The sequence below is a fragment of the Crocodylus porosus genome, unplaced genomic scaffold (genome assembly GCF_001723895.1).
Source record: "Crocodylus porosus isolate Cpor-Errol unplaced genomic scaffold, CroPor_comp1, whole genome shotgun sequence".
Lineage (NCBI taxonomy): Eukaryota > Metazoa > Chordata > Crocodylia > Crocodylidae > Crocodylus > Crocodylus porosus.
Genome location: NW_017728919.1, coordinates 1 through 61,378, shown reverse-complemented (window position 1 = coordinate 61,378; position 61,378 = coordinate 1). Strand labels below are relative to the sequence as shown.

General features: G+C 56.6%; 6 protein-coding genes across 6 annotated transcripts in view; 1 reads left to right on the top strand and 5 right to left on the bottom strand.

The window, feature by feature from the left end:
- HCN2 (hyperpolarization activated cyclic nucleotide gated potassium channel 2) overlaps nt 1-1,651 on the bottom strand; it is a 25,745-nt gene extending 24,094 nt beyond the window's left edge. Inside the window, exon 1 of the mRNA XM_019538412.1 lies at nt 1,592-1,651. Coding sequence (XP_019393957.1) covers nt 1,592-1,651 — 60 coding nt within the window. The remainder of the gene's footprint in view (nt 1-1,591) is intronic.
- Nucleotides 1,652-8,015: 6,364 nt separating this feature from the next.
- Nucleotides 8,016-23,556, bottom strand: BSG (basigin (Ok blood group)). Its single transcript, XM_019538231.1, has 8 exons — nt 23,437-23,556; nt 13,966-14,125; nt 12,137-12,225; nt 11,558-11,694; nt 11,126-11,402; nt 9,548-9,572; nt 9,071-9,143; nt 8,016-8,340 (listed from the first exon to the last, which is right to left on the bottom strand). Exons 1-7 carry the CDS (start codon nt 23,522-23,524, stop codon nt 9,086-9,088), a joined length of 834 nt encoding a protein of 277 aa, XP_019393776.1. The 5' UTR covers nt 23,525-23,556; the 3' UTR covers nt 8,016-8,340; nt 9,071-9,085.
- A 9,421-nt stretch (nt 23,557-32,977) lies between these two features.
- On the bottom strand, nt 32,978-40,029 carry CDC34 (cell division cycle 34). The gene is made up of 5 exons (XM_019538228.1): nt 39,733-40,029; nt 35,782-35,868; nt 34,894-34,991; nt 34,486-34,620; nt 32,978-33,820 (listed from the first exon to the last, which is right to left on the bottom strand). Exons 1-5 carry the CDS (start codon nt 39,907-39,909, stop codon nt 33,604-33,606), a joined length of 714 nt encoding a protein of 237 aa, XP_019393773.1. The 5' UTR covers nt 39,910-40,029; the 3' UTR covers nt 32,978-33,603.
- A 2,753-nt stretch (nt 40,030-42,782) lies between these two features.
- Nucleotides 42,783-44,974, bottom strand: TPGS1 (tubulin polyglutamylase complex subunit 1). Its single transcript, XM_019538227.1, has 2 exons — nt 44,550-44,974; nt 42,783-43,937 (listed from the first exon to the last, which is right to left on the bottom strand). Exons 1-2 carry the CDS (start codon nt 44,879-44,881, stop codon nt 43,406-43,408), a joined length of 864 nt encoding a protein of 287 aa, XP_019393772.1. The 5' UTR covers nt 44,882-44,974; the 3' UTR covers nt 42,783-43,405.
- Nucleotides 44,975-45,244: 270 nt separating this feature from the next.
- Nucleotides 45,245-46,807, top strand: LOC109312282 (zinc finger protein 551-like). The gene is made up of 2 exons (XM_019538230.1): nt 45,245-45,343; nt 45,878-46,807. The coding sequence occupies exon 2, from the start codon at nt 45,895-45,897 to the stop codon at nt 46,600-46,602; it is 708 nt and encodes a 235-aa protein (XP_019393775.1). The 5' UTR covers nt 45,245-45,343; nt 45,878-45,894; the 3' UTR covers nt 46,603-46,807.
- Nucleotides 46,808-49,456: 2,649 nt separating this feature from the next.
- On the bottom strand, nt 49,457-56,693 carry MADCAM1 (mucosal vascular addressin cell adhesion molecule 1). Its single transcript, XM_019538226.1, has 5 exons — nt 56,367-56,693; nt 53,614-53,889; nt 52,712-53,032; nt 51,435-52,193; nt 49,457-50,450 (listed from the first exon to the last, which is right to left on the bottom strand). Exons 1-5 carry the CDS (start codon nt 56,422-56,424, stop codon nt 50,326-50,328), a joined length of 1,539 nt encoding a protein of 512 aa, XP_019393771.1. The 5' UTR covers nt 56,425-56,693; the 3' UTR covers nt 49,457-50,325.
- Nucleotides 56,694-61,378: the final 4,685 nt, after the last annotated feature.

Sequence of the window (61,378 nt, the reverse complement as noted above, 5' to 3'; positions counted from 1 at the left end):
TCTTCTGTGAATGTTAGGAAATTTTGTGAAAGTGAGTTTGTATTAACTTTGTGAAACCTCAGGTGGGTTTCGTTTCTTTGTTGTTTTTCTTAATGTGTTTGATAGTGTCAGTTTTTGTAATAAAAGGTTTTTAAGAATAAAAAAAAAAAGTTTTACCCGCTGGAGGACCGTCCTCGTCGTGGTCTTCCAGTTTGGTTGTCTTGAGGTCCTCTTCGCTGTCCGGTGCCCTGCGGGGGCAGGGGGTCTTGAAAGATCCTGGGCCAAGTGTTGCTCCGCCAGGCGGATTTAGCTGCGACCTCACCGCCGTCTGGGCCTCTGGGGCTTTTTGCTTTGGACCCCACGGCGCAGGCGAGAGGGGCCCGTGGGCTGTGGGACAGGCCGGGCTCAGGGCGAGGGACTTGCCTCTCGCCAGGCTTCCCCTGATCCCTCACAAGGCCACAGGCAAAATGGGGGGTTGAGCCTGGCCTTTCTCCACTGAGAACCCCCCGCAACCCTGCCCGGGCCGTGTCTTTTCACAGGCTTGGGACCTGCAAGAGCATCCAGGACAGGCCTAACAAGGGCTCGGTGGGTCTGGCCCCCTGTGTCACCTTCCGCCTGCCTGCAGTGGCAGCCAAAGTAGGGGCAGAAGGTGCGGGGCATCACAGAGGGCACTGCGGAGCCCCCCTCTGCACCCACTCTGCGGGTGACTCCCAGGGCAGCCTCGGGGGCAGGGAGCGGCAGTGCCCAACCCCCGGCTGCTGCTTCCCGCAGCAGATCTCAAAGCTCAGGGTCTTCGGCCCGGTTTTGAGAGCTGGGGACACTGAGGCAGAGAGCGAGTCAAGGGGGCTGGCCGGTGGCCACCCAGGGAGCGCATCGCAGGGCGCAGCACTCTCCATTTGGCGGTGCTGCCTCTCAGCAACCGCAGCCGTGGCTGCAGGGAGGCCTGGGGCAGATGTCATCCACCTCCCGCAGCCGCTCGCGATTCATCCTGCCCAGCAGGCAGCTCCAGTCCCAAAGAAGAGGGGTCCCACGTAGCCCCAGAGCCCACCTGTGGGCACCAGGCACCCCGGGAGGAGAATTTCTGCCCTCCCAGACCTGAAACCATCCTCCCACCTCCAGCTGCCGGTTCCTGGCCCGTCCTGGCTTGGAAGGGCGACGAAGAGCTCCAGTTGTTTGGCTCTGCCCTACTCATTCCTTAATGGGCTTGAAGGATTAATGAGACGATTGTTTTGCCTCCTTCCTGGCCGGGATGCCGAGCCCAACTCCAGAGCGCGGCGCACATTCCTCGAGGGCTTCTGACGCTCTCCGCGCCCCTCGCTCACGAGCGACAGTGATAGCTTCATCTCGCAGAGCAGCCGGGCTCCGGACCCAGTCTGGCCTCCGGCTGCGGGAAGGACCAGCCCTGTCCAAATTCTCCCAGATGAGCGCCTGTCTGCCCTCATCCTGAAACAATCCTGCCCCCCAATGGCGCCAGGGACCTGCCGGCCTCCGTGGTTTTGCTGTGCAGATGTGCCTGACATGGATCACGTGTCTTTGTGGCTCCTGCTGGCCCAGGGCCGCCTGCTGCAGCCTCCTCCCTCCGGCAGAGGGGTTGGGATGAAAAGGGACTCACCCAAGGCCCCTGTGGGAAGTCGGTGGCAGAGTCAGAATGAGCTCCAGACTCTTCCACCATTGCCCGTTACAAGCCCCTCCAGTACCGCCTTCTTGGGGGTTGGGGAATGGGGCCTGATCCCCCCATGGGCGCAAGGCACAGCAGGCTAACAGAAGACAAGCAAATGTCAGGCACCTGGTGACGGCGGGCCGGAGGAATCGGGTTCGCGGTTGCACTCCCCCGCCCGAGATCAGAGCCGCTTAGCACCAGTCACCTGCCAAGGGCACCAGGTGCCATGCAGTTGGCTGGAGGAGGGACAGGGGCCCCGGCCACATGAGGTGGGGTTGGGGGGTGCAGGGAGGGAGGCTTTCACTGCTCTCCAACCCCAATGCTGCATCCCAAATTGCTCCCTGCTCTTCAGGCCCAGGGGGTGCTGGGCTGGGCACGGCGGGTGGGAGAAGTGACTCACCGTCCCGGATCCCCCCACGTTGCAGGCACTCCTGGCACCGCGCAAGACACGTCTCGGGGGACGTCGTGCCTGTGTCAGCCCTCCCACGGGCTGATCCCTGGAGGGAGATCAAAGCCTACTCCTGCAGGGGTGATGGAGCTAGGCTGGCCTGCCCTGCAGCAAGGCTGGGGGAAGCGGAGGGCAGGGGCATCAGCCTGGCACTGCCACTGAGCTGCTAGAGACGGGACGGCGCAAGGGTGCAGCCTTCCTGCTAGAGGAGCCGCGGCGGCTTAGAGCTGGCCAGGAGGCCAGCTACTTACCCCTTCCTGGGGTACTGGGTATCTTCCCCTCCCAGGAAATCAGGCAGGACTTGCCCCCTCCATTACAAGGGGCAACAAGTTGCGGATGGAGGGGGTCAGATGGCAAGAGGAAGAGGGGTTGCAAGGCAGTCAAGTGAGCTGGGGCAACAGTGGCCTGGGTCCCTGAGCAAATGCCAGGGACCAGGGCACAGCTACCACCATCCCCCTTCCTCTTGGTGGGGGGAGGCAGCCTAAGGGACTTGCCCAAGGAGCCCCAGGAAATCGGTGGCAGAGCAGGCACCAAGGCAGCCGCTAGCGTATCAGGAGTTTCCCTGCCAGGGACCAGAGCCAGCCAGGGCCATCTCCCTCCGCCCTCCCATCCGCTTGTGGCTGGACGGAGCTTGCAAGGGCTGGACCGAGCCCTTCCTGCCATTGCTGCAGACGGTCACAGGCTCCCAGCTCTGCTCCCGGGGCTCCTCCTCCACCTCCCAGCGCCGCAGGACCAACCTGAAACCAGGGATATAGATATCCTGCTGCGAGATCTCGTTGCTCCTGGTGCAAAGCGGGACGGAGAGGGCAGGAGGTAGCGGGGGTGGAGAGAGGAGGAGACAGAGGCACAGAAGGAGAAGGGGCCTCATCCTGCTCTGGTCTCCAGCAGGCCCAGTGGTTTGATCCAACTGTGATGAGGGCGAGGGCAGGACAAGAGCCCTTGATCCAGCTACCACGGCCCAGGCCCCAGCTGGGGAGTGTCTGTGCAGGGCTCTGGGGACATGCCGGGGGTTTGACGCATCGGCGGGGCACTGGAAACCAGCGTTAGGGCCCGGCCTGGCAGAGCCCCTACAGGCATTGGCATGGCTGGAGGAGCTGAGGGGGCTGGAGATGCCAAGCAGAAGGGTGTCCGGAGCAAGCCGAGCACAGGCCTGGGCGCCAGGAACGCCACGCTTCCGGCCCCAGCTGCCTGCTCCCCGCGGGACCGTTTCACGCACGGGCTCGCCGATGCCTGCTTGGGATGCACCGCGTCCCCCGGCAGCTCCAAGGGCACAGGGCGGCCCATGGGCGTCCTGCTCCTGGCCCCTGCTCGGGGCTGCTGCTGAGGAGTCGAGCAGGAGGCAGAAGGCCTGGGCCTGGCTGTGGGGGGAGATCCGGGGCACTCGGCCTGGATCAGCGGGTCTCGGCCTGTTTGGGCTGGCGCCCCAACTCAGGAAGCGCCAGCTGGGAGCTTTCACGGCGGGAAGGCCCAGGGTCCCCTGCTGAGCCTGGCAGGGCTGGATGGCGCTACGTCTACGGCAGCTGGGTGCCCTCTGCCGCCCTGTCTGTGTAACCACAGCTAGAGGAGGTCTCCGGGGTGGGAACAGACCCGCCGGCTCCGTCTGACCAAGCCGGACAGCGTGGCCCTGTCCTGGGGCTCAGGGCTGCAGCAGGCCCGGGCTTCCCAGACCAGCCTCCCCGGCATCCAGGCCCCTTTCAAATCCCTGTCCAGCTTGGGGACCTTCCCAATCGGGCACCAGTCCCTGCCCAGCATGGTGAGAATCCCTCTTCCCACAACAGGCTCTAGGAAGAAACCGCCTTTCCCAACACCCCTCGCTGCAAGGTGTCAGCAGGGACCAGCTTCCACGCTGCACCGGTACCAGCCTCTAGCTGGACAGCCCTTCTTTTGCCAGGACCATGAAACTCACTGCGCGCCATCCACAGGTGCAGCTGCCAGTGGTTTGTGGCCAGGCTACCACATGCAGAGGGGAAAAAAAAACGCAGGTCCTTGGCTTTGTGCATGGCACAGAAGGGGGTCGCTCACCTGCTCCTCAGGTCAAAGATGCTCCAAGGGGATCTCTTGCAGCTCACCCTCCCCCAGACAGGGCTGAGAGTCACTGGCCCCTGGGTTCCTCCTCTGCATCCGACGCTGCTCCTGCCTCGGCCACGCCCTGCTCACTCTCCTTACACCTTATTGCGGCTGGTCTCACCCTCCAACCCGTGCCGGGATGCTCTCACCTGCCCCTTTAAAGGCAGAAGCAGGTGATTTGATCAGCGAGGGCTGGAGCCAGGTGAGGATTTCTGGGAGTCCTGGGTCAAGGAGCAGTGGCACCCAGTGCTCCTCAATGCCTCAGCTCACATGCCCCTCCCCTGACATGGCTGGGGGGCAAAACTCTCCCCCAGATACATCCCTGCTGATGGCAGATGCCATGTTGGCACGGTGCGGGGCTGCACGCTGCAGCCGTGTCAGTTCTGGAGCATGCAACTGTCCCCGGCAGAGATGCTCCAGGAGTGGCTCACCCTATGCCCCATCCGCTAGCAACCAGTGTAAGCCACTCCTGGGGCCTTGTCCGTCAAGGCACCTAAAGAGCAGGACAGTAGCACCACTTGTCGTGGCAACCTTAATTGGCAGGTAAACGGGTAGCAGATGTTTGAGGAAGGGCTATTTTTTTAGTTGGGAGTTTGGATGCAGGCTGAGATGCCGCAAGCCCCCCCCCAGCCCCGGGAAGGAGGCCTCCAGCCACAAGCAGGGAGATGTCATGGCCGGCTCCCTGCCCGGGGTCTGCTGCGCTGGGGATTGAGGGGGCTGGAGCAGGAGCGGCGCGTGGGTAGGGAGACAGGCAACCCCCAGGGGGGAAGGAGCAAGACCCACACATTGCTGTATCTCCCAACCAGGGAGTTTGCTCAGCCAGGACCAGGCATCTCCCCACCCCGCTCCAGACTTGGAGACATCCGCTGCCTCCCAAAGTGCCCACAGCTCCTCCCCGTGGGTCCCCCAGGGCTGCCCCTCCACATGGCCACTTGCAGCCAGGAGCCTCTGCTTGTGCCAACCGCTGGCTGCAGCCCTTGGCTCTCACTGCAGCACTGGGACTGCACTGCCCCAGGCCCTTTGCCTCCCCCGGCTGTGGAGGGAACCCCTTTGCAGTGCCCTTGCCACGGCCGTGCATGGCCAGCAGGGAGCAGCACGCAACCAGTTGATGCCCCCCGGCTGGTGCTTTTTGCTTCCTCCAGTACCAAGGTGGTGGGACACAGCCCAAGCCTGGGCCAGAGGACCCTTCGGACAGAGCTTCACGGGCACAGCCCCTTGCACAACCAGCTCAGGGACCAGCAAACACCGAGGCTTGTTGCCACCCTCGCTGCAGGGGGCAAGTGCTGTCTACTGCCCTCAGAAGGGGCAGGCTGCTCTTGCAATGCCCCCGGACACATTGCAGCAATGGTCCAGCTTGCAGGCCAGGACTTAGGGCCCAATGTGGGATCAGCAGCCAGTTGCAGCGTGGGAAGCTACGAGCGGTGAAGCAACAGCAAAGTGGGGAGGAATTCGGACTCGTCTTGGTCCCACTGGCTGCTCTGTGGTCGGTCTCGGTCTCCTTTCAGCAGTGAAGACGCTTTTACTTCTTCCACGTCCCAGCTCTGCACGTGTCACTCTGACCCAGGGCAGCAACAGCCGTTCCCCCTCCAGGGAGCACTCCCTGTGTCTGCAGGCTGGGTCCCAGCTCTGCCACTGCCTTGGGGGACTATTTGATGTCCTCTGACACAGTGATGCCTGCTCGTCTATGTGGGCCACTTAAATATGGCAGCCGGCAGTATGCATGGACCCCACACAGAGTTAGGTAGGGCACATTCCCTCTGCCCCAGCTGATAACACCTCTGGCCTCGCTCGGACCTGGAAGAGCTGGGTATTAGCTGAGGCTGCTGCTGGATCTTTCAAGCTGGGTTCCAACTCACCTCAGGCTCCTGCAAAGCCATCTTTTCTCAGGCCTCTTCCCACCAGTGTTGGCTCTTTTATCAGGACTTTGCAAGAGCAAACTTTTACCCTGCGAGCAGCTTTATCTGCAGCAGCAGCTGCCCCTGCCCAGCTGGTTCAGCAGATCAGGAAGAGCAAGCTGGGTGGGTTTTCCTACAGGACCTGGTTCCCCCAGGGCCTCTTCTTGGCCAAGCCCCAGCAGGTTTCAGACATCCCCTCTCCAGCTTTCCAGGCTAGCCTGAGAAGCAGGCTGGCAAGGTGAGGTATAACAGGTGCATGCACACCTCCTCCCCCCAAGCTCCCTCTAGAAAAAGGCCAAATGCCCACACCCTTTCCAAAGCCCCTTGGAGTAGCCCACACAGCAGGCCGAGGAGTGCTGGGAATTGCCAGAGTGCAATCAGAGTTCAGCATCCCACGTCTCCCCTCATCTAAGCATGGAGCAATGGGTAACAAAAGTCAGAGGGAAGGCTCGACCCAGCCACCTGCCCAGCCTGCTGCTCTGCCTGGGCATGTGCATTGGGACACTGCAGGCAGGTGCTGGCTGTTGCTTCCATGGTGGGGAGAATGGATGCCACTAGTAAGAAAAATGGCACTCAGGTTCTGACACCACTATGCTCTTAAGTCAGGCCCCAGGTCCATTTGTGCAGCACCCAGGCCCTGAGGGTAGGCAGCTGCAGGCTGTGATGATCACAGCTGGCAACCACAGAGCTCAGCACCTCCCTTAGCAAGAAAAGCTTGAGTTGCACATGAAGGACTGAACAGTGCCCACAGGCTCCATCACCAGTCTGCACCCAGCTCGAGGTAGCGGCATGTTTTTCCTGCTACCTCCATGCCTGCAATGCACTGAGGGATGACAACCTCCCACCGAGCCAAGGAGGTACAGGCATATTAAAACACAATGGAGGGGGTGTGGAGAGTGGGAGCAATACCACTGCACCCAGGACTAGGGGCAGAGGACAGGGGTTGATGGTCAAGGCTCAGCAGACCCGGAGTCTAGTCCTGGTTCTGGCACTAGCCTGCAGTGTCCTTCACCAAGACATAATCGGTCCAGGTTTCCCCAACCCACCTCCCCACGCTCAATGCTCCCACCTGTCACTGCTGGTTGGGTAAGCAGGGAGGGAGTTATTGTCTTACTTAAATCACAGTTACATCCACCTGGCTGGGTAAAGTAGAAACCCAAACCCATACCACCCATCAGTGGCAAGAGAGTATCTCCGCTGCCAGCAGTTAAAGCTGCGCATCTGAGCACAGTGGTACTACCCACACAGCCGAGGCAGGCCCCAGACTTCACCCAAGAGAAGGAAGGGGAAGAAGGAAACTAAAAAAAAAAAAAAAAGAGGAATCATCTTTATTGGTGGTGTCATAACAGAGGGCTGATCCTGACACTAGCCCGAGGATGAAGGTGGGGAACACAAAAAAAAGGTAGGGAGCTGCTGGCCACCTGTGGGCTCTGGCCTTGCACAGATGTGGCAAGACGGCTCACAGCACAAGAAAACACATGGTTGATCTGCTCCCTGCGAAGCCACAGACAAACACCAGCTCTGGAGCCCAATGAGCACAGAGGGCTGGCCCATCCCTTCGCTGTAGCAAGGGGGAGAGACCAAAGGAGAGCACGTGGCCAAGCCGATCGCTGCAGCACACTTGTTTCCTGGTTTGCCTCCTGCAAGTTGTCTGTTAGAGGTGGCAGGAGAGCCAGCAGAGCAGCCCTGCTAGTGGGGGGGGAAGCCCGTCTGAAGGAGTTATGGCACTATTGTTTTTTTTGGGGGGCAGGGGGAGGAGAGGGAAGACGAGAAGAGGAGGGTGCTCAAACTAGGCATCAGGGGGAAATAATCTTTCAGCCCTGTGCAAGGGGCCATTCCAAAAGTACAAGACCCCTATCTTGGGGGAATGTCAAGGGAAAAAAGGTGCAGCATTGACAAGTCTCAACTCTTCCCCATTAGCTCTGCAGAATGCAGAAAGCCAACAGGACAGCAGCTGGCACCCTTGCTCCCCTCTCTCCAACAAAACACTGAGATCTAGAACAAGTGATCAAGACTACCAGCAGAAGGGGTCGAGTTAGGGATAGAAAAAAAAGAGACAAAAGCAAACAAAAACAAAACAAAACAAAAAAAAAGATACCCTCCCACAACTCTTCTCTTTACAATATTACAAAAGTGTGTTTGAGAATCTACAACTGCAGTGTGTTTCTTCCCCGTGTGCGGTGGTGGAGTCCCAAGGACGCGCTAGAGCAGTCTGGGGCTACTTCGCAAAAAAAAAGAAAAATCCAAGACAAGAAGGGATGTCTGGGCAAGCTCGTCAGCTGCATCACCTGGTGTGGGGAGAGATCCAGAGAGAAGGTGAGGGAGAATGTGGCTGAAGTAGCAATGGCAGGGCATTACAGCCACCTGAGAGACATGGAGAAAAGGGAAGGCTGCCTTGAGATGGAGGGGACTGCCTTGGCACTCTACTTCCAGCCCTGCCAGCAATTCGGACTGTACCGCTGAACTAGGGGCTTTGGCCCTGGCTCAGGTTTCACACTCCCAACCCCGGCCGAAATGGTGAGGAATCTTTCTACCTGCCCACCCCAATGGCCAAAGATGGGAACAGTCTGCCCCAAAAAGGTATCTAGCCTGTGCACCCCCATGTCCAGCCCAGGTGCTATGAACACACCTCTTCTACCACTTTTCATCAGCCTTGTCAGTCTGAAGTCATGGTTTCCAATATCTTGCTTTCTGCTTTGTTAGGTCCCAAGATAAGGGGGGCTGGTGGGGGGGGAGCTATTTTTTCAAGCCTCTTAGCTTCCCAGATACACACCATAAGACCACAGCCATTTCCTTGGAAGAGGCTTTGTGCTAAAGGAAGGATTCTTCACCCCGCACCCTTCCCCAGGCTCATGTGCACCTTGAAGCCTGCAAGTTAAGAACCTATGGCAACCCCCGGCACTGGGGTCACATGTACTTTGGAGAGTGGCTTAAAACAGCCAGTAAAGCCACAGGCTGGGCACTGGGTGGGAGGAAGAAGCCCTTGCTACTTGCAATGTTCCCAGTAGCCTCCACAACTCACCTGCCTGCCCACTCTTAGTTAGAGTTCCTCTGGCGGACATTCTTGTCCTTGTGATTTGTGGCATTGCTTTTCCTGGGGGAAGAGAAGGCCGTGAGAACAAAGACACATTTCTCTGCAAGTCACCTCCCACCCTGCTTCACTGACAGGGTGGGATAAGGTGACAAGTCTCCCTGCCCAGGGAGAGCCTGGAAGAAAGGAACAGCTGAGATTGTAGAAAATTAGGGTTGGAAGGATCAAGAGGTCATTTAAATCCAACCTCAAACTACATCATTCCAGCCAAGGGTTTGTTGAGCCAGGTCTTAAGGATGGCGATTCTACCACCTCTGTGGCTATTCCCTTGCACTGTTCCCAGAGCCAGCACAAGTAGGACTTTAAGGCTATGGGTTATAGAAGCCACCACACTCCCCTGGCACAGGCTAGTGTTTATGCCAAGCAGCCACCCGTGTCAGCAGATGGCGGGAAAACAAGGTACTCACAGCGGTGCAGATCCTCCATCGTCATCTTTGGGTAGGCAGCAGCATGCAAAGAAGGAGAAGAAACCATCAGGAAGTGTCTCTGGGAAGTCCTGCATCACCCCTCCTCGACACAGAATCACAATCCCAAAGAACTCTTGCAGTCCCCCACACGATCCCCTGCGTACAGTGGGACGTTGAGACAGAAGCAGCACAAGCACGTGGCTATTCCCGGCTTGCCCATCCTAGCACCGTGAGCTTAGCTGCCGGGGAGAACAGCAGCCCACCAGCACATTCTCCTCGTGCCTAGTGCAGATCTTGCCTCTCTTAAAAGGGCTGCCATGGGGTCCCTGCCAAGTCCTCCACTCAGGCCCAGGTGCAAGATGCCTCTGCTTTCCCAGCATGCCAGGCACACTCCAGCTTGTTCCCCTCCCACCATATTCTCTCAAAGCAGAACCAAGCCATGGAGCCTGCCCCGGCCACGCAGCAAGTCAGCAGGCAAGCTGCAATTCGTTGCTTCCCATTAAGGGCTGCAACCTGATAAAATTGAGACCAACAACCATTAATCCAGGCAGGAGACCTTCAAGAAAGCAAGGGATGCGGGAGAGACAGGGAGCCTGAAGTTCCTGAGGCATATTGTGCCCATTATGTTCTGCCAAAGCCAAAGACTCACAGCACACCATGCACTGGCTCTACAGACGGCACCAGAGCGAGGGGTAGACCCCTCTGCTGTCAGTCAGTCGGGGTGCTCACACCTCTCGCCAGCACACTGTGATCTAACAGGAACAGGACTCTAGGCCACTGTTTCCACAGGGCCATGTGTCAACTGGGTGACCCAGATTATGTGCAATGTGGCCACCACGGGTGCCTGACAGATTTGACTGCTGGTGAGAGGACAGATGGAGGATGACAGCTGGAGCCAGCTCTTCCACTTACCGTGCGAGGTACCACCCAGCAGCAGAGGAGGGAAGAGAGCGGAGAGATAATGCCAGCAAGGACACTGAACCTACACATTGGTGCACCTTTCTCCTTCCCAGAGGGCAGGGAGGGAACACTGCCCCCCCTCCCACGAGCCCGCTCTACTCCCCACCCAACATAAACATGGAAAGAATATTCAGACTAGCTCGCACATCGGGTCCTGCAACACTGAGGCACCTTTTCCAAGACAGGCCCAGACTGCCACCAGATGCAGGGCTTGGCTTCCAGCACTTCAGTGGGCCTGTAATCCCCTTGAGAGGAGCTTGTCAGGGTTTCTCAATCGTTGCCAAGCTGCTGTCCCCCATACAGAGCCAATTCCCATAGGCCACACTTGCATTAGCAAGGCAACGTCCTCACTCCCACCCTTTTGGCTTAGCTCAAGAGCTGTATTCTTCTACCAGCCAGTGAAGCCTTTAAGGGGAAGCGCATCTACCACTGGTTGGGACAGGAGGCACTTGGAAGAGATGGGAATTATTAGACACAAAGAACGGGGTGCATGAAGGGGCACCCCAACTCCTACCCAGGGAACTCAGCTGGCAAAGCTGTTCAACCCACATATTTCAGGGTCTCCAAGCTGGACTCTGCTCCTAGCCCCAGGCCAAGTTGGCCCCCGGTGCCTCTTACCATCCAGGACTTCATCCGGCTTTCTCCTCTTCTCGTAGATAAAAATGATGGTGACGAGAACCAGCACCTCAGCCACGATGCCCAGGAAGGGCCAGAGCGCGGCCAGGCGGCTGCGAACCCGTAGGCTCACCGTAGCACCGTCCTGGCCCACCTCGTTGGTGCCGTTGCAGAAGTATTCGCCTGGATCCTTCTCAATATCCAGGTTGACGATATGTAGCTCCGTCTTGTTGCCAGAGGACTTGATGAAGAACCGATTGTCAGTGCCGTTGACAATGCGCTAGAGGGGGAAGACAGGAGCAGTTAGGGGCAGCTCCTTCCAGGCTCAGCCTTGCCTCGCCATAGGCCTTCCCACTCCAGGGACTATTGCTGCAGAGGAGGAATAAATTGCCCGCCTGTCTCTTTTGGCAAGCAAGCTCCTGGTAACAGACTCACCAGGTACTGTTCATTCTCCTTCTTGTACCAGGTCCACTCAGTGACTGAAGGATACGAGCTGCATTTGCATATCAGCACACCTGTGTCGCCTTCGTTCCCATGCTCAGACTTCTTGTACACCAGCACGTGTGGCTTAACTGTATGGAGACAAGTGGGACATGGAATTTGGATGGCTGAAGGTAGAATGCCAGCCAGCCTCCCAGGCAAGGCTCCCCCCCACCACACACAAAAACCTGGTCCCAAAGTCTGAGAAGCCTATTGCTTCTTTTCACTCTTTCATGAAGTCCAGCACCTTTGAGCAAGCAGCTTCCAGAGCAGAAGGGTGGCTTGGGGGGCTTTGAACTGAGCCAGTCCATAGCCTCCCCCCTGCAGTTTCCTCTTTGCTGTTATGGCACTCCGAAGGCTTGGAGGTGCCTACCTCAAGTCCCAAGAGCCCATCAGAGGAGGCCAGTACGAAGAGACCCTTTCCCTTCATCTCCCACTTGCTGCTGGAAGTGGCTCTTAGCATGATGGACAAAACTGTTGGATAGAGTCCAGTCTCTCCCTCCTCCCTAGCTCCAAGGAGGCACTAGACATTACCTGTCACAAACACAATCCCTTCTGCAGGCGGGTTGGTCAGGAACTTGCACACGTACTCCCCAGAGGTGTCTGTATTCACCTCATTTAGACTGCAACGAGACAGAGGGGAGCAGAAATGTGAACGTGCAACAGACTCGCACCCAAGCGGCAGCAGGAGACTCCACAGTCCCAAGCTCTGGCCCATGAGCAGGAGGGAGATCAACCCAGCTTCCTATCGAAAGGGGCCAACTTTCCCGCTTCAGCAGGATGGGGCACCAGAGATGTCTGATGGTTGTTGGTGTTAGGGAACTGGATACCAGGCTGACTTTGGAAATTGGTGTTGTGTGGTAAAGGCAGCCCAACCATCACTAGGCTTGGTCAGTGTGTGCTTGATGTCAATGCACCATCTGCTTTGTACCCCTTTGCTCCCCAAAAGTGGGAACAAAAGCTTGGTCTCTCCCAGGGCCTACACATCCAAGAATTCCAGCTGCTATGAGCCAAAGAGCCAGTAGACCTGCCTGTCCCTTTTCCCTGCCAGAGGGCACAAATGACCAGACCTGGTTCTGAAAGCATGGTTGTCAAGACCCCACAAATGCATGGGCAGAACCAGCCAACCCCAAACAGACAGAATCCCTCTACATGCCCCCTCCATACAGCAGCAGGGCCTCCAAACAACACTGACCACTGGGCAGAACAAAACGTCACTTGTGATGGGAGGTAGATGTTGGCAGTACCCTTGGTAACAAGAGAAGCCATTAACCCAGGCTTCAAGCCTCTGGGTGGTTATTGGAAAATGGGGAAAAAGGACCAAAAAAAAGAGTCAAGTAGGTGAGAGGTAGAACAACTCCCATTTGGGAAGGCTCACACTGGGTAGGAGGCACATGGCGCTACGTAGTGGCTTTAAGGATCAGCATGAAGTAACAGCCCGATCCCAGAGCACGGAAGTTTGCTGTGGCCGGTTTTAGCAGAACCTGGTACGTGCTGGGAGGCTGCAGGGCAGTGGTCCCCACAGCAGGGCAGACTGGGCACCCCGCCTGCCAGGGCACAATGGGGTGCTTGTCCATTCCGCTGCACATGGAGCTTCCCCCTTCTGAGCACAGGAATTGAGGTCACACGAAGGAGGCTGGGTTATAAATACTTTAATCCTCGTTCAGCTCCCTGTTGCTATGGGGAGAGGTGCACGTCGGCTGTGCTATATAAAAGGACACGATGCTTCTCCAGCTGACTGGGCCAGTGCCAACGGGGCCTGACTAATGGGAATGGAAAGCTCGCTGCACCCTTACAATGGAGCTGGTATTCTGGTTCCTGCTTAGCCACAGCCTGGGAATAAAGGCTTAGGCACTGACCCTTAACTAGCAGAGCAGCCACCCAGCACTTCAGGGCATCATGCTAGAAGCACGGAAGGGATCTGGGGCCAGCTAATCTCTCCTAGGATCTCTCATCCAAGGGGCTCCTGCCTACCTTGGGAAGCACCATGTTCTCCCCAGCAAGTGAGGCCCAGTCTTTTCAATGGAGGGAAAGTTGCCTAGGTGGGACTGATGCACAGGCTCCTCAGGTCCCAAGCTAATCAGCCCCTCACTGCAGTACCATGCCCCCACCTTGACTCTTAGCTCAAATCGAGGATGCCAGAGTCCAACCAAAGCTCAGTCCAGGCGTCTCAAGTTGCTGTGAGCTTTAGAGCTCACTATAATCCAACATGCCTGCCTAGTCTACAGCAGCGGAAAGTGTTCCCGAAACCCACAACATGGCAGAGCGCCTGAAGCCATGTTATGCTCTGTACAGAAGTCAACCCAGTTTAAGACAGAAGGCCCTTCCCACTGATAGTCCCAGGCCAGACTCCAGATACCCACTCGTAGACAGTTTGGTGAGATGAGGTATCGTCTGATTGGAGGACAGCTTCTTTCTTGATCCATTTATGCCCCGTGATGGCAGACGCAGCCCCACTGATGTTGCAGTACAGCTGGACATTTGAGCCAGACGTCACATTTGGAGTGGTGACTATAATGGGATCTGCATTTGGGAACAAGCACAGAGTTATTCACAGGACCGGTCAGCAGCTGCACCTGCCTCAGGCCCTTACACAAAGAGATCCGCATCACTGTTTCAGCAGCTCTGCACCCAGCGACCAGTTTTTCCGAGGACAGATGGCACCAGCAAAAGGACATCAGAAGCAGGTCTCAAGAACCGTCTGCCCAGCGTGACGACTCTTTGGTAGATACCCCCCTAGTCCTCTACCCCAATGGGAGGAATCACACTCCACCCATTCCCTCGCCAGTCCTAGACTGCCTGGAGCCTCAGAAGTGGTTGCAGCAAAAAAAACACAAGCCACCTCTGCCAAAAGCTCAAACACACAATGGGAGAGAGGTCACACTGACTGGCAATCCCCAGGGACAGCTCCCCACTTCTTGATTAACACCTATATCCCGTGATGATTTAACCAACTGAAGAGCCATCGCTTATGAGAGAGGATGACAGTCTAACTTCTTTGAGGGTGGGGGAGAGGAAAAAACCCCCCAAAAACAAAAAACCAAAACATACTAACACCAGTCCAAGCAGAAGACACGCAAAAACTTAACCAAATTGGGTTTATCCCACTTAGAGTCAGGAGAAAAAACGCCCCTCCAAAACTCCGCAAGACTTCAGTGAGGGTTTGTATAGCTTGGAGAGCCAAGACCATACTACTTGAGCAAACAGCTGAAGAAAACAGTTCTGTTCAGAGAAAAGCCTCTGGGAATGTAGTTGCCATTAGTAAAATTATTCTATAAAATGACAAAACAAAGCAGTCTCCTACCCACTGCAGAGAAACCATGTCACACAGGGCTGAAAGGCATTCGTTTTCCCCTCGCACCAAGAACAAACTCCAACCGAAGGTCTCTTCTGCTGGAGTTTGTGTTACCTATAAGTCATCCAGAGGGACTGCTACAGCCACTCGGTTCCAGAGATGCCAGGAATCAGGATACCGTCTTAGGTAGTAAGGTATCACTTGATTTCCTTGCATTAGTCCAGGTTTCTGCTACTGAAAAAAAGAACTTTTGGCTCAGAAATTGGACTTTCAGCTCTGTAAGTCAAAGGGAATTTGGTCACTTCCACAGCACAAATACCTGGTCACATCATCAACATCAGACACATGGCCGCTTCAAAAATGGTTGTATTGGCAGAAGGCTAAAGAACAGGCAATTTAACATGCCCCCCCCCAATAGCTTGTTATCACTAGCAAGGCAGAGAGCTTAAAGCAAGACTGGTCATGGAAGTAGCAAGGAAGGGCTGGTAGGTCAGCGGTGGTCCGAATCAATACCCTTAATTCTGCAAGCCAGCTTTGGAACGAGGAGTCTCGGGACAAGCAGCGCGTTCTAAGAGTTGTCTGGGTTCCAAAAAGGGACAGGACTGCGGGATGGCGTTTTTGGCTGGGAGGCCACAACCCTTTTTGAGCAGGGCCGCTGCGGAGCGGAGTGGAGTCACGGGTGGTGAGGGAGATCACAGGAGGGTAAGAGTCTCTCAGTTCTACCGTGAGGATGGGAGGGTGAGAGGAGTTGCCAGGAAGTCACAGGACAGGTGCAGGGTGGCAAAAATATAACACTCAAGACACCTCTGTCTGAGCAAATGCCAAGGCCTCAGCATGGCCACTCACGTTCGAAGACAAAAACGTTCGCCTGGGAACGGATCCACTTGATTTTGGGGCTCTTTGACAAGTGGTTGCGGTCAGGGTCGTTGCTGGCCCGGCACTCGTAGATGCCTGAGTCGTTGAGAGTGAGGTTGGCGATGTGGATGCTGCTGGTGGAGTGCAGGTTGTAGGTGGCGTTGATTTGGACCCGGTCCTCCCGTGCCCCGTCCCAGAGCTGAGCATAGGTCTCGTTGGGCTCGTCCCCCTCGAACCACCACTGGATCTCGGGGATGGGGTTCCCGATGGCCTCGCAGTGCAATTCCACGCTGTCCTCAGTCAGTTTCTTTTGAGACAGCGGTGACTTTATAAAGCCGGCTATGAGTTGGAGAGGTATTAGTGCAAAGGGTTAGTGCAAAGCCAGACTCTACCCTCCAGAAAAAAGTGCAATGGGTTAATTCAGCAGGCAAGCATGGTCCCCCCAGCAGCCCCTCCCCGTTGCACACTATACAGTCTGCTATGCCCTTAGGCCCGGTGTGTGGGACTGCTGTGTTGGTAACCTGCTACAAGCAGAGCGCAGGCAGCCAGCATGTTATTCAGTGCTGCACATGCAACACAGCAGCCAGCATTTATATAACCCAGTGCTACCAGACAGCACTTTTCATCTGCCTTCTGTAGCAATGCAGAAGGCCCGAGAAGGAAGCAAGACCAGTTCCCTGTGCAAAAAGGCCAGAGGCACACAAAGCAGACAACAGAAGCTTATCTGGAAGGACCAGCTGCCCCCACCTGAGAACCTAAGCCAGACAAAGCATCTGTGCTTTGCAAGGAGTCATTTCTAGTCCCAAGAGCAGCCAAGGAATCCCCCTCACCCCAGTGAGTAGGTTTTAAATCAAGGCCGTGGTCTCTGTTGACATATACAGAGAAGGTAGCAGAGGCAGCAGCAGTCTCAGGATGAGTGGCACCTCTAGAGGCTACAGTCCACACTGAGTCAGCTCCTAATCACATGCTTCCCTCTCAGTGCCAGAGGAAGTGCTGGATGTTTGGAGGATTAACTGGGTGCTCAATGCTGAGAGTTACAGGGGCACTGGAGACTGCCTGTTTGTAGTCAGGCACAAGGGGCTTAAAGAAAAAGCTTTCCCTCCCCCATGGCCAGAGCACCAGCTATATTCTAGGTGCCACAAACCAAAGCTCCCAGTCACTTTTCATTACCCCATTTTCTTTTTGCTCTCCTGAGCACAGCACTGTACTCTAACCACTCAACCAAGACAATTCTCTTATCTGCATTTAATTCAAAACCACCCCACCGTTTACTGAAGCTGCCACTGCAGCCTTGTTCTGCCACCAGCGTGCAGGGTGCTTACTGCTTTACTGCAAGGAGTTGGGAGCATCTTTGCCATGGAGAACCCATCAGGCAGTTGCTCCATTACTGGAACAGGGATGCTTTGGTTTTACAGTCGGAGGCTCTGCCACCAAGCTGCCAGCCATGACAAGGGACTTCCATGCTACAGCCACGGAGTATGATGTATATGCAGTTCAGCAAAGGGTCCCCCTTGCCTGGAGACAGCAAATGCTTTTGACAGGCAACTGAACTCTGTCTTTACGTCCTTTTGTCTGTGGGATGGGCAGGAGGATTCTGTAGCTGTGCTAATAAAATTACTCTTTTGCAAGGCAGCTTGATCTGAACAATTCTGTTCCTTTTTCCCCACCTGTGGGGATATGCAAGAGAAGCATTACAGTCTGGGATCTCCCATGTGATGCCGGAAGAGTCACAACCCCATGGAAGATCACATTCCCCCACAGAAGCTAGGGATGTCTGCTCCCTGATCAGATGTGCTCAGGATCAGTAGCCCAGGGAGAGAACAAGCCCTTCTTTAAATTAGATGTGCTAAATTCAAATACAGATCACAGGCAAGAGGTCTATAAAAGTGCACATATGTGGCTGAACTGAATCCCTTTGCAACCCAACAACTCCTCTTTCAAAGGAAAGGAAAAAGTATCCCCACCAGGCAAGGACAGGAACAGGAACAGGCGAGCAAAGTTTATCACTTCCTCGGCATGTGGGTATTTACCTAACTCCCATATATTAATGATCTAAGCACAATGAGCAAATAGACACCAAATACAGAAGTTATAAGCACTGTAATTCTTCAGCACTCTTACAAGCAGAGTCCTACCTACATCATCCTCAGCCCACAACTGGCAAAGCCGAGTAGAAAGCCACTTGCCCAAGGTTGTGTGTTAGTCGAGGAGATTCAGTTAGTCTTATTTCAGGCTGTTATTTTCAATGATTGCGTTGGAAGTACCGATAGCACTTCCTATGAAGAAGAAAGTCTTTGAAGCAAGAAGACGAGCCAAAAGGATTTCCACTGCTCACAACTTCTGTGGATGACAAGATCCAGAGAGTAAGCTTTGATTCATTTGTAAACGGGGCTGGGACAGTTCTGAAAGGGTTTTTATCTGGTTAGTACCACACCACAGGCTAGAAGCCAGCCATACAGTTAGCAGATATTGTTCCCACATAGGGGGTGAAGAAACCATGAAGGCCCAGTGGCCCACATATCCCACGCCAAACCAAAGACAAAAGGACACAGGCAGGCAAGGAGTCTGCACATAAGCTTGACATGCATCCCTGCATCCCCGCTGCAAGGGCAGACATGCTGATTTCCTCTCCACCCTCCTGCATATCAAGTCAGCTGACAATAATTTAGACCTGTTCAGACTCTGGCACCCACCCCAGCCATGGGGACTGACCAGGCAGCACTGTGCAGCAGTCCAATTATGGCACTGTCCACATTGCCTGGCAATCTGCTCTGCTCCACAGCCTCTCTGGACCCGCTCTTAGGTCACCCTGCTTTGACCAGTTTCAGATGAGTTCAGCTAGGGATGAATGCCCATGATGAGAAAGTCAATGGCTGCTTTGCTAGGCAGTCATAAAAGTTTCCTAGCCTGGGTACAAAATCTATACATGGCACTTGTCACCACTTGCAGCCAAGGAAGCCAGGCTGTCCTCACCCCAGGCAAACCAGCCTTTGCAGGGCTGAATATAGCACTATACAGACTCCGAGACCACACACAGCCGTGGTAAGATGGTAGATAGTAAGTGCAGTAGGTGTCAGTATGTTTAAGGCAGAGGAGCCCAAAGGATTTGCTGAATTTAACCCTTCTTTGAGGTGAAGGGGTAGCTCAGAGGTGGACCTATAAATCAATAAGCTGCAAGCCACTGCTCCCAAACATGAGCCTTAAAATAGCTTACTATCAGCAAACTGAGCAGTAACCACCAGCTCCAAACAGTTCAAAAGGCAAGTATTGCTCAAGTCATTTGAAGGCAGGCATCAACAGGGGAGGGCCTGCACTTCAAGAGAAGAGCTTTACGAAACATAGGAAAACCCAGCCCCAGCTTACGGGTGCATTTACTCAGCATGAATCAGGAATTTACAGGAAGAGTTGAGAAAGCTAGTTACATATGCGACGCATGCATCCTGCCCAGTGCTGTTGCCAGGCCACCTAGAAAGCCCTGCCTCCTTACGTAAAGGGGGAGCTGGTTGCCTATAAATGCACAGTGGTTATGCAGAATTACACCCAGCCAGCCAGGCTCGGTACAGGTATGGGGACCTTCCTTCAGGGAAAAATGGTTGCTTCTGTACCTGTGACCCTCAAACTTTGATGGCCTATAATCCACAAGGCCAAGCAAACAGCGTGTTGACAGAGCACGCTGCCGTCCACACTCTGGATTGTAGTAACTGCAGCTTCAGCTTTAACTTTCCGGTTTTCTGTAGCCTCAGAGGGTTTGGGGGACACCACATTATCCACAAACTAAAACTAGAACAAGTTAAAGGCACTCCTGTGATATCCATTTAACATGGATTTAGAACCTCTTTAAGACAATTCTGCATCACGTCTGTAATCAGCTTTGCTACAGCAAAGAACTCATTTCAGATGTTTCATTTCTCTTTAAAAACCAGAGGGGGATTTGCAAGATGCAGGTGTTACAGGAGCAAGGATCTCTACTTGACACCTCAACGCAAAGACTCACATGCTCTCAACACCAAGGAATAAGAGCGAGTCTTTGAGTCTCCTTCAAATACAGAAGGGCTGGACAGCTATTTGAACAGCTTTCTGGGTTTTTCACCTGCTTCTCTGGAGCAAGGAAGTGTGCCTCCGGGCTGTCATTTTCCAAGCTTGCTTGCTTGTTAAGCTCAAGCCTGTGAGTAAGCACTCAGCCACCTAATTTTGAGAAATCAAGGACCGAGTCCTGTGAGAAAGCCTGTCCCACTTCAGCTGCAGCCTAGTTTGAGGAGGTGCTATCAGAGGCAAAGGTTTCTTCCAGAGATCCAAGCTGACTACAGAGGGCTGACAAAAATCACTTGGAACAAGGTTACTGGCTCAGGGAATTAAAGGGCACCTCTTATCCCCAGCGCAGACAGGCTGAAAGCTCAGCAGGTCTGCAATCCTCACAAGGCACCCACTGCCACGACTGCTTCGCTTGGCTCGCAGCCCACGAGAAAGCTGGCAGGTAGCATGCAGAGCATTCACTGCAGTGAAGCAAGCACAGCGCAGCACCCACCCACTGCGACTGGGCAGCACCCCCTCCTTGGTTTCCATTGGCTCTGGTTTAGGGAAGGCAACAGGCGCCATCAGGGAAGGGCCCTTCATTCTGATAACAGAGGCCTCAAGCCTCTTGCTATTTTCCAGGTGTTGAAACTGCTCTGACCCCCATCACGACCTGCCCAAGAAAGTCACCTTCAGCTAAGGACAGTCCCAGCCCCAGCTGAAGGAGGACCTGCCCCTGCAGTAAACTGTCTGGCAGATCAGGCCCATCTTCATTCAGCTCAACTTGGCAGCCTCCATTTGCAGGATGCAGGAAACCCAGCTCATTCCCCAGCCTAAGAAGGGGGCACGTATAGTTTTACAAGCACGGGTAGAGGTTTATGCGCGAGCCTCACGTCCCAGAGCCAAGAAAAGGCAAGTTTTATATAATAACAACTGAGTGCATCAACTTGTCATCCAATTACTGGGGCGAGCCCCTGAACAAATACAGGAAGTCAGGATTGTTTGCCCTTTCCCAGGAATCTGGCAGTGAACAGGCATTCATGGGATGTATTCAAGAGCTGGGCCATGCTGATCTACTCTAAAGAGGCAACCAATTGTTCTTTCCAGGAAAGCTCGCCAAGTAACACATTGTGAGGTTATGAGAGAGAGACTTCAACGTACAAAAATCTCATGTGATTTTTTTTAAAACCTATTGTTCTATGCAATTAAGAGACTGGAAGGAACAAGGGTTTCTCCCCAGCTCCATTCTGTTTTATTTAGGCAAAATTAACAAGAAAGTACAGCTCTAAAGCTGCAAAGGGAATTTGGGAGCAGGTGCATCACACTGTGCCTTCTTCTCTTTAAAAAGAAGTTGTTACAGGAACACTGTTGCCTTGAGAGCACATCAGTTACTTAAAAGCAGAGCTCTGTTTAGAAGCTGGGGGGAGGAGGGGAGAATTATTTGTACAGGACCCTCAAGAAGTCTAGCAAAGTGAAGGGGAAATTAAACACCTGCCTGCTGGGTGTTTTAAATAACCGCCTAGGTCTCTAGGGTCTATAGCAGAGCCGTCTAAGCCCCAACTGTTGACATTGATCTCCATTATTGCATTCAGCAAGGGAAATCAAGACCATTTTCCTTGCAAACACCGCACCACAGAGCACAGTCAACATGCAATGTGAAGAGTCTGGCTTGAGACAATTCTCCCCATTGCATGCTTTCACCCTGTCGAAGATTTTAAGCTCCATCTCATTAACGGACCCAAGCCACAAGAGAAAGGTTACGATGTTCTAGTTAAAGGCTCTGGTTTACAGCCAGAGAGCTCTTTCAGTCTGCATGTTGCAGCTGTAACCTTTAGAGTCAAGGCCTAATAAAAGAAGCCAGGACATAGTTATACTAGTATCTCACAATTCCCAGAGCAGCTAAGCTAGTGATCTTCCTAAATAGTGCCCCGATGAAACCCTAATCATCTGGTTCATTGTCAGATGTCAATTCTTCAGTTATTTTACATGCTATGAGGACCCCGCCTATTGTTCCACCCTACACAAGAAATACAATCACTCCCTGAAGCAATGGAGACACCGTGCTTAGGACAGTCTAAATCCCACAGGCAAAGAAGCATGGGTGATTATAGCAAAGGTGGAGTTGGGCTTTTCTCTGTGGTCAGAGGGGATGGAACAAAGAGCAATGATCTCGAGCTGCAGCAGAAGAGGTTTAGGTACATTAGGAGGAGCTGTCTGACTACAAGGGTGGTCAAGCATTGGAACCAGCTGCCTAGACACTGCTGAATCTCCATCTTGGGAGCCATCTAAGAGCAGGCTGGCTGGACGCTTGGCCGGAATGGTTTATTTGGGGACAACCCTGACTTGAGCAGGGGGTCAGAGTAGGTGACCTTGTAAGGTCTCACCCAGCCTGACCTGCTTACATTGCTGTAGACCACATTACAGATTTTACCAGCTTACGAATTAAAGAATTTTTTTTTTGTTGCAAAAGTCATGTTGGTCTAATACAAGATATCATCTCTACCATGAGTCCTGACCAGCTTATGAAGGGACTAGAGCCCCAGCTGCTCTAACTAGGATGGTAGCATGTGGCTTTGATGGGGAAACTGTTTCAAGTAAACTGACCCCAAATACTCAGTCCCTGCCCAGCGCAACATCTAAAAGGTCAGGTTCGTAAATTAAGATTGGCACCAAAAAAACTGGAACAGGGAAAGGAACCGGAACCAAAGGTGACACCCACAGGAGGGAATAAACTGACCAGAGACGCTAGTCGTGACAGCACTGCTGCTGCCACATTGCCTAGACGTGCCGCCCAACTGGGGGAGTCCAGCGCTCTGAAGAGAATTAAGTTCCCAATACAGGTGAGAATATATTATATACATACACACTGGGGGTGGAGGGGGGGTGCACACGCACACATATATATTATATATTGTTCTTTGTCTCTGATCAGTTCAGTCACTAAATAAACCAAAGCTTTCTGCTTTCCCAGGACAAGAAAGGGTCCAATCCAGCTGCCAAAGCCTCTCTCAGCAGCAAGATCTTGACACCAGACAAGCCCTGGTCAGTCACACTCTGTATTAGGGTCATGGGATGACCTCGATTCAAAGAGTCCGGGCTAGGTAATTCGACTTAATGGCTTTCCTTTATGCATGGGGTAGAAGGGAGGGGGAGAAAGAGTTCATTAGGGACTCAAAAGACTGGGGGAAGGCAGGACCTCATTACTCCAGTGGGGTGGGGGTCTCTGCTATTCTTTACCCCCTCCCCCAAAGGCAGCTGTAGGATGTGGAGAATTGCCTGCCCACTGGCTGCAATGGTGCTGCAAAGCACTGGAAACAAACGGGGGGACTGGGAAGGGGGGCCAGGAAACTGCACACGGGCGGCTCCGAGACCAGACTGCGGAGCCCCTCGAGACCCCCGGGAACTTGTTCTGGAATCGAGGGATCGCCCATCGCGACCCCCCCCACCGCTTGGGCGGACACTGGATCGAAGCAGCTCCCCCCCTCCACCCTGCTGTGCAAATGGGGAGGGGCAAAACGGCCGTGGGGCCACAGGGCCGCATCCCAGGCCCCCCGGCGGTGCTGCAGGATCGCGGGAGGAGACAAGGCCGGGGGGGAGCACGACTCGCTCCCCCCCATGAGGCACCGTTGGTGAGAGAGGGCCCAACCCCCCCGCGCCCCAGGCCCAGCCGTACCTGCGCCGAGGCCGCCGCGGGCCCCGCAGAGCAGCACGAGCGCGAGCGCCAGCCCCAGCATGGCCGCCGCGCTGCCTCCCGCCCTCATGGCCGCCGCCTCCAGGACTAGCTTGTCCCTGCCGGTTCTACTGGACCCAGCTCGCCCCAGGGCTCCGCCCCCGCCGGCCAGCCAATCAGCAGGCGAGTTCTGGGGCGCACGGACGGGAAGCGGGAGGGGACAAGAGCCGCCGGAGCACGTAACCTGAGTGACCTGGGCGGCGCCCGTGTCACGTGGGGCGGGGGAGCAGCGGTGTAGTGCAGTCTACACGGAACTGCTCCAGACTACTCTAGTGGAGTGCAGTCGTCTGGTCTAGTGCAGTGCAGACAACACTGCCCTGCACTGCACTACTCTGGTGCAGTGCAGGCCCTTGTGTGACGCCTGCCCCCAGCCCTGAAGCATTAGCATCTGCAGGGAGCACTGCCCTGCCCTGCCCCCAGCCCACGAGCAACGGGGAAGGGTGGCTTTGCCATCGGCTTGGCTTGCAGCAGAGCTGCCCCATGGAAGCACTGGTGCAGCAGCCCCCGTTTGCCCTGACATCCAGCTGCCCGCAGGCCCTGATGGCACACTAGCTCCATGGCCTAGTGGGGGCAATAGGCGTGAGGTGCCCTGTGCAATGGCAGCAGCACAGAGGGCAATCGCCAGCCCCAGTGCAGCCGCTGGGAGCGTGAGGAGCTGTCGCGGACAGGTCTGGCTCACACCTGGGACTGTGTCATCCTCAGGGATGAGCAGAAGACACCATCACTGCAGGACGCAGGGCCAGACACAGGCATGGGCCAACCAGGCGGCCGCAGACAGAAAGGGGGCCCAAAAATGGTGAAAATAATAATTATCATCTCTGGCAAAGGTGGGGGCCAACACTAAAAGCTGGCCCAGGGCTGCCAGGAATCTAGGTAGGGTGCTGGCAGGACCCACGCAACAGTACGTGCTCCAGGCAGGATCAGGCAGTCAATGGAGCAGGAAACTTTCCTCCCTCGCACATCTTCCAGCCCTTCCGTGATGCTTTTGAGGCACAATCGACCCATTGTACAGGCAGGCAAACTGAGGCACCGTTAGAAATAAAATCAGATCTGCAACAAAACGCAGGGCTCTCAACAGGTTAGGGGCCTTGCTCACGAAAGGAGCCGCTGCCCAGGGCCCCCAGCGATGAGTGCTTGGAGCAAAGGTACTGGGGTTTCCTAGGCTGTGTTCTTGGCTCTGTTGCTTTCCCTCTGACTTTGAGCAAGGTCATTTTATTTCAGTGCCATGGCTTCCACATAGCAATATCAATCATATGAGAACAGGGTAAATCTTCCCCACCCTCTGCATGCTAATTGACTGTCTCCCGTGCTCCTCTAGCACCATCATCCTCTAAATGCCCGGAGAAGCCAAAACAGCCCTGCTGAATCTTGAACCTGCAGCTGTTCCTAGAGTCTTTTTCCCCAGAGAGAAAGAACCTCCTCCTCCCTTTCTTTTTTATATGCAGCTAATTAGTCTCATTTGTCAAGGACTACAGCAGCTGCATTCCCTTAGCCTGCGTGCCTTGACTGGTTTAACAGGGGAGCTGCACATACTTACACAGGGGCCGAGTCAACCAGCCTCCTACATAGGATAATGCGTGCTTGCTTTTCATTGAGTGCCTTAGCACCCAGCAGCAGCAATACAAAATGCAAAGTCTTAAAGAACAGGCTGCAGGGAGGCTTCTCAGGTAGGACACTCCTCACTGTGACACCCTGGCCAAGAGTGTCCGGAGTGATTAGCACGGGCAAAGTGCATCTTAGGTGGTTTGTGCACAAGAGGAAAACAATGTGCGTTCAGAGTCCCATGGCCAGACTCGCAAATGGTTAACATCTCCTACCCCCCATGCCTGGCCAGCTCTGCAGTGCACTAAATGGCACCTAACACATGCTTGCTGTTGCTGCTCTTGTGCTTGGTGCTATCTAGGATCCAGTCCATGCTTCAGAGGTGTAGCTGGGCAGCTCTGTGCCCTGGGCAGCTGTGCAATGGTGCTGGCTGCCCTGGTGCCAGCACAGCAGCACGATCAGCCACTGCTGTGGCAGCAACTATTTTTGCACCCCCAAATAAGCAGCACTTAGGAGTTGCTGCCCCAGTCCCCCCCAAAGATATGCTACTTCGGTGCTTGACGAACAAAGTAGGAACACCCGTCAGTGACAGCCCAGCCAGACCCTGCATCTGAGCCCAGCTCTGCCAGTAGATTCCACCTAATGGAACCACTTTCAAGCTTCTTTTGCTGGATGATGGTAACAGATGCCCAAGGCAAACATTAGAGGCCTCCTCAAAGAGTGCAAGGAGAAAACACAGACAGCTTATTCAAGAGAGGGCTTGGGAGCAGAATGGATAGTCCCCAAGAGCACACAATAACCATTAGGAGTGCAGTCTAGACCGCCCTGCTGCAAGAGGCTTTAAAACATGAGCAGCCAGATGCAACGGCGCCCTTCTGCCTCCAGCAGCCTGCCAGTCTGCACCGCTTTCATTGCTGGCTGCTATCGGGAAACCCACGCGAGCATGCTGCCCGTGGCAGATAGCAGCAGGTTTCTAGTCAGTGCTTGCCTTCGATCAATTGCCAGCGGAGTCATGAGGATGAGGAGGCAATGTCGCATCTCCGGGGCTCTGCACACCAGCCTGGACAGACACAACCTGCACGTGGCATGGGCAGTTCCACAGCAAACACCCTCGGCAAGGTCTGCAGAAGTAGCACAGGGTTAAAAGCTCAGTCTGGGAGAGCTCAGGCCAGCACTGCACTTTGATCCCATCTGTATTGGCAGGTCTCTGCACTCCTGGCAGATTGGTGTTCTGGCCAAATTCCAGCTGGGTTGATTAGGCTCTGCTCATGTGAGATCCTTTTCCCCTCCCCTATCCCCATGGATTTGCTTTCACCCCTAACCCTGCTCCCCTTTGCTAACCGTTTTATAAGAACAGCTAAGGAAGCCGCTCAAGAATGACATAACCAGCACAGTGACTCCTGCGTGGCCTGTTGCATCCCATCCATGAGCCCGTCAGCATCATCACACTTGTTTTCAGACAAGCCGCAGGCAGGATGCATTTGTCTGCTGCTGCTGCAAGCTATTAGGTGGCTGCTAGGTTTCACCCCAGAAGTGGCTGCATTTTAGTGAGGGGCTGGAAAGTGCAGAAGGGCTTCTGCCAGCCTGAAATGAGGCAAGAAACACGAGTGGGATCAGGCAGGACAACCAGGATTCTGGAGAAGAGGCTTCAGCAGCAACCTGTGCCCATGCGGTGACCCCCAATCTCACACCTGGGGACTTTGACTCCTAAGCCAGCAAGTCAGCATCCTGCACAAATGCCATCTTGCAGACACTCTGGCGTTAATCTTTAATTTTTATGGGGGAAAAGGTAGGTGATCTGGTGCCTCAGATGTTTCAAGAGCTGGGAGCAGGCCTCTCCACTGTCTTTAGGAAGGACACTTTTATTATTGCGCTCTTACCTGCACTAAAATATGCCAACCCTGAGCCTCTCTACTGGGCTGGAGCATGGCCTGAAAACCCTTTAGCTGGGAATGCAAAGAATGAGGGCCCTTCCTCACAACCCTATGCCCTGGGGCAGGGGTTAGGTGTTTATATTCATTGCAAATTTCTTTCTAAATTGGCTGGGCAGGCATTAGATCAGTTAATCATATGGATAAACTGATGGGCTTATTCAGCAGAGGATCTGGGGGTACCCTGAGATGTGGGGAAAGAGGTTGGGAGCTCTTGGAAAAAGTCCCTTATCCCCTCCCCTTAGTTTAGTTTTAGTTTTTGCTGGTCCCTGGAGCTGCTTTGCTCTCCCCTTTCCTTAGTAGCACTATCTAGCCCTCCAGGGGTGAGTGTTTAATCAGGAGGGAGAAGGGGGTTGGGATGCAGAGAACAATACCAGGACAGCAGAACAAAGGCCAAAGCCAGCCACTAGCTCCTTCCAGAGGATAAGCATGTCCCTGGCTTATGGGGCAACTGCTGAGATCAAACCCAGGGGGAGAGGAAGCTTCTTAATCAGCTGAAGTGATTATCAGATGGGAATCAGAAAGGCTATGTAGTTATCACATTGCACAAAGGGCCAGGTGCATTCTTTCAAGGGAGGTGCAATTTTCCTTTGCACTGGGGCTTAGGGCCCCTGGGGAGGTGGGAGACACAGGGACTTAGGAAACAAAGCCTGGAAGCAGCCCATTTTCTCCAAATTCCTGGCTTAAAAGCAGCAAGCAATAGTGTCTGCAGTCCAGTTAGTCCCTTGAGTGCCAGCACCCTTTCCTAGCTCAACTTCAGCTGAACACAGCTAATATCTGCAAAAGCAGAGGACAGATGAGATGGCAAGTGTGGAGAAAGGGGGTGAGATGACTGATCTGGAGCAGCCTGACCCACCTTCAGCTCTACATGACTTTTCAGTACTAATAGAGAGACTTAAAAAGAAAAAAAAAAAAAAAAAGGGTGGGGGGTGTATTGTAATTGCCCCTTTGGTTTCTCAGCTTTTGGGTGCAGCCTGCTCAGATTTTTCCAGGCTTTTCTCCACAGACAGTTGTGGAAAAAAAGTCACTTAAATTTCAACACATGGGAATCAAGAGCCTCACCTCTGACTCCTGAAGCTCAGGTTCAAACATGCCCATGCATCCAGCGAGGCCAGAGAGTGGGTACCCTGCCCCTCTGCATACCCTTGGCTAAGCAGGGCCTGGAAGGCAAACCCCCACTCCCCAAAAAAACAACCCCAAACCAGCCTAAAGCAGTGATGCACTAGAAATGTGCCATGCCAAGACATTTGCAGAGATGCAGGGAAGGAGTTCAGGAAGATTCAGCAGGCGAATGAGACAAAGCCAGCCCAGGCAGGTGTGGGAAGCTATGGGCAAACCCCTGCAGCCAGGTCCCAATGACCCAAGGTGCCCCCGACTATGGAGGGCAGAAGCATTGCAGCCCATTTCCCCGGCAGCTCACCTAGGGGTTCATGCCCAACCCCGTGCAGTGCCATAGGGCACTTGCTTGCTCTTCCCTGTTCCCAGCCCAGTGGTGGAAAGGGCAGGACTGGTATCCCTGCTCTCCATCCACGACAGGTGACCACAGGGCAAGCTTCCCTAGCAGTATGCCTTTCCCACCCCTGGAGGGAAGGAGAGCTCATCTCTTAGCCTCCCCACAGACATTATAAATGAGGTTCTTTGGGTAAATCCAATATCTTTTATTAGGCCAAAAGATATCAGATTTACACAAAGAGCCTTGTCTGCCTACATCCTGGCGGTGGGGAGGACGTGGAATGAATGCTAAGCCTCAGCACCTGTGCGGGCAAAGCTGTATCTCTGCCCTGCAGAGGGACTGGTTGGGTCTGTTGAAAGACAGCTGGGCACTCAGCAGCTTGCCCTGTAAAAAGTAACAGCCCCAAATGAGGCACAAGGAAAACCAAGCACAGAGGGGGATAAATAAAGCAGCAGAAAGGTGTGGTGGGGTATGGGCCTGGCTGGACCCAAGCTGAAAATGCAGCAGTTGTCAGATCCAAAATGCCTTGCTCCCATTCAGCGGCACTTTGCTTAGTGAGAGCAGCCAGCCCCTGTGACCGGAGGACAGCTTTGAGCACTGCGTGAAGCTCAGGGTAGCTCCTAGGGCCTGGCCCAAGAGTGGAGACAGGGGTCTGAGCCCGGAGCACCATCTGGGGGAAGCCCCAGGGCAAGGGGTGTAGGTAGCTGGGGGCAGCACAAGAGGGAATGAGACCTCAGGGAATTGCCAGGAGGCAGCACAGCAGGGCCTGAGGAAGGAAGAAATCCAGACAGCTCGATGCTGTGGCCCAGCCCAGGGCCCCCTGGCTCCCTCCAGCATGTCTAGACAGGCATTAGGGCTGCCTGATGGCCAGCAATAGCACCTGATAGCATGAACGGGCCCCCCACCGTTGGAATTCAGCTCCAGGGGAGGGTCTCAGCCAAAGATTTGGACTCCAGCCCTGTAAGCTGGAGAGCAGCAGGGAGTCAGAGCGACCCTAAGCTACAGGAGTTGCCTTGGACCCCTGCTGCAATGGACACCTCCCCGGGGACAGCCACCACCTCCAAGCTAAGCAAGGAGCCCGCTCTGGGGTCACCTTGAAAGGCTGGGGTGAGAGAAACTCTGGAAGGACAGGGAGCTGCAGCTGCTCCATCCAGCTGGAGGCTGTTTCCAGAGGAGACCAGACAGGGACCCGCAGCTGTACCCTCCACAATGGGAACAGCTGGCCTAGCCCAAGTGCTGGGCACTCAGTGCTGGTGGATGAGGCTACGAGAGCACAGACCATCCTGCTCCCAACCTGGTGGCCAGGATGTGGACCCAGGACCGAGACGGCCCCATGCCCCGGAAGCGGCAGGCTGGGGACACGTGCATCAGTCGTCCCCCATGCACAGGCCCTGCCAGCCCTCCGCCCCCTCCACACCAGGCATCAGGCTGCGCAAGAGGCTGCTTGTGCTCTCCCTGGATATCACCAGGCTCCTGCCAGGCCCCTCCTACTCCAGCACCTGGCCTCAATCAACCCCCAGGAAGCAGGGCAATTCCAGCATCAGGCTCCTGACTGTCACATGATGGAGAAGCTAGTCATGTTTTCCAGGACCGGCGGGCAGGAGACAGGCACCAGGGCGGGGAGGCCAAGCAGGCTGGTTTCCTCCACAAAACAGAGATTTGAGGCTAAAAGCATGAAGAGCCTGCAGGGTTGCACTCAAGTGCCTCTTGGCAACAGCCTGCGCTCTCAGCCCAGTCAGCCAGACTCTGCTTCCTGTATCAGCTCTGCTGCAAGGAAGGTCTTGCATGGTTCCCACATGCAAAGAGTACCCACTCCTGCCTGGTCCAGTGGGGACAAGGAATGATGAACTGGGGGGGGGAGAAGATGAGACTACTTCTCCCTGTCAGAGCCCAGCCTGGAGAATTGGAAACAGCCCTGAGGATGGAAGCAACAGCACAGAACATGCACCATAGCACACGCCCTTCGAGGTGGCCAAGTCCCACAGCAACTGGGCTGAGCTCAGGAAGGGAACAGATCCGGCTGGGGACAGACATCCAAGGGAAGCAAGGGCACGGCAGGCTGGACCAGGTAATGCAAGCAGCCGGGGCAGGCGTCTGCTCCTGGGAGGAGCTGGAGCTTGACTTGCATGGAGGAATTTCAAGCCCTTGGCAGCACCCAGGAGGGTGGTACGAAGCCGGACTCCTGGGCTCCATTCCCAGCTCCGATTCACTAGGGGTCAAAAACAGCCTCCCAGGCCAAGCCCCCAGCTGATTTTCTAGGCCTGGTGCTTTTGGGCAGTGCTTAGAGATCCCCAGAGTGGGGGGGGGGCGGAAAATCGATGCTCCAGAAGGAGTCCCTGCTGCAGTCTCCCAGCCCCAGCAACCAGGCAGGAGCCCAGAGCTCCCTCCTTGGCTCAGCTCGGCTGTCACAGGTGGCCACAGTTGTGGCCAACGGCCTGGTTTCGCTGGCGACAGAACCCACAGCCTCTCTGTATTTGGAGCTACACACTCGGATCTGCTCTGCCACGGCACAGAGTGCCAAGCGCCTCAGCTCTGCCTCAAGGAAACCCCTGCTTGGGCCCAGGCAGGGTGTAGGAACCTCCCCCAGCTGACCCACGCAGGGCACTTTGTGCCCGAGAGCTTGTCCAACATCTCTCCCAATTGCACAGTTGGTTTAATAAGATCTCACCAAATTTCTCCTGGCCCAGACCATTCAGGTGATGTTGCTTCAGCTCTACCTTACTTCTGTCTCCTCTCCATGGATCAGCTGGCTGAGAGCACCACCTTCAGGCCAGATCCGGCTTGTAGGAAGGGTTTGTCTCTGCCTTCCCAGCCCTGGAGAGAGAGAGCGAGCTGCAGTCACAAACACAATCTAGCCTGCACTGACACTGATTGCTCTGGTCCAGACGCCGTAACGCTTCCCTTGCTGCTCACATCAGCTCACCTAGGATTAAAGGTACAAGGAGACATCTTTCGGTCTCCAGGGAAGCCAGAGCAGAAGAGAGCATGGCTGGCTCTCCCATAGGTTCAGAAGGGCTCCTAATAACATGCATTACTGGAGCAGCATCAAGGCCCTTTAGGCAGGACTAATGCCGTGTTGTGCTGAGCACTTGCTGTCAGACTCAGCGCTGAAATGCAGGTCCTGTGGACGTGCCTGCACACTTACATACGGTGCCCCTGGCTGGAATCACACAGGCAGGCACAAGACAGGAGCAAGGGCTGAGCAATGGAGGAGTTGATGCTTAATCTCTCAGCCGGACAGGGAGGGAAGTTCGGGCCACTACAGCCACATCCACTTCTGCCACGCAGGAGACAAATCCAGACTGCCGGAGGCTGCAGGCAACATGGTCACACCTGCTTTGGAGAATACGTACGTTGAGTTATAGAGCATGAAACCTGCAGAGAGGGGCACCTACCCTGAGCTCAGCCTGCCAGCTGTGCCTGGAGCATCGGAGCATCTGTGTGAGGTCGGGCCCATGCTTGGGATCGATTTCCACATCCACCGAGGTCGTTCTACACCAGGGTGGCCAAGCTGTGGCACGTGGCAGAGTAACGGACAGATAGGGCAGGGAGCAGAAAGCAGAGTTGATGGTTTGGTCAGGAACAGGAACCCCAGGAGAGAAGGGCGATGGGAAGAGTTGGCATGGGGCTCGTAGGAGCTTACTCCCTGTGAAAGACCCCAGACCCTCCTGGAAACAAGCCGCCTCCAGTTCCTAACCTGGCAGGAAGGGCCCCTCCTGGAGCCAGCTGTATTGCATAGGCTGGGGCAGAGCCAAGCTCTTGCTACCACCCCACTGGCTCCTGGTCCCAGCACTTCGAGATGGATCCACACCCTGGTCTCCCCACCCCACAGCATTCCCCAACAGACGAACAGTTGAAGGCAGCCACAAAACCAGTCACCATGCCTTCCATCTTCCCCAGTGACCTACCAGGCCAGGAACCTCCCTTGTCCCCCATCTGCTACATCTCAGGGCCCTGACCTCGCTCTGCGACATGGCACCTCTCAGATGTCTTTAGCTGTTCACAGCCCAGGCCAAGAGCCTCCTGGCGCGTTATGTGTCCAGCCTGCTCTGCCCTGATCAGATCCTGGTGATGGAGCAGGGACCGAAACCGCAACATCCTGTATGTTAGAGACACCTGGCGCTCTCAGTGAGGACCCTCGTTTGGCCTGGTCGGTCCACCACAGGCACACCCAGGGCAAGGGACGGTCCTTCGCCCACAGGATGGGCAGGGAGGCCTGACTACTTCCCACTCGCAGCAAGAGCCACCCCTGTTATATCTGACCTGTCCACTGCTCCTGCCTGCCTCCCCCTCACAGGGTACCAGCCCATTTGCCGCATCACTGATCCCTAGACTCCTTCCCCTCCCTGCCCTGCAGTCCCCACACCTGCCCCAACCCTCTGCTTAAGGGTTAACATCATCGTGGACTTCAGGGCAGCGCCCCCCAACCCTGGTACAAGTGGTGCCTCTGATGACTGAAGGCAGCACAACCACTCCCTTAAAAGTACTTTTATTAAATAGTTTTCCAAAAAGAAAAAAATCCAAAACAGAACAAAACAACCCCCAAAGCAGCAGGAAGAGTTAAAACAACCCCCCCCCCCAGCTTGTCGACTGCAGCTGAGATCCACCCTGGGGCACCCTTCACCTCTGCCCACTTCCCCATGAAGGAGGGCCCCAGGGAGGAAGGGAGCTGCCTCAGCCCAGGCTGTGCATGCTGGGATCTCAGTCCCTGGGCCCAACGGGCTCCTGAAGTGCAAGGAAGGGGCTAGTGGGAGCAAGGACTGTTCCCATGGCTTGTGGTCCTTTGCAGCTGACCCCGCTCACAGCAGCCCCTGCCACCTCTCCACCCAACAGGCTGCATCAGCTCCACACAGCCATCCCCAAGCTGTTTCTCCCACACAGGGTATAAGACCAATTTCACCCCATGGAGACATCCCCTCTCACTCCACCCAGAGATGCCAGCTTCCACGTCCAGGCAGATACAGAAAATACCTCATGAATCCCCCCCACCCCCATCCCCCCCATATAAAACTGGGTTATATTTTACAAAGACAGCAGTGGTTTCTCTTGCACAGCAGCACAGTCTCCCCGTGAGGTAGAGCGCGAGGGCTGGGGCCGACTGAGCCGAGATTCAAACCAGGGCATCCGAGCCGAGGTAAAATTCAGGAGTTTATAAAGGAGCTTTGGCGCAGGCAGGGGGGGATGTCAGGACTCCTCGTTGCCAGAGTCATCCTCATTGCCATAGCAGCTGTCAGCGTCGTCGTCCTCCTCCATCTCATCATCTTCGTAGTAGTCATCGTAGAAGAGGTCCGAGCCCTCGTCTGGGGCTGGCGTCTTGGTTTTCACGCAGTACTCGGCCAGTGTGGTGGGCACCTTCACGCCGTCCCGCTCCGCATCCACCTTGGTTCCCAGGACTTGCTTCCTGTGAGGGGCCAGGAGCAGTGAAAACAGGGTTGAGACGATAGCAGCGGAGGGATCATAGGTATTTATAGGTTAATCCTGGCATGGGGTGCCAGGCAGGAGCCTGAAGTCTTTGCAAGGGTGTCACAGCCTGCCTGGCCAGGGCTGCCCCAGGCACCATCGTGGCAAGAATAGTCTAGATGTGGGTGGAAAGGGCCTCGAAGCAGCCTCAACTTCCCCCTCCCTCAGTGGGGCTTCCCCAGACCTGCAAGAGCCCAGCCCTTTTGTGCAGGAAGGTGGGCACTGCCCTGCTGCAGGAGATGGGCTGTTGCACATGCAGCCAAGATGCAGATGGGGGAAGCGTCTCCCCCACCCCCGAGGCTTGGCAGACCGGGACTCATGCTGCAGCTGTCCTTCATGGGGTGATCACCTGTGGATCTGCCCGTGAAACCCGTGTCCAGCGTAGTTGAGCCCTGAATGCACACAGACCCCCCCTAGCCAACCTGGCAGTTACCCAGGCCTCCTGGTCTCTACCACTAGCCTTGAAAAGCAGAGCGATGGTGGTGGAAGTCTCCCCAAGGCCTTTGCCCCCATGCCCAGGTGTGAGCATCTGAGTGCCCTCCTGAGCAGAGCGACCTCAGCTACATGCCTCCCCCACTCATCTGACTGCCAGTCACACTCCCTTACCTGATGATGTCCGCGTACTCTCGGTCCTTCCCTTTGCTCTCTTTCCACTTGCGGTACATGACCGAGGCATCCACATTAGCTGGCGAGAACGTGTTGGGCTCGTTGAGCAGCGAGATCACGCTCAGGAGGATCGTCCTGGTGAGCATGGGCAAGGGGAGCAGTTAGAACCAGGGAGGGGGGCTGAGCAACCACCCAGGTCTAACAAGGAGCAGGAAGGCACAGCGCTATGCCAGGGCCGAGGGCTGTAGTGCCTAGATCCCACCTAGCTTGCACAAGCAGTGATTGTGGGCACTGACCATCAGCAGGGCAGATGCCAGGCCCACAGATAGAGCTGAAAGTCCGTGCCGGGGGGGGGGGGCTCTGCTAGCCTCAGCTCCGTGCTCCCTTGCCAGCTGCCCCACAGCTTACCGCACGTTCTGGGTGGGGTTCCACCGCTCCGATGGCAGCTCCCCGCTCTGCGGATCGTCCACTGGAGGATGCAGGATCGAGATGCAGACGTCCCCAGTCTGGAAGTGCAGGAGGAGACAGAGCTTAGCTGGGAGTCTCAGCCCCACAACCCAGCCCAGGAAGGGTGCCGATTCCTCTGCTACCTCCCAGCACCCCTCCCGTGGCTCTCCCCGTTTCTCAGGACACGTGCCAGAAAGCAAGAAGCACCTTGAGGCTTCCCCTAGGCTTCTGAGGCCTCTCAGGGCAGCCATGAAGCCACTTGCTGTGACAGATCCAGACTGCAGCCCCCTATCCTATACTGTACCTCTGCACCTGGAGACCCATCTCCTTGGTGGCAGTTGGTGGCAGACATTTGCTCCAAGCAGGCTCAAAAGGCAGTTTAGAGCCTGACCCTGCCCAACCAGCCTTCTGGATCCTCAAGGCCCAGGCAGGTGCCAAGCAGTGGAATAGCTGTGAGTCACCAGCAGACCAGCTGGGGCCCTCCCTGGGCTGGCTCATACCCCTCCCTGCCTGGTAAACACCCGCGCAGTGTTATCGACACGCTTCCGGCCACTATGCAAGACCTGCAGGCTGCTCATCCCTGGCTCCGCCTGTAGCCAGTCATGTCCAGCGGATGGGCAGGTTTCAGGAAGGGAAGAGCCAGACCAGGCCAGGTCCAGGGTGGCCGAGCTGTACCAAGCAAAGCCCAGGACACGGCTGGGCTGGCTGGAGCAGGTTTGATCCCGGCACGGGGTCCCAGTGACATGCAGGCTGATTTCACCCAGTCCTTGGATCCAGCCCAGAAAACCCCCTGGGGGCCAGAGCAGTGGCTGAACAGGAGTCCTCATTAGCACAGCCACAGAGACCCACCTCATAGATGTTTGGATGCCACATCTTGGTGAGGAAGCGGAAGGCAGGAGGGGAGTAGGGGTAGTCGACAGGAAACCGGAGGCGGGCCTGTGATGGAAAGGGGAGAGGTCAGTGTCCTGGCTCAGGAGGAAGCAACCTTGGGGGCCAGATGCATTGTGGAGGCCCAGACCAACCCCATGGATGTCCTTCAGGGCAGCCCCAAGGCTGCATTGTGGGTTGGGGCTCAGCCTCCCCCCCCGGCTCCCCACATACCCCAGAGAGGATGGAAGTAATCAAGGGCTCAGAGCCTGGAGGCAGACGCTCCACCCCAGAACTGGCAGCACCAGCCCACAGGCTCAACCCTGCCCATCAACAGGAGGCTGATGACTTCCTCAGGGCCTGGGGGACTGTGCAACCGAGAGCTGTTAACCCTGGCCCCAAGCAGGGGCAGGGGACAGAGCATACGCCAGCTCAGAGTATCTGGGACACAACGTGCAAGCAAGGCCCTGCCATCCTGCCCTGGAGGAGGAAGATGCCAAGCCCACAGGGTTAGGGACCCAGCTTGCATGACCTAGGCACATCCCATGCCCTATCTCCCCTTAGGATGGCACAGGCCAGGCAGAGGAGACTTATACTACTTCAGAGAGAAATGAGGCTGGAAGGGATCTCAAGAGATCATCTAGTCCAAGCAGGGTTCAAGTCTGCGACCTTCGTGTTATTAGCAGCACACTAGGAACTCCCAACCCTACTTAGAAGCAGGCGGGAGGGAAAATGCACCCATGGTGTCATGGTCTGGGGGCAACCTGCTCCCTCCTGCCTCCCTGATCCCAAAAGGAAGATGCTCAGTTGCATCATGGCCCATCTGGACACCCAGGACAACAGGGCTTCCAGATAATGGGGGCTGCCAAATGCCACACATCGCCTCTGGGTACAGGACTGTCCATCAGAGACTGGCAGCATGGGAACGATGGCAGCAGTTCTGAGCTTGGGGACAGGCAGCTGGGCCCTGCTGGCACAAAGGCGCTGCCCACAGAGGAAGTCTGCAGTACGGAGAGCCATCTACTAGGTCAGGTTTGCTGGAAGTGGCAATGCTGGTCAGGGGTTCCCCCCCGGCCAAGGCCAAGCCCTGTTATCAAAACTAGGCTGGTGCGTGGTGCCTCCTCCCTGATAATTCTGCCCCAGTTCCTCCTTTCGAGACTCATCAGCTCATTTCCTTTCTGGCTCATCCAGCAATTACCCTCCTCTGCCAACCTTGACACTGCCCCGGGCCACAGCACCCCGCCCCGGACATCTGGATGAGGGCTTGTTGTGCTTGATGGCCCACAGAGAAAACAACCCTGCTTATTCACTTCCTCGTGCAGATCCCAATGTCGACATGGGACCAAGCGGACAGACCCACAGAGCCGTCCCAGCCGTGAGGCCAAGCGCATTGACCTGGATCCACCTGGCAGCAGCTAGTCAAGACACACCCTTGAAAGAACAAAATGTCAACTTCAAGGGTCTAAAATCTCCCTGCTAACCCCTGCTACAAACTGGACTGGGATGGAGCTCAGAAGACAGCTTGTTCCCAGCCCTGAGTTCCTCCCAAGCCCATTTCCTACTGGATCTTACAAGCTGTGTCAGCTAAAGCAGCACGCAAGGCAGATCTGTTGGGCAGATGGCGAGAAGGTTAAGTGAGTTGACCTGACAACAGGTAGTAGCAGAAGCAGAGGTGCTGGACTCCTGACTAAGCCCCCTTCCCAAACCCACTGACTGGATAAGGAAAGGGGCAGCCACCGAGCTGGGAGCAGGGGTGATTTCCAAGGGCAGTTTAAGCCAAGGCCTCTGATGATGAGATACAGGAGCCAGAGCAAGGGCTACCCCGAGAGAAAGCCTTGAACCAAGCCATGAACCCATCTCTGAGCAGACATCTTCCAGTCTTCCTCCCCTGCATACCCTAAAAGAGAAGTGCAGAGGGACACACGTCTCGCCCAATACTCCCAGTGCAGCCAAGGAAGCCCCATAGGGGTGGTGAGCTCCAGGCGATGGCTCTCAAGCCAGCGTGGGAAATGTGGAACAAAGGAAGACAGCTTCCCTCCCACCATACAGAGCTCCACCAAGCACCTGAACATGTCTGCAAAGAGATGCCGCCCCCTGCAATGTTTTGGAAAAGAGAAGCCTAAGAACATAAGAGCCACACTAGCTCAGACCCACAGTCCAGCGTCCCATCTCCAACAGTGGCAGGGGTGGATGCTGTAGGGGTAGCGCTAAACCGTGTACCTCTGAAGTGATTTTTCCTAATCAACACCCTCCCAGGCATCTAACATCTCCAACCATTCACTTCAACATCCACTGAGAGCCATCTTCCACGATACAAACGCAAGCAGCACTCGGGACGCCTGGGCTCCAACAATCAGGCTTCGGCCGCGCTTCAGTTCTGGGAAGCGATCGTTACCGCCGCTCTCTCGAAATGCTCGCACAGCCTCCAAGACCGGTGCTCGGAGCTTAACACTGGGTGATTCAAGCCCTAAAAATAGCCAGTCCCCATTGAGAATGAGACCGAGCACAACCGAGTTCAGGTGCTAAAAATAAGCCCCTGCAAATGTTGTGGCTGTGCCCAGCTGACCGCGCAGCATGTCTCATGCTCCCATGCCAGGTCCTGCGGCAGGCAGCAGATAAACAGAGGGTTAGAGTGAGCCAAGGAGAGAGATTTTCACCCTCCGGCTTCAGGACTGGGGAGGAATCCATTAGCTGCCCAGCACCAGGAGCTTGTCTGCTAGTCCAAACCTTGATTTTAGCTTGGCAACAGCACCTCAACCATGCCCAGCGCAGCCGAGCTAAGCCATCAGCCAACAGCAGCCAGAAGCTCAGTGCGAAATGCAGACCAGGACGTCTTGTCATGCTGTGCACAGCCTCCCCGCCACAACCCCACACGGTCCTGAATGTTACTCCCATCCTCAGGTGCAGGCTGGAGCCCAGTTGGCTGCAGGAAGCCAGCACAGGAAGAGGGAGGACTACAGGCCCATTCGCTCTACTGACGCGTTTCCATCCTGTCTTTCAACGCAGCCTCACACCCACAGCCAGAGTATCGCATCCAGTTCTGGGCGCTGCAAAGCTCGAGAGAGTCCAGAGAAGGGCCCACCCGTACGATCAGAGACTTGCCCCAGGTCCCTCAGCCTTTCCTGTGCTCTTCAGCTTGAAGAAGAGAAGGCCGAGAGGGGACTTGGTAGCAGCTACCGCTACATCGGGGAAAACATCAAGGGCTTGGTGAGCAACTGTTCACCAGGGCACCTGAGAGGAAAACCAGGAGTAACAGGTCACAAACTCCTGGAAGATCAGATTCAGGCGCAACATTAGGAAAAACTTCTTCACAATGAGGGTGTAAGGACTGTGGCACAAGCTCCCCCCAGAGGTGGTGCAATCGCCTACCCTGGAAATCCTCAAGATGGTCACCTTGCTGGGGTCATCTGACCCAACGATCTTCCAAGGTCCCTTCCAGCCCCCAAAGCGTCCAAATCTACACATTCAGGTCCCAAGCCGCGCTCAGAACAAGCCCCTTTGTGGCACTGGATGGGATCGAGCACCTCCGAGGAAGGGGGACCCTGTGGCACAGCTACAGGTGTGGGGCCCATGCCAGCAGAGGGTCCCTACGCCCCAGGGACCAGCGCCTTCGCCCCCCTTGAAACAAGGCAGCACCCAGCAGGCCCCAGAGCTTTCTCTTCTCGCTTCCCGACGTGGTGGGGCTGCTCTGAAGCGGCTCCGGCACCGGGCTGACTCACGGGGTGCAGCACCCAGCCGCACCCGGCCCAGAGCAGGGGGAGGAAGGAAGAAAGCCTGCCCCTCCCGTCCCTGCTTCCCCGCGGTACAGGGGCCCCTTCGGGAGTCCCCCACCCCCCGAGGAGACCAACCCCGGGAACAAAGCGCCCAAAGGCAGCCGGGACGGGGGGGGATCCCGAGACCCCTGGAGCCCCTCGAGCCGGCTCGGACGCGCACCTTGAAGTAGCCGCCCTCGTAGTGGGTGTTGGGGGGCCCGAAGATCGCCACCTCCCAGTTGTACAGGTCGCCCTCATCCACCAGCGTGACCCGGAACCCCTCCACGGGCTCCTCCTGCAGCCCCTTCAGCTCCAGCAGCAGCGCCTTCTGCGAGCTGGGCACCAGCGGCCGCGCCATGGCGGGCGAGCCGGGTAGGCCGCGCGGAAGCCGGGGAGTCGCGTGAGCGCGGCGGCCGCGAGGAGACGGGACAGGCCGGGCAGCGCCGAGCCGAGCCGAACGTTCCGAGCCGCGCCGAGCCCAGCCGCTGCGCCGCAGGGGACCACGGGACTTGTAGTCCGCTGGGTGGGAGGGGAGGATAGCCCCACCCCCGCCGCGCGCCGGCCGGCCTATGACGGAGGGCAGGGGGCGGGGCTTCCCGGCAGCCTGTGCGAGACGGGTGGGATTTGTGACTTCATGCGGGGCGCGGAAGAAGAAGAGACCGCTGCGGGGGTGCAAATGGGGATGAGGAAGAGAAGAGACCACTGCTAGGGACGAGGAGAAAAGAGAAGAGAACTCCCCCCACCTCCAGCAGTGGTCCCTTCTCCTCCTCTTCTTCCCCATTCCCCCCCAGCAGCGCAGAGACCACTGCTGGGGGAGAGAGGAAGAGACCAGACCACGGGGGGGGGGGGGGCGCTCTTCCCAACTCATCAGCATCCGGGGACCCCAGCCCAGCCAACCTGGGGGACAGACGCCCCCTTAATGCTGGGCCTGGCAGAGCTGCCGTCGGGGGCACACCTGCCAGAGACCCCCGGGAGTGAAGGCGCACCAGAATGTCTCCCTGGGGCAGAGGGGTGGGTGGCACAGCAATGCCCATGCCTGCAGCTCAGGGAGGGAGCAGAGTGCATGCCTTGTACTGGGGGCCATGTGCCTGCTGTGGTGGGGGAGGACAGGGCGGGAAGCTACAGCAGCTCCACGAAGTCTGAGGATACATGAACCTTTCAGCCTCCAGCGCGCCTTGGGGCCATTCTCCAGCTGCCCCGAGGAGCAAGAATGATGCCACCCACCAAGGCCCTGGAGCAGCTTGGATTGGCATCCTCCCCCGTCACTCCCAGCCCCCAGCTGCCATACCCACCTCTGCAGACCTTCACAACTGGCCTCCTGCTCCGGAGCAGGAGTCCACACGAACATGTCATCTTAAACTTTGGCCGCATGATGTGCTTTTCAGTGGAGTGCAGCACTTAGCCACAACTGCCATGCTTAAAGTTAGCTTTGGCAGGGTATCGTGCACTGCTCAAGCACACGTGGGTTAAATGCAGGAAATTGCCCAAGAACCCCAAAATTGCAGAGCTCCAATACTTGAGTGGAGTCTACCGGAAAGGCACGTATTTGCACTTCCTTACAAAACAAGGCAATGGCATTTAATATCCCAAGGCAGCTTGCTTAAGGTCATCTACATAAAGCATTTAAGCTCCTAATTCCCCACTAATTTCAGTAGGGGTTAGGAGACTCACCACTTAAAAACCCAGTCCTTACACCTCTGCCATCTGTACAATACTAATTATGTACCAGGGTACTGCACTCACGTGCACGCTGGACAAGTGGGTAATTCACGTTACACAGCACTGGGCCCGATGCTTTTCCCATACCTTACTTTACAACCAAGTCTGCTTCTGTGCACATCAGTGAAGTGCACAAACCCATTAAATGCAGAAGATCCTTCTGTAACAAAGCATACTCTAACTGCACCAGATAGTGAGGGGGAGTTATTGGTCACAAGGCGGCTATTAGAAGCCCACCGATGCCTGCTTCTCTCCTTATTTTCAAGGTACCTAATAGGAGCCCAGAAACTATTAGAAGCCCCAAAAGCCAACAGAAGCTAGTCAGCTCCAGGGTTTGAAACAGGACAGCACTGACAACCTCGAAAACAATACTCATTAAGCACACCAAGCACTGGAAGTACTCAAGGAGCACTCCTTACCTTACATCGGGATAAGCACAGAGCAGGTTCTCAGTCCCACAGCTGGGCACTTCAATGAGGCACGCTGCGCTGGCATCACTGACTTTGAGGCCTAATGACCAAGATCACCTAGTCTCGTGCAGCAATTCTCAACCAGAGCCTGGTAGCACCCTGGGGTGTCTGAAGATCCTTTCAAAGGTGCCATGAATACCCTGTATGGTTAGCACCGTTACGTGTGCGACCATGATCCCCAAAATAAAGCAATTACTTCAGAGACGAATCCGTAGGATTAAAGTATTTTACCCTGTTATGCTTTGAGTTCTTTGCAGTAGAAAAAAAAAAAATTGCTGTATTAAATTTTTTCCACAGTTAAGAGGGAGAGAAGACAAAAAGAGGTCGAATTTTCTGAGGGCTGCCTTGAGCCTAAAAAAGGTTGAAACACTTTCTGGAAGTCTGGCTTTGTAAGGAGCTTTTGCTGTGAAGTTAGGGACCTCAAATCACTAGAAAAACAAAAGTCCTAAGGATTAAACCCTGAGCAAGATCAGAGGCCTCTTCAAAACCTCAGCATTTAACTGTTTGGCTCTATTCACTTTCCTGCCCCCAGCCTGGAGAATGGTGAACCGCACGGTTAGTGCAGCATTTGGAAAGTGTTTCCAAGACTTTGGATAAATGCTTCTCAGAGAATAGCATGGGAGACCTACAGCAGCCCTGAATGCCAGCAGCATACTAAAGTAATGACGAAAGAGGTTTGCGACTAAAAAAAGTTTAATGTCCTACAATAACCCAAAAACCATGCCACAGTAATAAATACTCATGCTAGGATGCCAATAAATAAGGTATGGTTCAAACACCACCACCATTTAAAAGATCAAGGACTCTTGTTTTTAAGGAGATTACACTGCTTTTGCCTCTTGCCTACTACTCAAAATCCAAACCCACCAGCCAAGCTGCACCCACTTTGCTTCAAAAACATCTTGTACGAACCCAATAGTTCAGCATCCAGGTTACAGCACAGATGCAAGTTCAGTAAGACATAGTATGACCAAGAACAATTGAATGCTAGAAGAGGTTCTGGAAACACTGCTGTTACTTGGCACAGAAGTGACTTTTTAACACCGTCTCCTTTCTGGCAATGAATCTGTCCTCTCTAAAGTACTGAAAAAAAATGCTTAATATACAAGTTAGCACTTGTGGCACTTGGCATCCTCTTTACCTGTTAGTCCTCACAATAGGCTGCGAGGTAGGTAGGCTTGATCACCCCATTTTACAGGGAGGGAAAATAAAATCAAAGCGTCGCGTTCAAAGTTACATTGTCAAAGCCAGGAAGGTCCCAACTCCTTGTTCTGCAGAGTCCACTGCCTCATTCGGGATGGCTCATGCTGCCCTGCCAGCTATGGGTTTTCCAGAAGCATCTCAGGCTATGTTTGACACAGAAGCTGCAGATACCTGTTGAAATCAAACACTGTAAAAACAGGAGGCTCAGGGGCGTACGTGGCATTTCTGGTGCTTGGGACAATGAGGCGGCAAGAGGGAAGTGAGAGTCCAAAGGATCTAGGGCTCTCCAGGCAAAGAGCAGAACCTGCTCAGTCCCTTTGGCTCTCTCTGCGGCCTTGATGGAAGATCTCCAGTCCTAGGATTTGCAGTTCAACTAAGAATAAATTATTTCCCTAAAACAGCATTGAGGGAGTGTGGAAAGGGAAGGGCAGGGGGTAGTAGGGCTTGATCCCAGAGAGATCATCAATCAACAGGTTTCACTTTTGCGATGAACAGGACTGCGGCTTTCTTGAGAAATTCCTCCCTCTTCATGGAGGTGCTGAGCTTCCTCTCCAGCAATGCACGGTCCATGGCCAAGGCCAAACAGTCTGGGCCCAGCTTGGAGCCAGCCTCCAAGTACCGGATGGGCACAGAGAAGTCACTGGCTCCAAGGGCCTCTTCCAGGGTGCCCAGCACGGCCTGGCAGACCCTCTTGTCTGCGATGCCAGAGCCATCGTCCAGCACGTCGTACAGTGTGTCCGCCTTGGCCACAAACTCGAGCAGCACGAAGCAGGTGAGCACCCCATAGCGGAAGACGTCGAACGGCACCGCCTCGTGGTCCCGGCACTGGATCCTCTGCAGCAGGGGAGAAGTGACCTCTTGAGGGGCCTCGCTGTCTTGGCAGATCCTCCTGAGCAGCTCGCTGTAGATCCTCCCATTGACCCCCGGCTTCTTCCTCCTGCCACTGGCGCCCAGGCACTCATAAGCCATGCTGACGTTGTTGTTGAAGGCCGTCCTGCCAGGGCACAGAGGAAAAACACCCGTCAGTGCGCAGGGACAGGGAATGCTTCTACCCAGAGGGGACGGAAGTCGGATCAGAAGCCTCACGCAGCAGAGAGGGAAGCCCAGCTGGCAGCTCCGACAGCAGAGCTCTCCACCAGGCTGGGAAAGCTAGGCCTTGCTTCTCAGCTCGTCAGCCCCTTGAGGGCCCCCGATTTTCAGTGCAAGAGCAGCCTGCTCTGGCTTCGCGGGGAACCGCAGAGCCAAGGAGCAAGGAGGGAGCAGCCAGTGGGGAATGAGGCACCCCACATGCCCCAGACCAGCACAGGCTGGGCAGGGACTACAAATCTCGGCATTCTTCACTCCCCGCTGCAGCCATTAAAGACCACACCACCCAGCATGCGTTAAGGACCACAGTTCCTAGCTCCCCACAGCAGCAGCCATTAAGGACCACAGCTCCCAGCAGTCATCGCTCCCTCAACTATTATGGACTACAACTCCCAGGATGCACCATTCCCACCACCCCGAAGCCATTACGGACCACAGCTCCCAGTATGCCCCCCGCGACCCGCCCAGGCCAGGGAAGCGCGGCGCTGCGCATGCTGGGAGTCGTAGTCCACACCCGCACCTGTGGGAGTGGTGAGCAAGCCGCACGTACCACAGCGCCCGGGCGAGGCGCTGCGGCTGCCCGCGGGGGTCCCCGCCGCCGTCCGCTGCTTCGGGGCTGCTCAGCACCAGCTTCTCGAAGTAGTCGGCCAGGAAGGCGACGGGCTCCTCAGGCCGCGCCTCCAGCAGCTTCAGCAGCGCCTCGCGCACCATGGTGGTGACCCCGGCCTGGCGCAGGAACTCGGACGCGCCCTCGAGCGCCCGGCCCGGAGCCTCCGCCCCAGCCCCAGCTCGCGCCGGCCCCGCCGCCGGGGTTGGAGCCGGCCGCCGCTTCTCGCACGCTGCCGCCGCCATTTTGGATGTGGGCTGGAAAGCCGCGCCGTTGCCATCTTGACTGCGGGCGAACCAATCCGTGGGCGCCGTTGCCGCCCTGCCTCCATATTGGGTGCTGGCAGTCCATCCGTTGGCAGGCGACACACGCGGCCGCCATCTTGCATCTTCGCAGTCAATCCCCTTGGTGAATACCGCGGCCGGCCGGCGTCTGTCTCAGCCGCAGCCAATCAGAGTGGACACTGGGGACGCTATATGGTCTGCGAGCAGTGAAGCCAATCCGCTGCTCAGGGCCCTCGGGGCTCCGCCTCCGCCAGCTGCGTTGAAAGGTTGCCACAGTGACTGTGGGCGAGAGCCCAGCTCTTAGCAACGGAGCAGGCGGAGTTCCGGTAGCGAAGGACACTTGAGCTCGGACCAAGGCTTTAACTTCCGGTGCCCTTTGACAGCCCCCGGAAGGAAGTGCCCTGGGTTGGAGTGTGGCCCCAGGTAATAGGATGCACCTCCACGTGGTCGGGGGGAGGGGCCGGTGGACCCCGCTCCCCCCACAGATCTGCCCGGGGGGGAATTTGCCTCCCAGCCCCATAGATCTGGCCCTGGGGCAGGGGTAGGTGCATTTGCCCCCCAGATCTGCCCCAGGGGCCAGGGCATGGGGTGGGGGTGGGGGAAAAGAAGGGCATGGACAGGTACATTTGCCCCTCAGATCTGCCCCGGGGCCAGGCCCGTGGGGTAGGGGGAGGTAAGGGGCAGGTATTTTTGGGAGATCTGCCCCAGGGACCAGTGCATGGGGTGGGGGGCAGGGACAGGAGCGGGTACATTTGCCCCCCAGGTCTTCAGACCTGCCCCAGGGGCTAGAGCCAGGTGTAGGGGGGGTGAAGGAAGGGGTAGGGGCAGGTACATTTCCCCCCCAGCCCCATGGATCTGCCCCAGGGGCTGGACCCCCAGCTCCGACTGCAGGAGGTCTCTTGTGGGTGATAGCCCATCAACTCTCCCCTCACCCCTCGCAGCTCTCTTCTCCTCCAGGTGGGGCATCCCACCCCATGGCAGCCCGTGGCAGCCCCCCACCCTCCCCGGGGTGGCAGGAGCCGCGCCGCTCAGCCCGGCTCCTGTTCCAGCGGGTGGCAGCAGCGATGCCGGCAGCGGCCGAGGGAGGGGACGTGCCAGGGTACCGCTGCGACGAGTGCCAGAAGGACATCAAGCATCTGTCCAGCTTCCAGGAGCACCAGCGCATCCACACAGGCGAGCGGCCCTTCCAGTGCCAGGTCTGCCGTAAGCGCTTCACCCGCTGCGCCGACCTCATCAAGCACCGCCTCGTGCACTCGGACCGGCGGCCCCACCGCTGCCGGGCCTGCGGCAAGCAGTTCAAACTGCCCGGTGACCTGGCGAAGCATGGCAAGGTGCACTCTGCCGAGGCGCCCTTCACCTGTGAGACGTGCGGCAAGCGCTTCAAGCGCACCTCGTGTCTCATCAAGCACCTGCGCATCCACACGGAGGAGAAGCCCTTCCCCTGCCTGCATTGCGGCAAGCGCTTCAAGTGGGAGGCCTCAGTGAAGGAGCACCAGCGCATCCACTCGGGGGAGAAGCCGTTCCGCTGCGATGCCTGCCCCAAGCGCTTCACCCACTTCTCCACCTTCCTGCAGCACAAGAGGATGCACCAGAACCGGCGCCAGTTCCGCTGCCAGGACTGCGCCCAGGCCTTCAACCACAAGTCCAATCTGCTGAAGCACCAGCGCAAGGTCCACGGCTAGCAAGGCCCCCGCAGCTCCCAGGACAACTCGAGGGCAGTGGGGATTTGGGGGGGTCAGGTCCTTCTGGTGATGGGCGCCTTGCTGGGTGTGGGTGCTATAGTGCCGTGGCTTCCAGTCAGTGGTACGCCATGCTCTGGGATTTGGTTCTCCTCGAAGCCTGACTCATATGTGGCTGCACGCAGGCTGATCTGGTTGCTGGACTCTCCTGCTGGAGGCCAGCACCGGACTGGAGTCCTGCAGTGGCTCCTGGTGGTGGCTGGATGAAAGGCTGGGAGGATGATGCGACCCAGCCCAGCTATAAGGAAGGACAGAGCTTTTGAGTACTCAAGGGGCGGGGAAGGGTTTGAAGAGCTGCCTCTTGCCGAGATCTTAGTCCCATCAAGTGGGAGGCTGCAGACTGGCCTGTGGCAGTGGCACAGGAGCTGGCTACCGCTCCAGACTACTACCTGTAGTTCTGCTGTGCCTCGCTGCTCGGGCAGCAACGCCACCTGCCGGCTGAGCAGGAGACATGGGTGCTTCGTTTCCAAGCTGGCTGCAACAAGCAGTTGCTCTTTCCCTTCAGACATCCCCTCTCTGACCATGCCAACATCTGTGTCCCAGCTTCACAGTGTGAACATCTGAGCTCCTGGGGCCTGAGGAAGGGGCAGGGGAGCCAATGCCAGGGTTCCTTGTGCTGAGTATGTGCAGCACCATAGCTAGGTTCCTGGCAGCCCTGGGCAAACTTCTAGTTTTGGGCCCCCCTTTCGCTAGAAATAATGATGATAATAATAATAAAAAGACCATTTTTGGGCCCCCTTTCTGTCTGGGCCTGGGCAGCTACCCAGTTCATCTATGCCTGTACGTCCAGTGCTGAGTACGTGCTCCCGTGTGCCCTCACTGTTCCATGTACTTGAGATCCAGGCTGGCATTAAAGCTGTTGGTTCCAGGAGGCCTGTGGCTTTGATGGCTGCAGCCGTCCCACCTGGCGAGCTCCGTCTTCAGGTCGCTCCAGTCACAGCCCTGCCACCTCCGCTGGGTTCAGCTCACTGGCATCCAGCACTGGGTGCTTGGAGGGTCTTGCTCCATAAGCTCGGTTATGCCCCCCTGACTTGCCACACACGGGGGAGAGGGAGGCACGTCTGACCTCCAGCCGCAGCAGGAGAGAGGGGCTGGGAGCAGGGTCCTTCGTTCTGTGCCCATGATGGAGAAGGAGAATCCCCGTCTTTACAACCCTACATTCTCCCTCCTTGTCCGGGGCATGGACTCTGGCCAGAGTGAACTATTGCAGCACCAACGCTACAACATACGTGAAGGGCTTTTGCCTTGTTCGCTGATGAGCAAATCTTCTGGGGGAGATGGGCGTTGGCAAGACCGAGTCCCGTGAACACTTCCCATGCCTGACTTTTAACTCCTTTTACAAAGTTGGCCCCAAGCCCCTTATGGCACCTGGAGTTGGAGTGGGGGTGATGGAGTGTGGGGCAGGGATTAACCAACAGCAGGTAACACAGGGCAAGAAGATCCCTGCCCATACCCAAGCAGTTGGGGGGGACACACAACAAGGGGTTACTCTGTTACCTCAGAGGGTGCAGCTACTTGTACAGCTGCAGCCATCGCCCCATTGTGGGGCTCCCATGATAGCTGCAGCATCTCATGCCACAGGATGAACACCCTGCCCTGGCCCTGGCTGGGCACTGCAGCCCTCTGGCTTTGCAGAAAGACACATGGAGGTAGGAAAAGGATTTCCCCTCTTAACAGTTGCTATGCCTAGCTGAGCTCATCCTCCCTGGGACTCCCAGCTCTGCCTTTGCCACAGCAGTGCAGCCAGAACAAGCCAGAGCATCTGTGCATTGGCTTCAGGGCACTTGCCGCCTCTGAAAGTCCCCTGGGCTGAAGTCCCTTGTCCTGGCAGAGCTGGGGGTGGGGTGCGAGCCTGCCCCAGGCAGCCGTCCTCCAAGTGCAAGAGGCCCCACGATCCAGCGCTGCTCAGTTACGGAGCAAATGGCCGGGGAAGCTCTCAGAGGAGTCTCGGCAAGCTAGGGCCTACGCTTTGCCTCTCCAGAGGCTAGGTAGAGAGGTCCCTGCACATCTGGGAAAGCTATGTGGACAGGGCCTCGATGGGCAGGTTGCTGCCTGCCCCAGAGCCACGCTGCCAGGGCAGGAGCCCCACTGCAGACCGGGCTGCGCTGGTCTCGGCCCCCATCGGCTGTCTCAGCAGGGGCTCGGCCGCCCGAGGAGGGAGCCAGCGAGTCACGGAGGCCAGGCTGGGCCAGCACGAACCCCTCCTGCCCCATGGCTGGTTCCTCAAGGCCTGTGCAGCTCCCCCCAGCCTGGCTGGGAACTTACAAGCTCAACTAAGCCTTAAGGCCAGTATCTCCCCTTCGTCTCTTGGCTTGGTCCTTAATTCCCACCCCCACGGCTGACGCCAGCCCTGAACCCTGTGCCCTGATGGGGAAGTTCTCCAGGAAGTTCCCCAGGGACCTGCGGCAGGGAAGCTGGGGGGGATTTCTCCGCTGCGTGACACGGTGTGTGGGGGGGTGCAGACAGCGGGATGGGGAAGCGAGAGCTGGGTGCTCCACTAGACTCAGGGCAAGGGGCTCGGTCAGCTCCTTCCAGGATTCCCGGCTCCTCAGCTCAGACCGGGCTCTGCTGTGAACCTTGGTGAGGTCGGCGCAGCCCAGCTGCCACCCCCCGCCCGCCCGCTCCATCTGAGCCTCCTGCAAACTCGGGGGCTCCCAGAGCTGCTGAAGGCGAGATGCCTGCAGGAGCGGACCCTGGCTTTGGTTTTTAAAGGCAGGGGAACAATGGGCCTGGCCCCCTGCTCACCCTGCCCCATGCACCAACCCCCCCCGGGACAGAAGAGCCAAGGACCCGCAGGAACCCTTGAAAAGGCCACTTTATTAGGACAGCCATGCTCCATGCAGCAGGAGCCACGGCGCTGCCGATGCACCATGAACACAGCTGAATCCCTGCTCCAGCTGTGGAGGGGGTTAAGGAAAGGTCTTGGGCACCCTGAAAGGGAACACATGTCGGTCTCCACTTGGTTCGTGGTGGATGTGGGCCATGTCGGGGGAAGCGGGACGGGCACCCCGTGGCTCCCTCCCCAGCCTTCATGGGGTACAGGGAGATCAAGGAAACCCCTGCCCTTGGATAGGGCATCTCCATGAAGATCCAGCACCAGGCGTTGGCCTCCATGGTCACCTCCGTTTTTCCCCCTTACTCTCCATAGCCAGCCCCTAAAACCAATGTGCTCGAGACCAACGGCCCTGGGAGCGCAGGTGCTGTAACCGCCAAGGAAGGGATGGAGACGAGTCCAGAGAGTCGACTCATCCTCTCAGCCTGGAGCTCGGGCAAGGAGGGAACTAGCGCGCAGCGAAGGGGAGCTCCACTGCACTTCCGAGAGGCGGCTGCTCTCCGTGGCCCATCCGATTGCCCTACGAAGCTCAAAGCCACTTGCCAAACGCGGCTACCACCGAGCCAGGCCCTAGCACCCAGCTGGACGTGAGCCCCAGCCACTGCAGCGCACTGGAGCCAGAAATCACAATGTCCGGGAGCAGGATGGAGGCAGGGACAGAAACGGGCTGCTCCAGGCCCGTCAGCTCCCCTCTGCTCAGTGCTTGCTGGCTGATCTCGGCACCATCCCAGGCTCTGGCCTGGGCCCCTTCAATCCCGGCAGCCCCCGATATAAAAGGTCCTCAGCCGAATGGGGCCATCCAAGGGGGACTGCGACAGGCCTGCGTGTGCCCCTTACGACACATTGTACCGGGATTTGAGCCATTTCCGGAGGTGATGAGACGCGAAGCCCGTGACGATCAGTCCCAGGAGGGAGCCGGCCATCCCCACCACGATGGCCGAGTTGGCGCTGAACGTGTCTGCAAGGAGAAGCCAAGAGGAGCGTCAGAGCCCGGGGCATGTAAGCAGGGAGCCGCCTGGCACTGGATAAAAGCATTGCGATTCAGACTCTTTCCTCTCCGACAGGGAAATTCCCTGAGCTCACGTGCGTAGCAGGGGGCGGAAAGCGGTGCTGACCTTTCAGATAGGCTCATGGGGCAATAGAAAAAGCAGCTCCGTGCCAGCGTGGAAGAGCAGATCGGGGTGCCGCGCAGCCTGGGGCACTGAGAACGGGCCGTGGAGCTGCTGGCCTGGCAGAGGCAGAGCGCCGAGCCAGGCTCGAAACGGGACTAGATGCAGTCACGGAGGAGAGATCTAGTAATGGTTATTGAACAACAGTCAGAGGTGTTTCCTCTGCCATCGCTAGCCCTAAAGTGGTGGTTGGCAAGGAGGGCACCATCCGTACCTCTAGTGGCATCCAGTTCAATGATCTTTCTCTACAGCACCCTTGCCATGTCAGAGATGGGCGACAGGGCCAGCTGGACCACTGGTCTGACTTGGTCTGGCACTTCTGGGCTCCAGCCTGGGCTGGGTTCAGATGCCCTTTGGACACCAGGTCTCCACCAGCCCCTACGGCTGCATGGGCAGGTTTGGGGGGGCTCAGTGCAGGATGAAGGCCAGCGAAGAGACAGGAGCGCGCTGGGCAGGAGCGCGCCGGCTGGGCTGGGAGGGAGACCTGTGCTGCTCGTGCCTGGGCCACAGGGTGGGATTTGGAGCAGTTGCCCCAGCTGTCAAGGTCACCGTACCACCAGGAGATAGACACCTGACCGAGCCCGGCGCTCTGCCCTCAGCTGTGCACAGCACGTTCCCTGCCCCATGCCCACCAGAGCCAGTGGGGACGTTATAGCGACCCGGCTCTGTGCTCCGGATGGAGCGGCTGCTCGGGAGAGCCCGATCTCTGGGGCGTTTCCCCGTGTCCGGCTCCAGCCCCTTCCCACCACCCAAGCCCATTTTCCCTCACTCACCAGGAGACACGGTGACGTGCAGATGTGCTACCTGGGGCCTGGCGCTGAGCAAGACGCACTGATAGTCCCCCTGGTGCTCTGGGGCCACCCGGTCGATCCTCAGTGTGGATTTGCCCTTGGACAGCTCCTCCTGGTACTGGGACAGCACCATCGGGGTCTTCACCCACTGGATGGTGACCTCCTCACGGCACTCGGTGTAGCACACCACATTCAGGGCTTTCCCGATGATGCCCTTGGGAGGCACTGGTCTGATGAAGAGGTTGCAGATGGACTTGGTTTTGGGGGTGTCCAGGGGATTGTGGGTGATGCATTTGGGGTGCCAGGTGCTAATGGGTTCTGGAGTTGGAGAGCTCCCCATGGCATCCTTCGGCTCTGTGCTGGGGGTCCCGCTCACCAGGGCCAGGCTAGTGCTGGTGTTTGAGTCTCTAGTGGTGTCTGCAGGGTCCAGCGAGGCAGCCTTGGTCCCTGGGGGCTGCAACGTCACGGCGAGCACCGCGGTGGGGATCTCGGCTGGAGCAGTCAGCCCAGGGGACAGGGTCTCGGCTGTAGCCACCAAGGCAGTGGCTGCGTTCTTCATGGTGGCCGGAGGCTCCAGCTTTGGGGTCCCATGGGGGGAGCTGGGGATCTCCGGCCCTGCAGTACTGGCAGGGTCCTCGGCAGCCCTGGCCTCGGCTGTGCTGGGGGTCTCAACAGTAGACGGTGGCTTGGTTTTGGGGGTCTCTGGGGTGGTGGCCAGCTCCAGGGATGGCTTCATTACACCTGTGAACAGATGTTGATTCTTAAAACTTATCAATACCCTCTGTTCCCAGGAGCTGGGACAACATAGGTGCTGTTCCTTGCCCCTTTTACCATGAGAGGCAAGAACCTGCCACCGTCCCGTGGGAGGCACCGTCCCGCCGCGTGCCTCTCCCCTCCGCAACCAGCCAAGAGGGGTCTAGCTTGGAAACCTGGAGTCCCATCGCCCCCTTTGCTTTCCCCGTCATAATGCACCCGACCCTGGACAAGCAGCTCTCCCAGCAGGACTCGAGTAGGCAAGGAGGACAGCCACGGAGGTTGATAGCTCTCGTGGAAAGAAGCCAGAGAGCTCAGGAATGGCGTCTCGCCAGGGCTGGGGGGAGATGCATGGAGGGCTGAGGAAGGTATCTGATTCAGGGGGCAACTGGGGTTAGGGAGGGAGCAGTGCAACTCTCCCGGGGGGGTTTCGATGAAGCTCTGCATTGCACTAGCCTGGCCCTAGATCTAGGCACTAAGAGGCCTGGCTCTGTCCTCCAACTCACCTGCTACGGGCACGGCCACTGCTCGGGCCTGCTGGAAATGCCTCCGGGGCTGGGACAGGGTCAGCTCCACTTGGCACCGAAACTCCGCGCCCTCCGTCACGTCCCCCGCGGGGACGTCCAACTCCGAGCGGTAATAGAACAGCTCGTCCTCGTCCTCGTCCTCCTCTGGCTCCGAGGTCTCCAGCTTCTGGTCCCCCCGGTACCAGCTCAGGGTCAGCCCGCCGGGCGGGTAGACCTTGCTCAGGGAGCAGAAGAGCCGGGCCGGCTGCCCGGGCACCAGCTCCTTGGGCTCGGACTCCAGCTGCAGCGTGTCTGGAAAAGCTGAAGGAAGAATTGCAGGTGAGAAACAGCCAGCTCCGTCCCTCGCGGCTGGGCCCAGGCCTGCCTGCCACGAGGCGAGGACTTAGTGGCAAAAGGGCTGTTTAGGAGCCAGGGAGGGGGGTGGGCATCAAAGCCCCGCACAGGCCAGAGCACCGAACTTGGGTTTCAGAGGGGCAGCACGCAGCTCCCAGGGCCTCTGAGGCTGCTGCTCCCCTCTGAAAACCTGCCCCCCCATCGTGGTCCCAGGTGCCTTGACCGGCTGCTTTCTTCCACCCCAGAAGTGGCTGCATTTCAGCCAGGCCCCTGGACGGAGGGAGAAGGCAATGGGGCCAGCAAGCCGTACGCCCAGCCTCAGAGGGGTCTGGGTGCTGCAGGCCAGAGCCCTGATGTCCATGGGACTGTAGGCACCCTAGGACTATTTAGTTTGCAGAAGAGATGACGGGGGAGCTGGCGACCATAAAGGCAACGTCTCAGCGCTCGGTCTGCAGAGCGGAGCTGCAGCTGGTGGCAAGAGCGTGGCAGGACGGCGCTGCGAGGGGCACCGCGTGGGGCTGTGGGTCGGCGCGCCTCGGGACACTTACAGTACACTTCCAGGCTGACGAACGCCTGGACGATCTTGTTCTGGCAGAGCCCCAGGCAGATCTTGGTGCCCCGCGTGGTGACGTGGGCATTGGTGACTTGCAGGATGCTGTGGCCGGGGAAGGACAGGATGTTCCCCAGGTTGGTGTCCAGCCCTCTCCACCCGACCGTGCCTTCCGCACAGTCCAGAGAGCAGTTGAGCTGGATGGAGCCGCCGAGCTCGACCAGTGGCTCCCGGGGCAGCAGGGTCAGCAAGGTGGGGGTGCTGGGCAGAGGGCCTGGCGGGAGAGAACACAAAGGGCCTTGAGAAAAAAAGGAGGAAGAGATCTCGCAACCGGCGAGTCTCAAAACTTACACCTGCATCACAGGCGGATCCCACTTTGCAGCGCAGCAGAGCGTCCCAGGAGGATTTTGCCATCAACATCGGTGGGATCCAGGACATCTCACTTCCCTGCAGATGGGTGACCTCCAAAGCCACGGATCCACAAACGTTCAGAGATCCCCCCCAGGCATTTCCAGGATGAGGAAACATTTGTCTCAGGGCCGTTGGTGAAAATCCCCCCTCTCGCAGCTGTCATGCAGAGCAATGAGTACCACGGTGGGGACAGGGGATAGCTGGCACCACCAGGTCCTGTTTTCTGCCTGCTTCCTCTAAAGCATCTGCTGCTTGTTCCCAGCAGTGGCAGGGAGTTGGGTAAGTGGACTTTTAGCCTGACCCAGACAGGGAGATTTGATAGAGTGAAAGGGCTGATGTCTCCCACCCCAGAGGTAGCTGCATTTTGCCAATGCTCCTTGTAAAACCCTTTGAGTTCAGGGAAGGATCTCAGAGCATGGGGTGAAAAGCTTCCTGTCCATCAGCCTGGCATCCTCCACCTACCGCGGAGATTTTACAATCGCTCATTAAAAACCAGGCTCGAACACCCATCCTCCCCAGTGCTTTAACCCCCTGCTGCCCCCCAGGAGCCGGGCAGCCGGTGCGGAGTAGGAGCACTGTCAATCATAGACGAACAATGCAAATTTCTCAGGCTCGTTACAACATTTAAAGGCAAAGGCCCGCCTTTTTTTTTTTAAAGCTGAACTCAGATCTCCCCCCACTCCCCCTTGGGTTTTGCAAGGCAAGGAAGTGTCAGGTGCATTTGAAATGCCCTCTTCCACTCTCACTGCCAATGCAGAGGGACGGGTTATGGAAATAAAAGCTTGCGTTCATGACTCAGATCATATTTTTCCATCTCTAATGAGATGTTTATACCCAGGGGCCCTGCCCATGGCAGTCCTCACACACAGCCCCCTCCGGGAGAGGCATCACTGCAAAGCACTGGCAGGGAAGCTTTGACCAAGGACAGCTCCACAAAGGACTCGGGGCTCTTTCGTGGCCGCACAGAGATCACAGCTGTGCCACATCACAGCTGCATGGTGCCATCGGGAAAAAAAGCAAAAGGGCCCGAATTCGCCGCCGGGCCAGATTCGCAGCAGCGTAAACTGGAATCAGTGGAGCCGACGCGGTTTACATCAGCTGCGACCCCAACACAGCGGTCCCCATCTCGCCGCCCACAGCGGACTGGGCATCTCAGTGCCGAGCCCTGCCCTCGGCCAGCAGGAACGCACAGGGATGACCGGCAGAGCCCGCAGCCCTCGGTGGTGGCAGGTGGGCATTTGCTGCCCCCCGAGAAATAGCCCCCGATGCTTCCCCTCTTATTCAAACGCATTCATGTTATTTACATTATATTATCATTATTCTGAGACATGAGAACATTATAATTAACCTACATCTTCTTATTCCAACCGCCACTATGCCTATTCATATTATTCTGAGATGAATAGTAAGATATGGATATCAGTGAATGCAACGTTAAAGTTATTAGCATGCATATCATGCATATTCTTCCCTTAATATTATTCAAATCCTCCTAGCAGGCGGTGGCACAAGGTCAGAAGCGGGGGGACAGGGCACGAATGAGGCCAGTCCCAGCTGTGACTGGGAGGAGAAGGGAGCCCATGGGACGGGACGGTGGCGGGGGGGTCTGCAGACCCACGGCAAGAGGGCCGTTTTGAAACCCACTTTGCAGGGAGGCGTCTCCGTCACAAAGCGATCCCGTCCTGTGCTGTTAAACACGCTCCGCCGCGGGCCCAGGCTGGCACGGCTACTGGAGCGTGGCGGCGCAGGGGACCCGCGTGTCACGACCGATGCTGCGTACCCCGCAGGGTCAGCGCCCAGCCGCAGCTCCAGATTCCCCCGCGATATCAAAATTAGGCCCTGAGCTATTTACATTAGACTAAGAGCTCAAACAAGCCCTCATGGAGACTCAGTTGTGTCAATATTTCTAATCCTGTTCGCTTCATGCTGGGCACAGCCAGACAGCTAAGGGATAAAAAAGTTCCCCCGTTGCGTACGTGCATTTTTCTCCCTTCCTTGAGCCAGTTTTAAGAAGGTTTAAGCTGGGAGGGGAGAAACATTTTTGTTAAAAAAGAGGAAATCGATGGATTATAGATCCACGCGCCATGCAGGCAAGTGGGGATAAAAACTCTGCCCGAGTTGGAGGATGGAGACAGGTGAGCTCCTGGGGGGATCGCCTGTAGGAGCCTACACAGGTGGGTCAAAGCAAAGGGGCCACTGCTTTGAAGCGGGCATCACACCCGGAGACCGCTGTGAGCAACACCGGGCGCTACCTAGAGCAGCTCAGGTCTTAGCTAAGGCAATGATGCCACCCAGCGCAGACAGAGGCCCCGATCCTGGCTGTATTTCCAGGCGACTTACCCCCGCAGCTCCAGCCCAGGTGGAGGAGGAAGAAGGGGAGGAAAGGAGTTGGCTTCATGGCTGTTTTTCCTCTCTCTGTCGTGCCAGGAGCAACAGGCAGCCGTCGGCTTTCGCTCCTTCCCACTGCCCAAACAGACACTGGTGCAGCTGTGTCTGCCTGTGAGCTTTAAGTACTGAAAACCCGCCCCCGGACTCAGCACCGGCCCCTTGCCAGTAGGTCCCTGACCCTCCCAGCCTTCCGGGTATTTTCAGAGGGGATTTCTAGGCTTTTTTTAAGAATAACTTTAACCCCCGAACAGCCAGAGAGCTGAGGCACTCCCCTTAAAGGCCCGTGTGGGGAGACAAACCCAGGTCCGGGGGTTGCTCAGCATCTTCCCTGAACCTCCAGATCCCAACACAAGCAGCCCAGGGGTGATCCTGCAACGACTCCCCGGAGCCGCTCTGATAACCCCCAAGGTCTCTAAGGTCACTGGACATCTCGGTGACCAAGATGTCTAGTGACCCTACCTGCTGGCCGTGCCTCGGTTTCTTCATCTGAGACACAGGGATAGCAGCTTTGAAAAGGGCTCCAAGAACCATTATTTACTACCATCTCTTGCGGGGCTCTGAAATCCCCTTGCATCTGTTTTCCCCAACCAAGAGCTCAGGGCATCCTCAAGACTCAGGGACATCAGGATTTACCCTAGAAACAACAGGCGCTTGACTCAAATCGGCACCACGGAAATCCCTTTGCCCAGCCCCGAGACGCGGCCTCCATCTGGGTGGAAACGAGGTGGAGAGGAACAACCCGAGAGCACGGCCAAGCTCCTCCGGCCCGAGCTGCGGGGGAGAGCGGGGAGGCAGGCTGCAGGAATGTGGGCCTGGGAGGGGAACCGGCTGTCTGTAGCTCCAAGTGCACAGCCCCATCCATCAGCCCTGATGGGAAGGGGGTGTGTGGGGCACCGCTCCCGAGGGTCAGGGAACCGCCCTGTTTGCTCTGGGGGAGCAGCAAGGAGGCCCCAGGTAATCCCACCTGCCCTCGGGAAGAGGCGAAAGGGAACAGCTCAGCCCTGGAACCCGTTTGGGGGCCGCTGGACCAGGGGCCAGGATCTCACGCCGCCCGGGGGGCAGCAAGATGACCCGAACCCAGTGCAAATTAAAGCGTAGGGCTTTGGAGAGATGGCACCACATGAGAAGGGACGAGGAGAGCAGTGGATGGGCTTGGGAGGCAGCACAACCCGGAGTTGTCCCAGGAGGGAGGGCATAAAGACGGGGCACCGAGAAGCTGGGGTCCCTGCAGTGCAGCGCGGGTTAAACCTGACAAGGGACGGCCAGCTCAGCGGGGAATTACGCAGCTGCTTTCCAGCAGCTCCCGAGACAGCTGGTACCAGCAAATCCCAGACACGCAGAACAACATGCTCCGAGCAGCCTTCCAAGGTGCCGCCCAGCTCCCCAGAGGAGGCTGCCCTGGCCTGCGTGCTGTGGGTGCTGGGCGTTTTCTTGCAATCCCAAGGCAATCTGCTCTTAGCTCCTCGCATGTCACCGCAGCCCCGAGCGCAGATCAGACAGCGACCCATCCTATGGGGCAGCGGGGGTACCCAAACCAGCAGGAGGGAGCAGGGACAACAGACCACGTGGGCGCCGTTCCCAGCTCTTGCTGCTGCCCACATGCCCGCGCGGGCAACCCCGGCTGCCAGGGGCCGAGCCCATCTGTGTGACCCATGGCACGCACGGGCAGGGCGCTTCCTCGTGCATGATGCCAGGCCGCAGATCCTCGCATACGGAAGGAGCTGCATCCCTGGAGGTTTTGCAGTTGGTTCCAAGAGCGGCCAATGTGCGAGGCACTTCCAGGCAGTCACGTCCAAACCTACAGCGCAAGCGCTGGCAGCTCTCATGGCTTTAGCACCAGTCTTGTGGTCACGGGCTTTTGGACTTCAAGCCTCCTGGAAGCAGATGTCCCCATAGGAAGCTGCATGCATGTGTGAATATCTGCCTCTAGGGGAGATGCTGTCCATGAGAGCAAGGGGATGATGTCAGCTTTCATCCAGAAATGAGTCAATTGCTCGTGATTACATTTTCGTACCAGATTCGTGCAGAGGTTTCAAAAGCCAGAAGGTAAATAAGATCCCAAGTTTGATTCCTCCCTCTCCCCACTTAAAAAAAAAAATCAGTGCAAATTTGAGGGTTTGGGGTTCTTGGCTTGTTAGCTTTGAGCATCTATGACTGGCAGTTCCTGTCACATTGTTACCCCCAAGACAAACCCTGAAGAGCTGGTCCTACAGCCGCCAGGCAAAACATGTGGGAAGCTTCACGGTCTCTCTCCTGCTTTGGGTTCGCTCGCCTTTTCCTTCCCACGCTATCCATGGATGGAGGAGATCGGTGAAGCTGGAGGTCAAAGACAGGACAAACAGAACAGCCAGCTTTGGAAAGCCACGCACACATGGTGAAGGAAACCAGTTGGTTGAAGCCACAAGGACGGGGTCCTTGGTGGAGCAAGTTGCACAGGAGGAAGGTGGGAGCATGCTTGGACACCCTGGAGAACACGGCCAGAAGCGAAAGGCACCTAATAGTGCAATCGCCCCCAAGGTACCGGCCGCAGTGCAGACATTGGGCCACCCAAACTGATAGTAACGCAATCACGGATATCATCAGAGCCTACAGAGCATCTTTCCAAGCAGCTGACTCCTAGGGGAGGGAGGAATAACCATACGTCCATGCGAGAGTGATCTCAGCTGTTTCTTCCCTACACATTAGACTTCCTAATCTTCAGTTGTCCGTAGCCTTCCCTCCCATCCCCCTGGTGCTAAGGAACTTGACAGCCTGCAGCTCCCATGCCATCCCTGCTGTCCGGTTGTGGCTTTGCTTTGAAAACAGCTTTTCTTTAGGGAGCGAGTGCCCTTCGCAGGACACACGCCACTTCTGCAGCGCCTCGTCTCTGGCAGGCCTCCCTTTGGGTCTTCTCCGGGCCTAGCCAGGCTCCTGACCAACGCATGACGTGCACAAGTGCCCCTAACATCGTTCATAGATTCTAGGGTCGGAAGGGATGTCGGCGGACCATCTAGTCCGACCCCCTGCTCCTGGCAGGCAAGAAAAGGGCCAGAAGAGGAGCACAGTCCAGTTCGGGGCACAGCCGGGCTGCAATCACATAGTGACTCATCCTGCTTCCCCAAAAATCAATCAAGAACAGCTCCCACTCGGCCTTGGTACTCCATGGGGCTCATTAGAGGCAGGGTCTGGGGCGTGAGATCTCTTTGCGGAGACAGCACGGGCAGGTCTTGGAGAAAGCCACTGCACAGCTGTTGGAACGTGGTAGGAGGCATCCTCGTCCTCAGGGATCCTTGCGAGACATGCAACGTGCCAGGGGCAGGATCCAGTCCTTAACACCCCCTCCAGCTCTGGTGTGGACCTCTTGACAAGATCTCCAGTCCCGCAGGGCTCTCTAGCACCGCCCAGGCTCAGACTGGTCCCCTTTTTCAAGTAGGACCCATTTCTAGCCCCCACTACTGCAACATGGGCAAGTTGCTTCCTCTCTGTGCTTCAGTTCCTCCTGCTTGTGGGAGGATAAACACATTCAGGGTTGTGTGTCTCAGACCAACACGGCTACCAAATCCATCCCTGAAACATGGAGGATGCCAAATTTTTAGCTGATTTTGGCATGATCAACTTCATTACCAAAGAACAAAGAAATATTTACACACCTCCCCGCCATCTGACACCGCCAGGGATCCTGCCTTATCAGCACATCAAAGAGCAACTCGCACAAAGAAATGCAAAAATCCAGAACTCTTGGTTCAGAGGATATCTTTGACTAGACCAACTGGTCTAATAACATTATTAGTCCCAACTGGTATAGAAAAAAAGGTATCTTCTGTGAACTGAGAGCTCTGGATTTTTGCATTTCTTCTCATCTCTGGCCAACATGGCTACCAAATACATCCCACTTGCACAAAGAAACTCTCAGGGACCCAGAGGAACAGACTTCCACCTTCAGCTTCCTCTGTCCAAAAATGAAGTTTATTGCCTACCTCTGGGGACTTTTACCATCTTTGAAATTTTCCATTGGCCTGAAGAAGGGCGCGTGAGCCCAAATGTTTGCAAAGAAAGCTAATTTTTTTCCGATTTCTTAGTCGTTTTAACGAAAGGTATCACGAGTTAAGAGCTGTAGAGTCTTGCATTTCTTTTGGTCCCGGACCAACGTGGCTACCAAATTCATCCCATTCGGGGTTGCTTGGCATTGCTGCTATGGGGCTCAGAGGGCAGCGTCATTCCCTGGTGTGGCCTTGGCAGGGCTCAGAGCTTTTCCCAGCTCCCACGAAGTCTCGGCAGGCTGTCACCCTTCGGGGCTGGCCTGGCATTCCCCATGCCTGCTCCAGCGATGACCCCGGCTTATAACCGGCCTCCTGCCCTCATTTCACACTCTGCAGGAAACCTGCTCCTGTTACCGCAAGAGGCAAAATGAAAGAATCTCAGAAGGGAAATTGTCTCCTTCACATCATTGTCTTTGTTTTCGTGGCAGACTCATTTCTGACCGTCAGGGGGCAAGGGTGAGGGGAGGCCGGAGGCCCCACCCCGAGCCCTTTCGGCCAGCCGTGGGGCAGCCCGCAGCTTTGTCCTTGACCGCGGGTACCACGCAGCCTTTCTGGAAGGTCCCTTGCGATAAGGAGGTTTGGGAACAAAGAACAGCAGAGCGTGCTGAAGTCCAGGCCACAATAGAAGTGCTGGTTCCTGGAAGCCACGTGCTGGAGACTTTGCTCCTTTCCGACCTGCATTGCCAGATCCGGTCTCCAGACATCCCATCCCAGAGGGTCTGACCGACCTGCTGGCTGGCTGACCTGCTCCACCGGGCTTTAAACTAAGCCCGCTGGGGGATGGGGGGACTACTGCCCCTGCTGGCCCGCTGAGCGGCCCTTGCAAGGCCAGCAGACCAAGGCACTTAAAGGGGCACTTAAGGGAGCCCACCCCTGCCCCAGCCCTGGCACAATCTGTGGGCAAGGCAAGAGCCCCCAAGGGCACACTTGCCTGCCTGTACACTA

Bases quoted from the DNA above. Each gene is read 5' to 3' on its own strand.
- BSG (XM_019538231.1), bottom strand. From the start codon at position 23,524: ATGAGGGCGGGAGGCAGCGCGGCGGCCATGCTGGGGCTGGCGCTCGCG. The intron at 12,226-13,965 runs GTGGGTATCTGG...GTCTCGTTGCAG, and splicing joins TCTCACCAAACTGTCTACGA to TCTAAATGAGGTGAATACAG. The intron at 9,144-9,547 runs GTGAGTACCTTG...CTCTTCCCCCAG, and splicing joins GATGGAGGATCTGCACCGCT to GAAAAGCAATGCCACAAATC.
- CDC34 (XM_019538228.1), bottom strand. From the start codon at position 39,909: ATGGCGCGGCCGCTGGTGCCCAGCTCGCAGAAGGCGCTGCTGCTGGAG. The intron at 34,621-34,893 runs GTAAGCTGTGGG...CATGCTCACCAG, and splicing joins AACCCCACCCAGAACGTGCG to GACGATCCTCCTGAGCGTGA. The intron at 33,821-34,485 runs GTAAGGGAGTGT...GGCCCCTCACAG, and splicing joins GAGTACGCGGACATCATCAG to GAAGCAAGTCCTGGGAACCA.
- TPGS1 (XM_019538227.1), bottom strand. From the start codon at position 44,881: ATGGCGGCGGCAGCGTGCGAGAAGCGGCGGCCGGCTCCAACCCCGGCG. The intron at 43,938-44,549 runs GTGCGGGTGTGG...GTGCCCTGGCAG, and splicing joins CTTGCTCACCACTCCCACAG to GACGGCCTTCAACAACAACG.
- LOC109312282 (XM_019538230.1), top strand. From the start codon at position 45,895: ATGGCAGCCCGTGGCAGCCCCCCACCCTCCCCGGGGTGGCAGGAGCCG.
- MADCAM1 (XM_019538226.1), bottom strand. From the start codon at position 56,424: ATGAAGCCAACTCCTTTCCTCCCCTTCTTCCTCCTCCACCTGGGCTGG. The intron at 53,890-56,366 runs GTAAGTCGCCTG...CTCTCCCGCCAG, and splicing joins CCTGGGCTGGAGCTGCGGGG to GCCCTCTGCCCAGCACCCCC. The intron at 53,033-53,613 runs GTAAGTGTCCCG...TTCTTCCTTCAG, and splicing joins CGTCAGCCTGGAAGTGTACT to CTTTTCCAGACACGCTGCAG.